Source organism: Odontesthes bonariensis (genome assembly GCF_027942865.1).
Source record: "Odontesthes bonariensis isolate fOdoBon6 chromosome 6 unlocalized genomic scaffold, fOdoBon6.hap1 SUPER_6_unloc_2, whole genome shotgun sequence".
Taxonomy (NCBI): domain Eukaryota; kingdom Metazoa; phylum Chordata; class Actinopteri; order Atheriniformes; family Atherinopsidae; genus Odontesthes; species Odontesthes bonariensis.
The window spans coordinates 207,687-279,775 of NW_027457366.1; the positions used below are offsets into that span (position 1 = coordinate 207,687).

At 43.2% G+C, this 72,089-nt stretch overlaps 9 non-coding genes across 9 annotated transcripts; 3 read left to right on the plus strand and 6 right to left on the minus strand.

The window, feature by feature from the left end:
* Positions 1-13,077: 13,077 nt before the first annotated feature.
* trnat-agu (transfer RNA threonine (anticodon AGU)) lies at positions 13,078-13,151 on the minus strand. The gene has a single exon. It is a non-coding gene; the product is annotated as a tRNA-Thr (tRNA).
* A 993-nt stretch (positions 13,152-14,144) lies between these two features.
* Positions 14,145-14,218, minus strand: trnat-ugu (transfer RNA threonine (anticodon UGU)). Its single transcript has one exon. It is a non-coding gene; the product is annotated as a tRNA-Thr (tRNA).
* An 11,838-nt stretch (positions 14,219-26,056) lies between these two features.
* On the minus strand, positions 26,057-26,138 carry trnas-gcu (transfer RNA serine (anticodon GCU)). The gene has a single exon. It is a non-coding gene; the product is annotated as a tRNA-Ser (tRNA).
* An 870-nt stretch (positions 26,139-27,008) lies between these two features.
* On the plus strand, positions 27,009-27,127 carry LOC142375825 (5S ribosomal RNA). The gene has a single exon (XR_012769053.1). It is a non-coding gene; the product is annotated as a 5S ribosomal RNA (ribosomal RNA).
* A 298-nt stretch (positions 27,128-27,425) lies between these two features.
* Positions 27,426-27,544, minus strand: LOC142375821 (5S ribosomal RNA). The gene has a single exon (XR_012769049.1). It is a non-coding gene; the product is annotated as a 5S ribosomal RNA (ribosomal RNA).
* Positions 27,545-27,902: 358 nt separating this feature from the next.
* LOC142375824 (5S ribosomal RNA) lies at positions 27,903-28,021 on the plus strand. Its single transcript, XR_012769052.1, has one exon. It is a non-coding gene; the product is annotated as a 5S ribosomal RNA (ribosomal RNA).
* An 18,865-nt stretch (positions 28,022-46,886) lies between these two features.
* Positions 46,887-46,960, plus strand: trnat-ugu (transfer RNA threonine (anticodon UGU)). Its single transcript has one exon. It is a non-coding gene; the product is annotated as a tRNA-Thr (tRNA).
* Positions 46,961-57,375: 10,415 nt separating this feature from the next.
* trnat-agu (transfer RNA threonine (anticodon AGU)) lies at positions 57,376-57,449 on the minus strand. Its single transcript has one exon. It is a non-coding gene; the product is annotated as a tRNA-Thr (tRNA).
* Positions 57,450-57,711: 262 nt separating this feature from the next.
* trnat-ugu (transfer RNA threonine (anticodon UGU)) lies at positions 57,712-57,785 on the minus strand. The gene has a single exon. It is a non-coding gene; the product is annotated as a tRNA-Thr (tRNA).
* Between the last annotated feature and the right edge of the window lie 14,304 nt (positions 57,786-72,089).

Genomic DNA, 72,089 nt, shown 5'->3' on the forward strand with positions numbered 1-72,089 from the left:
GTAGCAGTAGCATAAACAGATCCTTGATCAGGGGTTTGTGTGGGGGGAGATGACTGGAGAGCAGGTTTTGGGAGGTCCAACCTTTTATATAGATATAGATAGATAGATAGATAGATAGATAGATTCTGTATATATATCTATATCGTCTGCACCAACGACACCAAGTCAGATTCCTTGTAAGTGCAAACCTACTTGGCAATAAATTCTGGTTCTGATTACGTGTCCACAGGTAGAAAACATCTGTCTGCATCTGGCTCATCTTCCATAAGCACACTTCCTCTGTCAGCACAAGTGTGGCGTCACTCTTTGTGATGACCAAGCGCATAGTGGGTGTGCTGCTATCCCACCAAAATATAACAGGGAATCGTTAAGAGAAAAAGCCTGATGATTTAAAACATCAAAGCAGCTGAAGGAAAGAAAGGGAATCTTTGCAGAGTAAACCTGCCTGAATGTCTGAAGCTGAAGCTACAGCTCTGCAGTCCCGGACTCACAAAACCCTGATCAGGGATCTGTTGATGCTACTGCTACATGCTAAGTGAGGCCGATCAGCGACGTCACGTTACGTTGCATCTTGGGTAGTTTGAATATGAGTAGTAACCTCATGATGCATACCCAACATTTCGGAGAATCTAGTATTATATATAATATTTTGATATACAATCATTGTAAATATTAATCATTTCTTTTTGAGCTACTTGACTCATTTAAATTTCCCCCATTGGGGGATGGATAAAGTATTTTTCTATTCTAGAAGACGCAGACGCAGACAGGCTTCTCGACCCACCCGTAGGGCCTCTGGTCAAAATCAAATCAAACTTTATTTATAAAGCACTTTTCATACATTAACATGTAGCACAAAGTGCTATACATGTTTAAAAGCAGGTTTGAAAAAAAAGACACCTTATTTCCTTATTTTGAATATCTGTCCAATATCCAATATCAAACCAACTTCACCACGGTCTTCAGCAGCAGCTGCAGCAGCAACATTTCCGGAAAGGTACTGGCTTGATTAAATTCATTCTGGACTCTATATTCGACCACATGAAGACCTCGGGACACTTCGGTTTGGCTTTAGGGACCCTCTACTCACTACCACGTAAGTGTTATGTTGTTTGAAGCTGTAGAAGAGGTATAAAAATAGCGTTTTGTAGCGGTGACATGATGGGCCTCTCTCACTTCCAGGCTAACGACTTTTGGCTAAAAACGGTCAAATCGAAATTCTCAGAACACATCCGAATGACATGATTTTGATGTCAACTCAACATATGTACTCCCAACATCCCGTAAATGGATCTAAAGTGCATTTTACTCCGGATTATCCCTTTAATCAACTGAAGTTCAGCCTTCCTCCTTGCACAATAATGTGGCCCAAAGATGAACAGGCTGGAGGAGAAACCCTCACTTAACCCCTGAAACCACCTCTGCAGCTGTCTGAACAGCGCCTCCAGTCTGGGACATTGGACAAAGAGGTGGTAGACTGTCTCTGACCGAGGGCAGAACGGACAGCCATCCCCTGTGCCAGGATCGAGGTGCACCAGATACCTGTTTGTAGCTATGGCCCCATGTACGATCCTCCATTGGATGTCTCCTGTCCGTTCTGCCCTCAGTCAGAGACAGTCTACCACCTCTTTGTCCAATGTCCCAGACTGGAAAAATTAGAGGACAAATTTGTTGCTCTCGTTTATTTTGTTATAAGGTTAGTAGATGTGCAATGTTCAGTTGTCAGAAATGAAAGGCTAGCCTAATCTTTTGTCATATTTGGCTGTGATCACTTTTTTGTAGCCTATCATAATTTATATAGCCTATGACGTTCTCCCAAACAACCAGCTGTTGTAGTTTCACTTAACTAAAATAAATGCAGTCTACTACCTACAATGGGTGTATAAAAAGCGGAAAATATGTTTGATATTAAAGTAGCACGCTACTTTTATTTTGGCGTTACTTCCGCTTCCGGTCTGCCCGCCGTCATGTTCGAATGTAAGAAACGAAAAATGAAAAAAGTAATTCCCAAAAACCAAATTTTGTCCGTTATTTGATTTTGGTTTTTCGTTTTTTTAGGAAGACAGAAAAATCCATTTTTGGTTTAAAACGAAAAATGGAAAAAGGACACCTATTTCCGTTTTTTCATTTTTCGTTTTGACAGAAAAACGGATTATACTTTGGTACCCGGACCCGACAGCCAATCAGAGTAGCTTGAAGACCTTTGATCCTGCGACAGCCAATCAGATCAGCCTGAAGACCTTTGATCCTGCGACAGCCAATCAGAGCAGCCTGAAGACGTTAGATCCTGCGACAGCCAATCAGAGCAGCCTGAAGACCTTTGATCCTGCGACAGCCAATCAGAGCAGCCTGAAGATGTTTGATCCTGCGACAGCCAATCAGAGCAGCCTGAAGACCTTTGATCCTGCGACAGCCAATCAGAGCAGCCTGAAGACCTTTGATCCTGCGACAGCCAATCAGAGAAGCCTGAAGACGTTCGATCCTGCGACAGCCAATCAGAGCAGCCTGAAGACCTTTGATCCTGCGACAGCCAATCAGAGCAGCCTGAAGACCTTTGATCCTGCGACAGCCAATCAGAGCAGCCTGAAGATGTTTGATCCTGCGACAGCCAATCAGAGCAGCCTGAAGATGTTTGATCCTGCGACAGCCAATCAGAGCAGCCTGAAGATGTTTGATTCTGCAACAGCCAATCACACGATGACGTGATTAGTTAACTGAAAATATTTTCTTGTTTGGTTCATAATTGTTAATGGTTTCTTTTAGTGGTTATTCTGGTAGTTAGTTAGTTAAGTTAGTTATAGTTATGAAAGGGAATGTTTGAATTGCTACCAGTGTGTGTGCGTGTTATATAGTTCTGTTGAGAATGTGTTTTGAATAAAGTGTTTGTTGTTGTTTGTACTATTTTGTTTACTGGGTACTCCTTTGGTTCCTGAGTTGTGCGTTTGGGTTCAAGTGCTAGTTCTATTAGTTAAACACAAGCCACACAGACATGAGTTGTTTCGTTTTAACACATTCAAACCATTAAAATGGTACTCCACTTTGTCTGCACACCTGGAACATTTTGGTTTCAAAGGAGCAAAATGCAAGGTCACATTACAGGGTCTGACATGTTCACTCTTAACTGTAGGCTATGTCAGGGTGTATTTTACTGTAATCTCCAGCAATCCTGACATGGGTCCAACAGTGAGGAGGACCACCATATTGTCCAGATTGAACAATCTAGACACCAAACTGCTGAAGACCTTGTATTGAGAGCCCGCTGGGACTTTCACTGAGGCAGACAGGAAGAGGCTTCAGTGGGTAATCAAAGCAGTAGTATTAGCTAAATGAAGGAACAACATGAATAAGAAAAATCAGTGGAACTCTGTTATTTTATGTCAGGGACACTTTGTTTTGTCCATTTCTCAACATATTCTTATTCCCAATCATACAAGGCTGTAAGACAAACATAATAAATCCCTGGAATAAGGGTGAAGCTTGTCCACTGACATGTATACACACACATCCGCCATGAGCAAAGAGCAAAAGTTGGGGTAGTTTCGGGTATTACATGGTAAGAGTTATGCTGTAAGACTGGAGAAGGTGGGAATTGGCCAGGAGTTAGGCTACACTGGAAGTCCGGGCAAAGTAGGAAATAAGTGAACGGAATGTACACTCTAATACACAGTCAGTATTGTGAAGTGTTACCTAAAGTCCTCTGTCATTGTACAGAGACGCTATGATTTGCTTGTACAGCACCTAAAAAAAAACCTCACTGTTGTCTATATTCATAGACACACCCAGCCTCGCTTTCAATATAACACAAGCACTCACATTCTATAATTGCCATCAGCAAATTATATGAAAATAATATAAAACATCTTTTAAGAAGAAAAAAAAAGACGGTTGTTGCTCTCGTTTATTTTGTTATAAGGTTAGTAGATGTGCAATGTTCAGCTGTCAGAAATGAAAGGCTAGCCTAATCTTTTGTAATATTTGGTTGTGATCACTTTTTTGTAGCCTATCATAATTTATATAGCCTATGACGTTCTCCCGAACAACCAGCTGTTGTAGTTCCACTTAACTAAAATAAATGCAGTCTACTACCTACAATGGGTGTATAAAAAGCGGAAAATATGTTTGATATTAAATTAGCACGCTACTTTTATTTTGGCGTTACTTCCGCTTCCGGTCTGCCCGCCGTCATGTTCGAATGTAAGAAACGAAAAATGAAAAAAGTAATTCCCAAAAACCAAATTTTGTCCGTTATTTGATTTTGGTTTTTCGTTTTTTTAGGAAGACAGAAAAATCCGTTTTTGGTTTAAAACGAAAAATGGAAAAAGGACACCTATTTCCGTTTTTTCATTTTTCGTTTTGACAGAAAAACGGATTATACTTTGGTACCCGGACCCGACAGCCAATCAGAGCAGCCTGAAGATGTTTGATCCTGCGACAGCCAATCAGAGCAGCCTGAAGACCTTTGATTCTGCAACAGCCAATCAGAGCAGCCTGAAGACATTTGATTCTGCGACAGCCAATCAGAGTAGCCTGAAGACCTTTGATCCTGCGACAGCCAATCAGATCAGCCTGAAGACCTTTGATCCTGCGACAGCCAATCGGGGCAGCCTGAAGACGTTAGATCCTGCGACAACCAATCAGAGCAGCCTGAAGACCTTTAATCCTGCGACAGCCAATCAGAGCAGCCTGAAGACCTTTAATCCTGCGACAGCCAATCAGAGCAGTCTGAAGATGTTTGATCCTGCGACAGCCAATCAGAGCAGCCTGAAGACCTTTGATCCTGCGACAGCCAATCAGAGTAGCCTGAAGACCTTTGATCCTGCGACAGCCAATAAGGGCAGACTGAAGACCTTTGATCCTGCGACAGCCAATCAGAGTAGCCTGAAGACCTTTGATCCTGCGACAGCCAATCAGATCAGCCTGAAGACCTTTGATCCTGCGACAGCCAATCGGGGCAGCCTGAAGACGTTACATCCTGCGACAACCAATCAGAGCAGCCTGAAGACCTTTAATCCTGCGACAGCCAATCAGAGCAGCCTGAAGACCTTTAATCCTGCGACAGCCAATCAGAGCAGTCTGAAGATGTTTGATCCTGCGACAGCCAATCAGAGCAGCCTGAAGACCTTTGATCCTGCGACAGCCAATCAGAGTAGCCTGAAGACCTTTGATCCTGCGACAGCCAATCAGATCAGCCTGAAGACCTTTGATCCTGCGACAGCCAATCAGAGCAGCCTGAAGACGTTAGATCCTGCGACAGCCAATCAGAGAAACCTGAAGACCTTTCATTTTGCGACAGCCAATCAGATCAGCCTGAAGATGTTTGATCCTGCGACAGCCAATCAGAGCAGCCTGAAGATGTTTGATCCTGCGACAGCCAATCAGAGCAGCCTGAAGATGTTTGCTCCTGCGACAGCCAATCAGAGCAACCTGAAGACCTTTCATTCTGCGACAGCCAATCAGAGCAACCTGAAGACCTTTCATTCTGCGACCACCAATCAGAGCAGCCTGAAGATGTTTGATCCTGCGACAGCCAATCAGAGCAGCCTGAAGACCTTTGATCCTGCGACAGCCAATAAGGGCAGCCTGAAGACCTTTGATCCTGCGACAGCCAATAAGAGCAGCCTGAAGACCTTTGATCCTGCGACAGCCAATCAGAGCAGCCTGAAGACCTTTAATCCTGCGACAGCCAATCAGAGCAGCCTGAAGATGTTTGATCCTGCAACAGCCAATCAGAGCAGCCTGAAGACCTTTGATCCTGCGACAGCCAATCATAGCAGCCTGAAGACCTTTGATCCTGCGACAGCCAATCAGAGCAGCCTGAAGACATTAGATTCTGCAACAGCCAATCACATGATGACGTGATTAGTTAACTGAAAATATTTTCTTTTTTGGTTCATAATTGTTAATGGTTTCTTTTTGTGGTTATTCTGTTAGTTAGTTAGTTAAGTTAGTTATAGTTATGAAAGGGAATGTTTGAATTGCTACCAGTGTGTGTGCGTGTTATATAGTTCTGTTGAGAATGTGTTTTGAATAAAGTGTTTGTTGTTGTTTGTACTATTTTGTTTACTGGGTACTCCTTTGGTTCCTGAGGTGTGCGTTTGGGTTCAAGTGCTAGTTCTATTAGTTAAACACATGCCACACAGACATGAGTTGTTTCGTTTTAACACATTCAAACCATTAAAATGGTACTCCACTTTGTCCGCACACCTGCAACATTTTGGCTTCAAAGGAGCAAAATGCAAGGTCACATTACAGGGTCTGACATGTTCACTCTTAACTGTAGGCTATGTCAGGGTGTATTTTACTGTAATCTCCAGCAATCCTGACATGGGCCCAACACTGAGGAGGACCAACACATTGTCCAGATTGAACAATCTAGACACCAAACTGCTGAAGACCTTGTATTGAAAGCCCGCTGGGACTTTCACTGAGGCAGACAGGAAGAGGCTTCAGTGGGTAATCAAAGCAGTAGTAGTATTAGCTAAATGATTGAACAACATGAATAAGAAAAATCAGTGGAACTCTGTTATTTTATGTCAGAGACACTTTGTTTTGTCCATTTCTCAGCATATTCTTATTCCCAATCATACAAGGCTGTAAGACAAACATAATAAATCCCTGGAATAAGGGTGAAGCTTGTCCGCTGACATGTATACATACACATCCGCCATGAGCAAAGAGCAAAAGTTGGGGTAGTTTCGGGTATTACATGGTAAGAGTTATGCTGTAAGACTGGAGAAGGTGGGAATTGGCCAGGAGTTAGGCTACACTGGAAGTCCGGGCAAAGTAGGAAATAAGTGAACGGAATGTACATTCGAATACACAGTCAGTATTGTGAAGTGTTACCTAAAGTCCTCTGTCATTGTACAGAGACGCTATGATTTGCTTGTACAGCACCTAAAAAAAAACTCACTGTTGTCTATATTCATAGACACACCAGGCCTCGCTTTCAATATAACACAAGCACTCACATTCTATAATTGCCATCAGCAAATTATATGAAAATAATATAAAACATCTTTTAAGAAGAAAAAAAAAGACGGTTGTTGCTCTCGTTTATTTTGTTATAAGGTTAGTAGATGTGCAATGTTCAGCTGTCAGAAATGAAAGGCTAGCCTAATCTTTTGTCATATTTGGCTGTGATCACTTTTTTGTAGCCTATCATAATTTATATATATATAAATTATGCAGTCCATCGCCTTAACCGCTCGGCCACCTCGTCCTCTCTCTTATAAGTTTGAACATAAAAATTTCCATCTTAAACTACAGCTGGTATAATTTTGATCTCAAAATTGGAGCCTCATCAGATACAATGGCCTTGCGTGCAGAGGATATGAATTTATCCTCCTTTCACAAAAATAGAATCATTATTATCTAAATGTGGTTTCATGTAGGAATGTTTGAGGTTATTTGATTTAAAATTGGGCGAAACAAAAGCAATTGCACTTAGGATAAGTCAAATTTAAGGTTGGGGTTATTACAATCTCTTCAGAATATACCCAAATATGGAAGAAAAACTTTGTCAAATTATAAAGGGCTTGCTTTCCAGGCAAAATGTGGAGGGATTGATGTCCGCACTCCTCAGAAATCTTTTAGGTGCTCTTCTGGTGAGAGGTCTTAATGGTCATCTTATAAAGACAAACCAACTGTTTTAAAACGGAAAGAAAAAAGAATCTGCCAAACCATGAAACACTACAGATTTTCCATGTCTCACTGATCGAATGCAAGACTCTACTTGATACATTCAACCACTCTGAAAAACTCTGATAAAAACCAACAAGCTTCAGTTGTGAGATCTATTCGTTTTGATGTATCAAGGAATGGATCGTTTGGTCAGAAATGGTTCGTTAATTTGGAAGCTCTAAGAATACATCAATCGAAGGGGAATTGGCTCAAATGGTAGAGCGCTCGCTTCGCATGTGAGAGGTAGCGGGATAGAGGTAGAGGTAGACGCCCGCATTCTCCAGTCGTCTTTCCTTTGTTCTTGTGCTCTGTGGAGGAAATGATTAACAGCTGCACGTAGCAAAGGTGGGTGCAAACTGAAAGAAAGACAGATCTTTCACATTAGCCTGAGGTCACACTCAAAATTCTTCATGATAGATTCAATCGCCCAAATGAACTTTGTGTAGGCAAATAAAAATGTTGCGACAAAGTCATTGTTTGAAAAGCCTGCTTGTAAGAAGTGGAATAAGAATTAACAAACAATCCGAGAATGGGATTCGAACCCATGCATGCTTCTTTCTAAGTTAACTTTTAGCAACCCTGAGTCAACAAAGTTATCGTTGCCGGCAGGACTCGAATCTGCGCGGGGAGACCCCAATGGATTTCTAACCCATGGCCTTAACCTCTCGGCCACAACAACCACTTACTTGTGGACAGGTAATGAAATCCAACTCAACAACTTCATGGACTACATCAATAGCACTACCCCCTTTCTTAGGTTCACCAGCGAACATTCAGCCGACAAGATTCACTTCCTGGACTTAACGATTCTCAAAACCGCCAACGGAGACCTCGAAAGTACCATCTACAGAAAACCTCTTAGCAGGAATACGCTCCTTAGAGCAGATAGCCATCACCCCAAAAGACTGCTCAAAAACATCCCGATTGGACAATTCCTACGGCTAAAAAGAAACTGTACTACTGAAACTGAGTTTGACAGGAAAGCAGGGGAAATGACGCACCGCTTCCGTGAGCGCGGATATGCGGAGAATGACATTGCCTCAGCCTATCAGAGGGCTAGAACAACTGACAGATCAAGCCTCCTGTCAAAAACGAAGCGCGCCTCTGCACAAAGGCTCTGTTTTTCCACCGAATTCTCCAATTTGGGTGGGGAAGTAAAAAGCATCGTGCACAAACACTGGCATGTCCTACAGTCTGACCCTGCTTTAAAAGACATCTGCGCTGAACCCCCGCTAATCTCATTCAGGCGCCCTCGTTCCTTAAGAGACAGACTAGTACACACGACATCAACCACCACCCCCAAACAGCTGACGTGGTTGTCAACTCCACCTTTAGGGTTCTACAGATGTGGTCGCTGTACACATTGCTCCAACTCCTCCGACACAAAACACTTCTCTCATCCACACACGGGCAAACGCTTTAATATCAACAACTTCATTAATTGCAACACCACACACGTTGTCTACATTCTGAAATGCCCGTGTGGACTACTATATGTGGGCCAAACCAAACGCCCTCTCAAGTTGAGAATCGCTGAACACAAAGCTGCTATACGCAACAAAAACTTGGATTATGCGATAGCACGCCACTACATCCAGGCAAATCACGGCTCATGCGCATCTTTGAAATTCTGGGGAATTGAAAAAATCATACCTCCCCAAAGAGGAGGGGACCTAATCAAGATGCTATTAAAAAGGGAAGCATTTTGGATCTATACCCTCAATACTGTTGAGCCACATGGCCTAAATGAGGAACTATGCCTATCCAGTTTTCTCTGAGTCTGTCATGTATATATTTTTATTTTATTTTATTTTATTATGTTTTTTGCACTTTGGTTCATGGTGTTTTGGTTTTTATTCACAATGGAAATTGCAATTGATGAAGTTACCTATTCATGAGTGCCCTTACTGGACAATTGCTTGAGACCCACCCCTCACTACTAACCAATGCGTGAAAAGAAGGAGGGAATAATGTCTTTATATTCTATGCTTTGATACCAGTATGGTTTGACTCTGATGAAGACGCACGGCGTCGAAACGTTAGTCATGCTTGCACAATAAAATAACAGTAAAACGTATCCTGTGTGCTCCAGTCATCTTTGGCCCAGTCTCTCTGAAGTGGACCAGCCTGCTCTCCACTTACAGGTGTGTTCACCTTTGACATTCAACGTTTACAAATCATCATCTTCAAGAAGGACTTCAACTCCTGAGACAGACCTAAGTTATGGCGATCAAGAAAAAGCTTTTTTTTTTTGTTTGTTAGAAATGGTCAGTCTTCGAAATGGGTCAGAGGAAGGAGCTGTGTCTTCAGAGATCAATCTGTGTAGAAGTTCATGTGATCAACGACACGTCTGGCCTTTGTTTTGTTTAATCAAATGGTCAAAGGAACTTGTGCTTCTTTCCAGGTTAACTTTGAGCAACCCTGAATCAATAATGGAGCCTCTCCGTCGGTAGCCCATCGACGTCTCGTGTCCTCTGTCCTCCGGCCCACGCAGCCGCCGCGAGCACCAGGCTCGTCTAGTAGCCTATTAGTTAGCACTAGATGCTCAACTATGCAACTAATTTCTCTCTATGACTAAATGAATAGCTGCATGATGGTCAGAAGAGACAACTAAAGTCACTCTTAGTGTATGAACTCACCGTTGTCACTGTCCACTTGCTGTCACTAAACATGTTGCTCACGTGCACTGCGTCCCAGGCTCGTCTGTTAGCCAATTCGCTCTGTGAATAATTCGCTCTGTGCAAGACTCTACTCCCGTTCTACTTCCGCTCTCTCTCTGGAGTGTGTGATCCACTCCTTCCGGTGCTATCGCTAACTAGCTAGCAGTAGCCAGAAGTAATAGCTAGATAGATAGATCTCTCTCTCTCTCTCTCTGTCTCTCTCTCTCTCTCTCTGTCTCTCTCTCTCTCTCTCTGTCTCTCTCTCTCTCTCTGATATTTATAGTAGTAACTATGTACTGTGTGTAGATAACATTCAGGACAGTTGTCCTGTAGATACTTTAGATTTGTAGATTTTCAGCACCCTGAAAAGTACAAACTTTTCAGAACTAGAGGTAACGATTCAATCAGGTTTACACAGCTATACAAGCACAGTCTTGTTTGGTTGTGGTGGTGTTCATCTTTACAAATCTATACAAAACCTGAAGTGATAATGGTCACTAATGAAGGCTTACAACTGACCTGAGACCATACCTTTTGTACTGATTGAAATGAGAGCCCGAGTGTAAAAATCTATGTGGATTGTTGATATTGGATTATTGAATAAGTGTTGTTCAATATTTACTTAGTAAATTCTACATGTTGTAATGTCATCTCTGTGCGTTTTCATTTTAATTTCAAGTCAGGAAAAACCCAAAGCTAATGTAACGATGACAATGACACCAAGACTGTTTTTGAATTAAAGCTGCGGTCGGCAACTTTTTTTTAGTCATATTAGCTTGAACTGTCATGGGATTCTGGAAGTAGAATATTAAATAGGCTGTTTAGGAAAAATAACGAAATCTGTAGCTCCCTCTGAAGCCTGTAATCATGCTTGCAAAAATCGAGCGCTCCCGGCTGTTTTTAACCAATCACGTTAGGGTGGAGGAATCCTACCTGTCAATCACAGCTTGTGCACACGCTGCTGAGCGTGAGTCTGCCCCAGCTTGTGTGCGCTCACACTGGTGTGAACTCACGTGCACAACCTCGTCCACAGAGGGGGAGGGGTTTGGGGGGCGATTCGGAGCTTGTTAGAGGTTGGGGGAGGGACCTGGAAGTTGTATCAGTTCGAATTTTCCGACTTTAGACTCGCAATTTTGAAAACCTGCCGACTGCAGCTTTAATAATTTATTATTCCATATTCAAAAGATGCACACATCTCATTACAACAATGAACAATACAACCTCTACACTGGTAGAGATTTGCACAAACAAACAATAAAGATCAGTTCAGGTTTTGTATAGATTTCTAAAAATGAACAAGATCGAAAGAACTGATGGTTTGAACTGACTGAAAGAACTGATCATTTTAACTGACTGAAAGAACTGATCATTTTAACTGACTGAAAGAACTGATCATTTGAACTGATTGAAAGAACTGATCATTTGAACTGACTGAAAGAACTGATGGTTTGAACTGATTGAAAGAACTGATCATTTGAACTGACTGAAAGAACTGATCATTTGAACTGATTGAAAGAACTGCTGATTGAACTGATTGAAAGTGCTCCCAATTCATTGCTGAGTTGCCCATGCCTTCACTAACGGCCCATTCTGATAATTGACCAGGAAGCAGGTCACACTGAACAATTCGTCAATGTTCCCACATATAGACCGTGGTATCTCCTTGTGGAAGAGTTTGTTCTCTTTCACTCTCCTTATGCACCTCTCCACGTGCACTCTCAGCCATGCAATTGACTGCGTCTGTCTGACATCCTCTCGACTCATTTGTTGTTTGTTGCTGAGAAAGGCCGGCCGGTACACCTTACAAGGAGCAAGGTTGTCCACAACAAACCCTTTGTCCACCATGATGGCCATACCTGGCTTCAGCAGCTTTACAATCCCGGACTGCTTAAAGATCTGGGATCACTCATAGAGCCTGCATACAGTCCGGACACAAAGGTGACGGCACCGTGGGGTGCCATGCCAACCAAGGCCATGAATGTAGTGTGAGACTTGTATGTGGAAAAAACCTCACTCTGAAGGAGCAGAGAGGAGGGCGTCTGACAAAATATCTCCGTACAATAAAGGACCATCTGTGTGTCAGAAAAAGCTGCAAACTCAACTGGCAGGTGAGCTCTCACTGTCGCTGGAGGAATCCAAAGGCGCTGGCTTCCTAACAGGCAGTACAGGAAATGAGTCCATGTGGAGATGATTCCACTTGCAGCAGTGCGGTGAATGCTGAACCTCTCTGCAAGATCCCTGGGAGGAAAACCCACTGACAGGTACATCAGGAAAAGAAGAAACTCGTCAGTGGGTCTCAGTTTCTGTTGAGATATAAAAACAAAAGGCCTCTGTTTAGTTACCTTGACATTGACATTATTATTACAAAGCATAAATCAGAAAACTTTTGTTTTGTTTTGTTTTTGTTTTGTTCGTTTTCAGTAACGTTTTACATTATGCATTGCTGTTTGGTGTGTAATTTGTTTTTATGTGAAAGCAATAAAAAATATATGAACAAAAAAGGCCTACACCTTTTAATATCACATCACGTTACGTCATCACCTACCGATGCTGGGTGATGGACTGTGCTGCTGCTGGCAGAGACACTCTGAAAGCATAAAATAGGCATAAATGAGACTTTAAAAACTGTGTGCTATTTATACGCACTTTCATTAAGTGGACTAGTTAAAATAATTATGTAGAAAGCTGATAATAAGCTGCTTTATATGCTAAGTCATAGCTAGCTCTGAAGGCCCACAGGCACTGCTGGGATTTGAACCCAGGATCTCCTGTTTACTAGACAGGCACTTTGACCAACTAAGCCACAGCACCACATGGTTCATAAAACTGATGAAAGAATAAAGAGCAGGAACTGGAGCCACCTCAGGAAGTGGTTTTTGTGATTTATTTCCAATATTCATGTGATCTCTGCATAAATCAGAGCTTGATGTTATTCACATTATCTCCATATGTGAAAACATTGGATATAGTCCCAGTTTAATCTTCTGTAAGTCAAGAATATTTAAAGCCATGAGTAGAAGTGCCTCCAAGTACAGACTGTTTTGGAAGTCCAGCACTCCTAAAGCACTGCTGTAAACAGTTATGGCACCATGTTGACGTACATAATAACATCTTAAGGCACTGCTGGGATTTGAACCCAGGATCTCCTGTTTACAAACAGGCACTTTGACCAACTAAGCCACAGCGCCACATGGTTCATAAAACTGATGAAAGAATAAAGAGCAGGAACTGGATCCACCTCAGAATTTTTTTTTGTGATTCTGTACCTCAAGAATAGTTAAGCCATGAGTAGAAATGCCTCCAATTGGTTCGAAACTTCATCATATTTTGCAGATATTGTTGGGTTTTCAACTCAGACCCTGGTGTTCATGAGGAAGTCACTTTCACCAGTTACAGCCAGATCTCATGAAGCGGTGTACTTATTATTATTAAGTCATTTACTGTGTTTTTACAAGGCTTTTTTATGCTTTTTCTTATTATTTTAAGCTACATATTTCAAGGAAATGGCGTCCTGCCCTCAGCTTTTACTCTAACTCTGACTATTTCACGGTTTGTATGTTCATTTTGATGTTATGTAGTGTGACAGGAGGAGAACTTCCACCGTACTGTACCCTAACCAATTGACGTGTTATCTGAACGGAGGAAAATTACACTCTGAAAGTATAAAATAGGCATAAATGAGACTTTAAAAGCTGTGTGCTATTTATACGCACTTTCATTAAGTGGACTAGTTAAAATAATTATGTAGAAAGCTGATAATAAGCTGTTTTATATGCTAAGTCATAGCTAGCTCTGAAGGCCCACAGGCACTGCTGGGATTTGAAACCAGGATCTCCTGTTTACAAGACAGGCACTTTGACCAACTAAGCCACAGCACCACATGGTTAAAAAAACTGATGAAAGAATAAAGAGCAGGAACTGAATCCACCTCAGGAAGTGGTTTTTGTGATTTATTTCCAATATTCATGTAATCTCTGCATCCTCACTGGCACAGAGGTTTGCACAAGGTGCTTGAATTTTACTCACCCGAAGGAGTGTACTTTTGAAGTAAGGTGTATGTAGCATAGTCATACTTTTGGTAATCTAATGGAGGCACGTCACCAGGCACTTTTTACCGGGACACGTGCCTCTGTAAACATGCGTTGTGCCCCTGTAAAAATTCCCAAATACGTCCTTCAGACTACGCTACCACTGATATGTGCCAAGGAAGAATAACATAGGCACGATTTTCCCTATTTCAACCACGTAACCTACTTTAGCCAATGCCGCATAGGTCTACCAAAGAGTGAAGTGAGGAGGTTTTATTCGCAGGCATTGGGTGCGTCGCCTGATCAGCGAATGGACCGTGTGTGACACATAGCGCGCAATTTGGAAGTTAAGATGATATAACTTCTCAGACCATATAAGGAACTCTTAATTTAAGATTTTGACTTTTTATTTAGCAATATTTCCTCTTGTGGAAGTATTTATTGACTGTGCCACAGTGAGATTAAAACATGTTCAGTACCTGGACTGAAATATTGTTCATTATTTTGTATCTGTTGAAAGTTGTAACACTGTGCATACTGTGTTTTTTAGTAATATTGCCTCTTGTAAAAGGCTTACTTGATTATGTTTGATGAGCTACAGAAGGAGGAATTGAAAAGCTAAATGAATGAACTCAGGTGTTTTTATTTGCTTAGATAGCCTGTAGCTCTGTTACTGTGGTCACCCCACAGAAGTGCAGGAGAGGATATTCTGCTTTGACTCGTTTTGCTTGTTGTTTTTTAGCGTTTGTCTAAATGACTTTTTAAGTACGTGTTGTTTTTCAGGCGCTTTGTCTTTCAGGCTTTTAGAAACTACAGTGATGTCATGTCCTCTGATGTCATGTTTCCACTGTGATGTCATGCAAAACTGTGAAGTCATAATCAGTGATGACATCACTTCTTGTGATGTCAGAAGCAGCGGTGCTCTGTTCTCAGTCAGCAGGCATCACGTGTGCTGTTTTGCTCTCTTTTTCAGCTTTCTGATCTGAACTGTAAATAATATGCAACACATGTTCATAGAGCCCAGGCAATGGTGGCACACATGGGTTGTATGAATGCTGTATGAGATGTAAATGAAAACAGAAGCAGGGATCCTTTATATATATGTGATTAAAAATGGGACAGCAGAAACTGAACCTGAATGCATCACTGTCCAGGTCAGTAATAATGTATTTATTGTATGTTACGGTGCTCACAGCTGCTTTCTTCACGCCTCACCTGGAAGTATCTTTGAAGCTGTTTTGTATGTTGTCTACACTGACTGTGAAGCAAAAGCAACACAACAGCCACATCTGCAGCTTGTTCTCAGTGTTTACAGCGCAATCATTCAGCTGCTTTCATGCATCAACATAATACAGTAATAACAGTGCAGTCATGCTGGTTTCTATTAAGAGCTGCTTACAAGCAGACTGGGATTATTTCTACGTGTCAGCATACAGTGTATAACATGGATTCCAGTAAGAATCTGCCTTTGAAAGACAGAATCAACATGTAAATGATAAAGTGCCTTCCTGTGGATGTTCTCAGATATGAACAGTATGAACACTGTGATCCTTTCCCACATGTCCCAGTATGTCTGATTGTGTTCCAAGTGAGGGTCAGACTGGAGAAAGTGTCATGAAGCTGCCACCCTTAAAAACCCTTAAACAGGCAACGTGCACCAGGAGATACACACTCTTTAACATCCTGTAAGGGGTGTGCTGGGAGGTTTAGCTAATCAAGTTGGCATTTATCAAAAGTCTTGTCTGGTATTAGCATCTAGATCACATGATTTGGTTCAGGCTATCTTTCATCGTTTCGTCAGCCTGATCAGAAAACAAAATTGCCGCCAGTGGTGGAGAACCTGCTTCCTTGGGGGTAAGTAATCATATATTAGTCATACTTATTTTCAATCAAACAACAATTTAAATTCCTAATATTAATTAGGACATTTGTCTAAACATTCTGATGAAGAAAAAATGTTTCAACTGTGTTTGTGGTGCTACTTAGCAGCTTTTGAAATGTATGTATCCCCTGAGATACGTTGCCAGATTAGGGGTAGAAATTTGGTCAATGTGCATTATTCAAAATTTTGTTTTGGTCTGGATGGGATTTTGGGAGATTGGGGAACGATGACAGTTAAGGCGGGAATAGCAATATTGTTGATAGTGAGGATGGTTTCCCTATTGGTGTGTTGCATTATACCCATTCTGAGAAGGTGTTTGCTGCAAGTGATGTTCAAACAAACAGCGGAAGAAACCAGGAGGCAGATGACCATGCGAGACCAGGTCTGAGGACCAACGCATGGGAGAGCTGGTCAACGAATGAAGGTTATCAACGGACGGTTCACAAGATTCTTTCTTCGGGTGTGGAACCAAGTATGCTGAAGATCTCTTTGATTGGGAGTGACGTACTGGCGACCTCTCCTCCCAGAGTTAGCTTAGCAGTTCCAGACCCAGCCGGACGGATGTTCGGCCAGAAGCAGACGACTCCAGAGTACGGGAGATGGGACGGGACTGGAAGAGCGGCATTACATTGCATTTTATAACTATTGTTGTGTGATAATCCATATTTTTTTGTATTGTATTTGGTACAAAACTGTGATCAATTCATTTGATGGCGGTGTATTCATTCTATGTGTATTATCAATCAGAACTGATCACTGATATGTCCATTGCCAGTTGTGTTAGTCAACTGTTCGGAGTGCGACCTTGGTAAAGTGGTCGGTCGCCAAGTGGGGGGGGGCCGTAGGTGAGTTTTCCCAAAATAAGAACATGAGTTACGAAAGTAGCGGCCAGTGGGTTTTTCGCTCCTATGCACTGCGAACAGTGGACGAGTGTGATGGCAATGTTAAAATTTGTATTGTTGTTGAAATCAGTATCGTTTAATTTCATCATTTAATGATTTAATGTGATTCGGGTACATATATATATTCATTTTCATTTATTCAATATGTTCCCTTTGACTTAGAATGTAGAATTATTGGAATAATTTAGGACTTCAACTCCTAAGACAGACCTAAGTTATGGCGATCAAGAAAAAGCTTATCTTTTGTTTGTTAGAAATGGTCAGTCTTCGAAATGGGTCAGAGGAAGGAGTTGTGTCTTCAGAGATCAATCTATGCAATAATTCATACGATCAACGACACGTCTGGCCTTTGTTTTATTTCATCAAATGGTCAAAGGAACTTGTGCTTCTTTCCTGGTTGACTTTTCGCAACCCTGGGTCAATATAGTTATTGTTGTCCGCAGGACTCGAACCTGCATGGGGAGACCCCAATGGATTTCTAATCCATTGCCTTAACCTCTCGGCCAAAGATGGGGCAAAAAGGAACTGCTACAGAGGGGGAAAAAGAGGAAGGAGAAATGAGGAAAGGAAAAACAGATAATTATCACACTTCTACACCAATTAAACATGTTTCAACCACATTAGTGTCTTTGTGGTAATATCTTTCAATTTTTAATTAAACTGATTTATCCTTTACTTAATACTTTTTACATTTTAAATTTATGTTAAATTTAGCAGAGAATCAGAATTATGACTATTTTGGTTGTTTTCTGTTTATACTATTACTATTGAGGTCCAACAGAATTTATATGATACAACACAAACAAATTATGATCAGTGAAATTTATTTAGTCTTACACAGCTGCATACACTGATCTGTAGTTTCTTCTGGACATGTGTAAAGGCTGACTAAAACAAAACAACTGGGAGAATATTCCAGATCAAACGTTTTTCTTCAGACTGATCACATCAAGTACAAACCAGTGTTAAATCAAAACACAGTGTCAATCATATTCTTCAAAAAAGTTTTACATTAAAACAACAGAGTAACAAACAAACAAACTGTAACAAAGAAAATCATTTCTTTGCAAGAGATTCTCTCCATTCCAAAATGGTCTGTCCAGAGGCTGGACAATACCATTTCCCTTTAGTCTGTGTATGGCCAGTGCTTTTATTTTTGGCCTGACCACAAACTGAACATTGATAGTGGTAGTCCGGTTTCCACTGCCGTTTTTTGGGAGGTTCCCCTCTTGCCAGGCGTTCCTGCTCTTCTTGTTCTGCCCTATTCTGTCTCCACCTCCTGTAGCGATTCGTGCTGAAAGCAGATCTGATGGTGATGCTGCTGCAGCTGCAGCTGCTGGAGCTGATCCATGAAGTGGTGGTGTATGGTGCTGATACCATGGAGCCAGAGGAGATGGCAGGGGTGGGAACTGTCCTTGTCTAAATGGGGGCAAGACTGGGGCTGATGGACTGTAGCAGAAACCCGAAGAAGTGGGCAGAGTTTGTGGCATCTGATTCTGCTCATAGTAGGACCAAGCAGGTGATGGTGGCTGCTGACTCTGTGCATACAAACAGCAGTCAGGAGCTGGGGCTTGAAAAAAGTGACCTGACTGGTGTGAGGATGATGAAACAGTGTTAGAATAAGGAGGATAATGCTGTGCAGAGCCAGTTCTACCACCAACGCGTGAACGGATCAGTGCCTCGCCTTCTCTGTTTTCAGGTTCCTGAAACTCCATGCGTTTATGTCCATGTTCCACAGGAATGGAGGGAAGCTGTCTTGCTTCTGGCAGGAAAGATTCAGCCACGGAGACCTTCTGAGGAAGCTGCACACCTTGGAGTAGAGTGTCCCGGTCTGTTCTTTTCTGTCGCTCATGTAACCTGAAAAATAGTACAATAGAAACATTTTTACTTTTCAAAGTGAAGTGAAGTGTAAAGTGCAAAATCTAGTCAAAATAAAAAAGGCATCTTACCAAGCACACACAGTGGTGTTGTTGATGGTGACTAACAACAAGTTGGTCTGGTCTTGTATGGGCTGGGAGTCTTCAAGCAGCTGTTTGACATGACAGTGAGTTTGCACGATTGACTGTGGAATGGGCAGAACTTTTCCCTTGCAGTCTTTTGGTCGGTTTCTCGCTTGTTGGTATTCTTTTAACAGCTTGAGGATGCACTCAGAGATTCTGTTGGTGTCAGGTCTCTGGGCAGCCTGGCCATGGGTCATGAACAGTCTGTGTGAAAAACAGGTCATTAAAATTGCAGAAAAATGCAAGTTCCTTTAAACTAATTTTAATGGAGCAGCCATGAAATGCAATAGTATTAATTATTATTACTGTATTAATCTCCTAATCTTAAAACTTTAAAATGCTAAGACATAAAAATAGAAATTGCAAAACTTGACTTGGCTTTTACTAGTCAGTAGGCAAACAAATGATGCATTGTGTCAAATATCAGACAGGTTACCTTTCAGCTGCTTGCTGACCAGGTGCAGACCCACTGCGTTTCCGAGAAGCTCTCCATGGTCCTGGCAACGTGCTCTTCTTACTTTTTAGGGTGTATTTGGAGGGTTGCTTGTCCATGTCGTGTAAAGCAGAATACAGCTGCATCATTTCTTCTACCTCTGTGGTTGACAGCGCAGTTATTGTGCGATTGAGGTTCAAAAGATACTCTGCCAAGTTGTCAACAGCCTCCCATCCAGGAAAACCTCTGGAGTCACACCGGGTCTCCTTAAAGGAAAATTTATATACAGATACACATGCACACACTAAATGTATAAAAATACTGAATTTTTAATGTCACCTGAAACAATTTCCTGGGACTGCTGAACGAGTCATCTTCTGTGAATGCACCACTGGTATCGGACTGGATAATCCATATTTGTAGCAAAGAAAAAAAGAGAAATATCTTGTTCAACAAAAATAAAGTAAATCAAAGCGTAACATCAAGTGCTGTCCGTGGTGTGCATGAATGAAGTATGCAGGTGTAGGTGCTGAGAATAGCAAGCAAGCCAACCAACACTAACCCAAATAATAAAAGTGGAAAAGAACCTGTAGATCAAGCTGAGCCAAAGCCTGATTTCAAAACAAGACTAACTACGTCCCCAAATTGTCCATATAACATAAACCAGCTACGAAACAAAGTGGTTCATACTCTAACCAAACACAATGGACACATAAGGGTCTCACTATACCTGGGATGAACTGCTGCTTGGTCCACTAAAGGAGTTGTCATCAGTAAGCAGATCTCTGACTGGATCAACAGTGCGAGTGGGAGAAGCAGGGCTTGCATCGAGACTAGTTTCCTGAAAACATACAGAAAAGACAGCAAAGATTCCTCATATCCTTGGTCTGCAAAAAAAATAAACCTTTTCTCTGTATTCATGATATCCATTTCAGATTTTGGTCCCTGATGTCAAGGTCTTTCTAACATAAAAGATTGAAATATTTTTTTTTCATCATTCAAATGATCATCATAAACTGTTCACTAACAGTCATGATGACAGCCAACCATCAAAATCTGGTCAATTAGAACAAGGGGAAAGGCCCATATATAAGCACGCAACACGTGATGCTTATTGGTTCTGTTAATGAGACAAATTATTCACAATACATGCAAGTGAATATTTGTAATTAAATCAAATCATTCTAATTAAATGATCACATTACCTGAGATGACATGGGAGATGACCCTTCCTGGAGAAAATGAATATTAGGGGCTGATATCTCCAACTGCTCACACTGCAGCACCCTGGAGGGGCTCTCCAAGACGATGTCAGTGACGTCACTGATGGTACCATCAGCACTGTCCTCCTCCTGAACATCGGCTTGCATCTCTGGCAAAACAACTCCCAGTTCGCTGTCCTGCTGGGGACCTAACAGGTCTCCCCTGTCTGACTGAGCAAGAAGATACTCCGCAGCAATCCGCTCACCTACAAAGTCAATCATAAAGTACACAAACAACCATATTTTAAGTTTACAAATGTGCTGTACGAAAATTAGTATTTTTGTGGAATTTGTGAGATAAAGGTCCAATACCAGTTGGACAGCCTGGGGGAATGAACTCTGGCAAGAGGGCATGACCCAGCACTCTGATGCTCAGGGTGTTGATGTTGGACATCAGACGAACATCGTAGAGTTTAGTGTGAGATCTGCGACTTGCATCTAAAGCTTCTTGGGCTCTTTTCATGTTCCATCTGGATCCACCCTCAAGCATATACATCTGAGTGTGCATGGCATTGCTTCTCCATCCTTAAAAAAAACAATGTGGCAAAGATTAGCTGCATTTATGAAATGACAAATATTCTTTGCATTTTCTTTTCAGAAATTATGCTGATTTAACCATTTTAGATGTTCAGATAAAAATCTGGAAGGTGTGACAGCAATGATTGACATCAAATATAGCAATTTACTGTTTACCTGGGATGAAGGAGCACTGATGTCGATGAAAGCTTTCAACTGAAGATGACCCCCTGCCACATCTGAAGGTTTTAACTTCTTTGTCTCCCTTTTGTGTTGAGCCAAGCTTAGTATATAGTTCAACACCAGGTGGGTCTTGGATGCATGGTAGGTGCTTCTGCTGCACTCGCCACACACGAGTCATGCTCTCAGGGTTGATCAAGCGTAAACCTGTGGTGTCAGTCAGTTCCCACATGGACTTTAATAATCCCTGAATGAGTTTCCGGGTTTCTTCTACCCCTCTGGTTCTTCTTCTGCAATGTTTAGTAAGCTCACTGGAGCTAATGTTGGCCAAAACTTGTGCTTCTGTGGGAGGATGACCAGGATACTTTTTCCTCAGCTCTGAGCTCTTGGCTTCTTTAAGGCGGCTGACATCATCTTGATCCCATTCGAAAATGCAGGAGGACAACTTGGAGCAGAATGTGCCATAAAGAGGATGATGCTCTGTGGTGAGACCGGTTGGGAATCGTCTCATGTAGTGAAAGATGTCCAGTCTCACTGTAGTCTTCCACGGCCGAAACCACTCAAGCACTGGAGGCGCACCTGCTTAGACAAAAAATAAGCAAAATAAAACACAAATACATTCTACAGTATTTCTTTATTCCTTTTTCATGATGACTCAGGGCTGGTGGTATTAAAGTTGTGACATAAAACATAACTGTTGCCAGATTATACCTTGTTAAAAACACATTTCTTTCTTTTGAATCAGGTTTTCAATTTAAACTTTAAAATGTTTTAAACTTTGAACTGTAAACTAATGTTACAATGAAGTGCAACAAAGTCTGAAGATCACAAACCTGATGCACTGCAGCAGTCTCTGTCAACGTAAAGGATCTTTGGCTCTGGTTCTCCAGCATTCTGATAGCGCAGGACAATCCCTTGGCACAGTTCCTCCAAACCTGCTCCCTCACCTGTGGTCAGCACACAGTTCAGAGCTTGGCCATGTTCGTTGGTGATGTTCGTCATCCACGTAGCCGTCTCAGAAATGCCACCAGCAAGCTTTTTGGTGATCTGTTTGGTGTAAAGAATATGAAAAGCAAGAACATCAGAATGCAAATAATAATTAGGATTGACAAAATTTTAGAGGTGTTTTACTTTACCTTTTTGGTAGAGTCAAGCTTTAAAATCCTGCCGTATGTTGAGGTGATGACACCCTTCATCTCAGACAAGTGACTCAGTATTTCATTGGCATGCACAGTCTGAAACCACTGTGCAAGAGGAAGAGGGCAAAACCGTGGCGGATTCTGGTAGGCAACTTTATGGCTCCTGGCTAAGACACTCTTCTTTTTGTGACGCTCACAGTCAGACATATACTCAATGGTGCGCTTTGCCCACTCCTCACTGTGCAGCTCTTCTAAAGCTTGCTGCACATAACTGGAGCTATTTCCAACAGTCCGCGGTTTCAGCAAAGTCACGCACCTTTTGTCCAGAGCCAGCTGTGTGGTGAGAGTAGCTGGAAACTTGTTTCTGTTGGCTGGATCTAATTGGCTTAAAACCTCAGTGCTCCACGGACAGACAGGAATCATGCATTTACTGCATCGTGGATAATCTCCTCCAATCAAATAGTACCTTGAATCCAGGTCAACGACTTCTCTGACCTTTGTGTAGATCCCAGAGTGGTGCATCTTGGTGTTGCACTGTTGACATTTCAGTGAAATACCCCACATCCGCATAGGTGCCCACAGAAACATCCGCTGCCTGAAGTAGACCAGGGGATCCGGAGGTGCAGTCACTACCTTTGGTGGACTGGGTGGATGAAACCAGTTTTGGGAGAACCGTTGTCTAAACTGGCCTGTGGGGTGGTAAAGGCACTGTGCAATCCACTCCTGGTCTGCCGGCTTGATGATCCGCACAAACTGCTTGGGAAGAAAACTCACCCAATTCACCTCTGGAGGCCTAAGGTGGACAACAGGAGAAGAAGCAGCTGGAGGAATTGGCTGCGGGCGTTGCACTGGTGGAAGGCACTGCTGTGGCTGAAGTGGTGGTTGTTGGGGTGGTGTTGCTGGTTTCCCATGTTGTGGTGGTTTGAATGCTGGTAGTTGGTGTGGTTGAGATGCTGATGTTTGGTGTGGTGGCTCATGACCTTCTTCAATATGATGAAGCAGCCCAACTGCACCCTTGACCCTTTTCCCACATTGCTCACAACATTGTTCTGCATGAAAGTCAGACAAGTGTTCATTAAAATGTTCCACGTTGATGTTTGCACTACATAATGCACACTGTATCTGCTCTGGGGTTTGACTGACTGAGATGCTTTGAGGTTGACATCTTCCTGAATTTGAGCTCCTCTGTGCTGTGGGGTCAGCTGGAACTTTGCCTACATTTGAACTGCTCTGTGCGGCAGGATCTGCTGCAGCTGCGGCTACACTTGAGCTCCTGTGCATGGTCGGGTTTACATTTGAACTGCTCTATGCAGCAGGATCTGCTGCAGCTGCGGCTACACTTGAGCTCCTGTGCATGGCTGGGTTTACATTTGAACTGCTCTGTGCAGCTGGATCTGCTGGGGCCCTAGGTACACCTTGGCTGCTCTGGTTGGCCTGGAAGGCTGACGCTGTCCCTGCACCTGACACGTTTTCGGATTGAACCCTTGTTGAACCTGCCTGCTCACCTGACTGTGGAAAAACAACATTGAATTTGTTGCTAAAGCTTGAAAAACTTTTGTAATAAAACATTAAATTCTTTCCAGTGTTTTAGTACAATCAATTTTAGAACAATTTCTAATTAGATTTTGTGTCTTATATATTCAGAAAGGTAAAAATCTGTGAAACACTCACAACTTTAACAGTCACATATTGCAGTGTGAAACATAGCTTTTTTTTCCATCTATTGTAAATAAATAAAAAAAGTTTAACTCACCTTATGATAACCACAATTGCAGGGGATTTCTTTTCCAAATATGTCGGTTGTCCGGACTTTCTGGTTGAAGACAGGAGTCCGTGGACAAGCGCCTATCCGCTCAATGACAGCCCTCCATCTTCTGGTTCCAGGTCTCTTCCCAGTGGAAAACTTGAACTTTCCCTGAGCATACAGCTGCATAACACCAGCCCAATACGAATCGGGCTTCCCTGTCTTCGTCATCCCAAAAAACTAAAATTTTAGCCGAATGATAGTAAAAAAAAAACGCCAGGAAGGAGCGTTAAAATAAGACAATAACGCTTGAAAGGATATTTTAAACCAACAGAACGACACACAGATACGGACAGAGTCAGGTTAAACTATATTAAACAGATTAAATAATCTATTCACCATACATACCAATTTTATCTCGATTTTAAACGGGAGTCAAAAGTTGGGAGACAGTAGCGGGAAACTTGTTTTTGTTTTTCCCATCGACCACCACTGCGCATGACTTACGTGATGACGAAACACGTCAAATGTTAGAACTTGTTAGGATTTGTTAGGACTTTGTTAGGACTGTTAGGAATTTGTTTGACGGCCAGTTGGCAGAGGGTACGGCCACCTCGTCCTCTCTCTTGTAAGTTTGACCATAAAAAATTTCGTCTTAAACGACAGCTGGTATAATTTTGATCTCAAAATTGGAGCCTCATTAGATACAATGGTCTTGCGTGCAGAGGATATGAATTTATCCTCCTTTCAGAAAAATAGAATCATTATTATCTAAATGTGGTTTCATGTAGGGATGTTTGAGATTGTTTGATTTAAAATTGGGCGAAACAAAAGCAATTGCACTTAGGATAAGTCAAATTTAAGGTTGGGGTTATTACAATCTCTTCAGAATATACCCAAATATGGAAGACAAATTAGGTCAAATTATAAAGAGCTTGCTTTCCAGGCAAAATGTGGCGGGATTGATGTCCGCACTCCTCAGAAATCTTTTAGGTGCTCTTCTGGTGAGAGGCTTTAATGATCATCTTATAAAGACAAACCAACTAATGTGCAAATTCAAATTTGTTTAGAATCGGAAAGAAAAAAGAATCTGCCAAACCATGAAACACTACGGATTTTCCATGTCTCACTGATCGAACGCCAGACTCTACTTGATACATTCAACCACTCTGAAAAATACTGATAAAAACCAACAAGCTTCAGTTGTGAGATCTATTCCTTTTGATGTATCGAGGAATGGATCGTTTGGTCAGAAATGGTTCGTTAATTTGGAAGCTCTAAGAATACGTCAATCGAAGGGGAATTAGCTCAAATGGTAGAGCGCTCGCTTCGCATGTGAGAGGTAGCGGGATCGACGCCCGCATTCTCCATTTGTCTTTCCTTTTGTCCTATGTGGAGGAAATGATTAACAGCTGGATGTGGCAAAGGTGGATGCAAACTGAAAGTAAGACAGCTCTTTCACATTAGCCTGAAGTCACACTCAAAATTCTTCATGATAGATTCAATCGCCCAAATGAACTTGGTGTAGGCAAATAAAAATGTTGCGACAGAAGCAATGTTTGAAAAGCCTGCTTGTAAGAATTGGAATGAGAAATTTTAACAAAACAGAACAGAACTTGACATGCAAAGCCGACAAGAACAGGATTCGAACCCATGCGTGCAAAGCACAATGGATTAGCAGTCCATCACCTTAACCGCTCGGCCACCTCGTCCTCTCTCTTATAAGTTTGAACATAAAAATTTCCATCTTAAACTACAGCTGGTATAATTTTGATCTCAAAATTGGAGCCTCATTAGATACAATGGCCTTGCCTGCAGAGGGTATGAATTTATCCTCCTTTCACAAAAATAGAATCATTATTATCTAAATGTGGTACCATGTAGGGATGTTTGAGGTTGTTTGATTTAAAATTGGGCGAAAAAAAAGCAATTGCACTTAGGATAAGTCAAATTTAAGGTTGGGGTTATTACAATCTCTTCAGAATATACCCAAATATGGAAGACAAACTATGTCAAATTATAAAGGGCTTGCTTTCCAGGCAAAATGTGGCGGGATTGATGTCCGCACTCCTCAGAAATCTTTTAGGTGCTCTTCTGGTGAGAGGTCTTAATGGTCATCTTATAAAGACAAACCAACTAATGTGCAAATTCAAATTTGTTTAAAATCGGAAAGAAAAAAGAATCTGCAAATCCATTAAAAACACTACAGATTTTCCATGTCTCACTGATCGAACGCAAGACTCTACTTGATACATTCAACCACTCTGAAAAACACTGAGAAAATCCAACAAGCTTCAGTTGTGAGATCTATTCCTTTTGATGTATCAAGGAAATGATCGTTTGGTCAGAACTGGTTCGTTAATTTGGAAGCTCTAAGAATTCAAAAATCAAAGAGGAATTAATCATCAGAGGCTTCACACAGGAGAGAAACCATAAAGCTGTGATCAGTGTGGGGCAGCTTTTACTCAATTACCTCATCTAAAGACACACCAACGTATTAACACAGCTTGGGCTGCTGCTGATTGGTTGGCACACACCTCTGTTTGGTTTTGGCTCTCAGTCTCCATGTTGCAGGGACTGTGGCTTACGGCCACACCGCCCTGAACACGCCTGATCTCGTCCGATCTCAGAAGCCAAGCCGAGTCGGGCTTGGTTAGTACTTGGATGGGAGACCGCCTGGGAATACCAGGTGCTGTAAGCCTTTTGGCTTCTCCAGGCGCATGCAGTTTGGCTACGTCAAATGCAAAAGTAGTCCCTGTTTGACTTTTTGGAACTTGTCCTTTCTCAGGACAAAGTTAAATGTATGAGGATCAAAGCCAACAATGGCCTGGGACATCTCAGCAGATCCAGGATCAGCAACATGGAGACTGAGAGCCAAACAGAAACAGAGGTGTCTACCAACCAATCAGCAGCAGCCCAAGCTGGTTAACTTCCTGGTGTCTGTGTGGCACACAGTGATGGTCAGATGTTACATGCAGGCCGCAGAGAGAAGAGAAAAAAGCTTACAGCACCTGGTATTCCCAAGCGGTCTCCCATCCAAGTACTAACCAGGCCCGACCCTGCTTGGCTTCCGAGATCGGACGAGATCGGGCGTGTTCAGGGCGGTGTGGCCGTAAGCCACAGTCCCTGTGACAAATATATGTTATATAGGTGCTGGAACCATACGTTTCCCCTATTTTTACCAGAGAGCTGGCTTGAGAGGCTGCTGTTGAGCCTGCACGTTGACTTCCCTGATGTGATTGTTCTCTGCAGCTGAAAATGGGACTCTCAGATAACTTAGTGTCTGTCAAGCTCCTCTGTTCCCTGTGTGTAGTTTTGTGTCCGTTGTCATATAGAGAAACCAGGGAAGCTCAATCCCACGACATGCTCATAAACTGCGTCTTCTCTAAACACTATCGTTCTATTTTAGAAGTCAGAATACAATAACAGATTCTGTTTCAGAATCTATAAAAAGCTGGTTTGTGATTCCTTTGCTGGCTTACGGCCACACCACCCTGAACACGCCTGATCTCGTCAGATCTCAGAAGCCAAGCCGAGTCGGGCCTGGTTAGTACTTGGATGGGAGACCGCCTGGGAATACCAGGTGCTGTAAGCCTTTTGGCTTCTCCAGGCGCATGCAGTTTGGCTACATCAAATGCAAAAGTAGTCCCTGTTTGACTTTTTGGAACTTGTCCTTTCTCAGGACAAAGTTAAATGTATGAGGATCAAAGCCAACAATGGCCTGGGACATCTCAGCAGATCCAGGATCAGCAACATGGAGACTGAGAGCCAAACAGAAACAGAGGTGTCTACCAACCAATCAGCAGCAGCCCAAGCTGGTTAACTTCCTGGTTTCCGTGTCTGTGTCTGTGTTGAAGTAAATGGAACTGTAATTTTGTAACAATTGCAAAGAATTGTCGCTGTTGATAAAAATGATGTGATTAACATCCATTTGTCAGACGGAAGGTAATCTTGAGCCGTGTTTTGTTGACAGCTGCACCGTCACTGTGAAGGAGAGAGCACGAGAGCGTTATAAATAGTGCCTGCTGGTGTGTATACTGTTGTGTTGATCTCCCTAAGAAAGTGAATCTGATGCAACATTTCCCCAACTATGTTCAGGGAATATAGTCCATTACACAAACACTTTTACATATTGATTATATAAACCACCCCATTCAGAACATCATCTGAGACATCTACCTTGTGAGGGACAGCTGTGGTTTAAGCTGTGGGAGTTAGAGGCTGCTGGAAGTTCTAACAGTCAACCAGCCACAGAGGATGAAGCTCTGATCACTTTTTTCATCTCATTGCTTTACAACTTCACCGCTTGACGAGGCTTATGGATTATCTATATACAATACATCTTCACTGTAAAATCCAATAGCTGCCCTGACATACATACATTCGTTAACTTCACTAGGTTAATTACAACATGGACTTATGACTGATTTTTATGAAGTAACAGTTAGTTGCATGGTAAAAAAGGCAAAAAACTTAGTGTTTAGAGTGAAGATGACTTTATTTAGAGTGAAGCTCACTCAACAATATGTAGGAACACAGTCTCACTCCCAATGCGCATTCAAAGAAGAAGAAGTGTGCATGCGCAGTAGCAACATTCAGTCTCCCGCTCAGCAACGTATATTATGTCTATGGCTGTGTTCGAAACCGCCTACTACATACTACATACTTGAAAACGGCATACTCATCTATCTGACAGTATGCAGAGCGTTTACACACAGTGCACTTCACTCCTGCCCGAGCCGACATCAGCCGGCCTGAAAAGCTGATTTCGCTTAAGCTATAAACTCTGTAAATATATAACTTTAGCAACATTTGAAACATTTTCAGGCGAGAAAGTAGTCATTTAGACCCCCAAGGTGTTGAAAATCTGACAAAATACCGGCTATTTACAATTTTGTTCCCACGAATTCGCCGCTAGTAAAGCTAGCCGCTGTGAGCAACGCACTTCCGGTTTCGCCGTTTTGACTGCTCTCGTCCCGTTAACTGAATTTGACCGTTCAAATGGCGATGGACGACGTCACGTTACGTTGCATCTTGGGTAGTTTGAGTGTGACAAGTAACCTCATGATGAATACTCAACATTTCGGGGAATCTAGTATGCATCTAGTGTACATCCGGGAACTTAAAAAAGTATGACTAGTAGGAATAGTAGGAAAAGTAGGCGGTTTCGAACACAGCCTTAGTCTATTTTAAAAGGAAGGGTCACGGACAAAGTAAAGAAGTCCCACGCGACGTGCAGTTCATGCACCACCTTTTCCCTGGGTCCGTTATCTACGTTAAAGAATGGATGAAAAAATACGAGTACGACGGACGCCTTCGGACAACGCCACTGAAGGAGATATTGAGAAAGTTGGAAGTGAAGGAAAGGACAAAGAGTGGGAAAGCAAGAGAAAAGGTGGAAAAAGAGATGGATTCGTCAAGCTGGAAAAAGAGAAAAAGAAATCGAGGAGAAAAGGAGACTGAAAGAGGAAAAGTAATGCACCCTCGCTGCACTGAAAGTGCAGCCCGATGAGGAAACCACCATGTGCACGCGCCGACCAGCTGCAGTGCAGCTTCCTCCTCCTCCTCCTCCTCACCCTGTTCCAGCTGCCGAAGCTGCAGCACAAGAAGAAGAAGGAGGAGAGGACAGCCCGCTCGCCTACACAGAAAAAGGAAATAGTCACAGCACCCCTGTGGCTTACGGCACCAGGGGAAACAAAGGCCCAAGAGGACTAGCGCCTCACTACAACATGTCACCAGACAACGCCACAGTCTGTGCCGCACTGGAAGCACCCCAGAAAACAACTGGGGGAATTTACCCCTCACTGGCACAATTTCAAGTGCCACCAGCAGCTGTGAACGCACAAGTATATCCTATGATGGAGGTGGCCAACCCACATTACAACTTGGATGGGGACCAAAACAGGACAATCAGAGTTTTCAGACCCTGGACGGAGACAGAAAGCAATGAGGCATGTAAAGGGCTAGGGGACCCCGTAAAAACATCTGCATTATGGGCACAAAATTTCATCCAGTTAAGAGAGTCATACCATCTAAATGGATTCGAGACCGAAAAGGCACTGAAGTGTTGCCTCGGACACAACTGGGCCAGGGTCAGAGGAGCATTCAATCCAAAAAATGCAAATGGAGATTACTGGCCAGAAGAAGCACTTGAACTAAGGCATCAAGTGACAGCAGTGACCGAGAACGTCACCCGAATTTGGACCCGAAGGCCTGATTATGGGCAGATCCAAAGCACCCGCCAAAGTCCAGGGGAAGACGTCCATGTGTTCAAAGCCAGACTTCAAGATGTTTTCAACCAAAACAGCGGTCTCCCGGAAGGGCCTTACCGAAGCCAGTTAAAACAATACCTGATGTCTAATTTCAGGCCAGAAATCTCAGGCTTCATTAAAAAACACTGCGTGACTCACAGAACCCAGACTCTGGATGAATTAATGGAATGGGCGGTCCACGCACAGGAAGTCTCCAACCGGAAGAAGTCCCCTACAGTGCAAGTACACGCCCTAGCCAAAGCTCTGGCAGCCCTTCCCGGTGCATCCCAGTCAGCTGGAACTTATTACCAAGGTGGTTTCAGAGGGAGGGGCAGAGGAAGAAGACCCCAATCAGGGAGACAAAGACCAGGTTTAAAACCAAAGCATGACCGTTGCTACAACTGTGACAAACCTGGACACTTCGCCAGAGACTGCCCGGACCCCCCGATAGAGAGGAAGAGACCATTTCCCTATAACCCCGGATACCAACAGGACGATCAATATGAAACCTGACGCCAACCAACTCAAGACCTGCCATCAGACGACCGTGAATCACCTGAAATGACCGAAGTATTGGACTTAACACAGATATTTTCCCTAAGCATGAAAGAAGAAGAGAAACCCTACTATTACCTGAAGATTGGAGGACAGCAAGTAAAGTTTCTTTGTGACACCGGAGCAGACAAATCAGTCCTGAGGGACAAAATACCAGGAGTGACCCCAGGACTGAAGTGGATCACAGTGGTGGCAGCTGGAGGACAGATAGAACTAGGTTCTCCAAAAAAGTTATGATCCAAGATGAAGACCAGAACCAGCACCAAGCCGAGTTTGTGCTGAGCCCAAAGTGTCCCGTCAACCTGCTGGGACGTGACTTGCTCTACAAACTGAGGCTTGCCTTAGTTCCTACCAGCAAAGGAATGCAGCCTGTAAAACATGAGAGCGTACATGCGGTGGAATGTGAAGACATAGAGGTTAACGTCCATCAAGCACAAGGGATCCCCAAAACGTTCTACTCCCTGGACCTCGTGGAGGAAGGACCCAGGTCCGTAGTAAAAGATCTCCGAGACCAAGCCAAGATGTCCAGAGGACAAAGACAAACACGCTGGCCATTGCACGTCACCCTCATGTTCGATGGGAAGCCAAATGCCGAATATGATAGGCAATTCCAAGTCTTGGGCACCCAGAAAGTGGTGCTGCAACACCTATACTCGACAGAAGAAGGAGACGCAGTGGTGACAGTCAAACTCACCCCGGAGACCGAAAAGATGCGTATCCAGGAACTGGGAGAGGTGGCTCACGTCTCTGTGTGCGTGCTGTCTGCGCTGCTGCACTGGCCGTGCAAGCATCAGCAGAACTGGTCCTATTCCATTCACTGACCTTAAAGGTACCACATGCAGTGGACATGCTGATCACAACGACAAAGATGTCCTTCCTGTCACCAGCAAGACACCTCTCCATTATGACGACCCTGTTATCCCAACCACACCTGACAATTCAGAGATGCAATACACTGAATCCAGCCACCTTGCTGCCCACAGAAGAAGACGGAGACCCTCACGCATGTGTGGAAAGAACAAATGAGTCTTGCAAACCAAGACCCGACCTATTGGACATACCAATACCCGACAGCCAGTATGTGTACGTTGACGGATCCGCCTCCAAATCCCCTGAAGGAAAGAACCAAGTTGGATATGCCGTGGTGTCAGACACCGAGGTGCTGAAGTCAGCAGCACTCCCCTCCAAGTTGTCAGCCCAAGCAGCCGAAATTATAGCATTAACAGAAGCATGTAAACTCTCGGAAGGCGAGACAGTTTCCATCTTCACGGACAGCCAATATGCCTTCTCTACACTCCATAGCTTTGCCGCTCAGTGGGCAAGACGAGGCATGACCACATCCACGGGCAAACCTGTGGAACATGCCGAACTTCTCAAACAACTAATCCAAGCTATTCAACTTCCTCACCAAGTGTCCGTTTGTAAATGTGCAGCTCACACAAAAGCCACTGACAGAATAAGCAAAGGAAATGCCAAAGCAGACGACGAAGCCAAGAAAGCAGCAAAAAGTTCCAACATCCTAGCAGCTCAAGCCACCAGCCAAGATGCCATACCGACCTCAGTACTCACTGACATGCAAAGACTAGCACACCCCTCTGAAAAAGAGCACTGGATCAAGGACAATGCTGAACAGAGAGAAGACGGCCTTTACACTGTTAACGGCCTACCATGCCTACCCAGAAACTTGTTCCAAATGGTCGCTAAATTGAGTCATGGGAAAACCCATGTCTCAATAGGAGGGATGATGACCATAGCCCAACAAGTATTCCATATACCCAAAGGACTAAATCTCTACTTTAAAAATTTTTGTAGAAGCTGCCTAACATGCTGCAAGCACAACGCCCAAGGAAACATGAGACCCCAGAGGGGCCAATGTCCAAAAGGGACATACCCATTTGAAATAATACACATGGATTTCATTGAACTGTCCAGAAGCGGCCCCCACAAATTTTGCTTGGTACTAGTGGACTCCTTCTCTAAATGGGTGGAGATAGTACCAACCAAAACAGCTGACGCACTGTCTGTGGCAAAGGCCATATGCAAAAACATTGTCCCCAATCATGGCATTCCAAGGGTCATATGGAGTGACAATGGAGCACATTTTGTGAATGCCATAGTGCAAAACATGGCAAAACATTTAGGAATCAACCTAAAAAACCACTGTGCCTACCACCCCCAGAGTGCAGGACTGGTTGAAAGAACCAATGGCACAGTAAAAAACAGACTAAAGAAAACCATGATGGAAACAAAAAAACCATGGCCTGAGTGCCTGCATTTGGTCAAACTGTTCATGCGAATTACACCAAACCCCCTTTGAAGTAGTCCACGGAAGACCCTTCCTCCTCCCGTTGTGGGGGAACCATGGTCAGAAAAGGCAGAAGATGGAGTTGATCCTCTTACTGCATGGATGTGTAAAGTGTTTAATGAAAAATCGGTGCAAAATGCTTGTGATCTGCCGTTGTCCCCTCTGTCTCATCCCACACAGGTACAGCTGAAACCAGGTGACCAGATCCTCGTAAAGATCATCAAAAAGAAACACTGGGCGTTGCCGAAGTGGGATGGTCCCTACACCGTGCAGCTGACCACACCCACTGCTGTAAAGATCACGGAGAGAACCACTTGGATCCACCAATCCCACTGCAAAAAGGTGACACAGTTCTTAAACTCTGAGTAGGTTGGAAGCCGGACGGTATCAAAACCTTTGTCCGCCGAAGATCTCTACTGATACCTACTCACCAGCTATGAATTGGCTGTGGCTCCTTTTACTGATCGGGGCGGGTATCCGGGGTGCCCAGCCGGCACCCACCGCCCCCATGTTCACTCCCACATCTGGAGAGTGCCCTACTGCTGGTAACTGTCCTATATATTGTACTCACGTCAATGTGTCAGCCACTCTGCATGTACCTTTTGCCACCCTCCACGACAGACACCACAGCACAAGTGGGGCATCCTTTGTGGGATGGGACTGGTATATGCATGCGCCAAATGAACAAAACCACTGGCCCAATGGCTGGGAGCAGGTGGTTCTCCATACCAGTTACCCGTCCCACTCTGCCACTACCCCACTTTGGTCCCTCTCCTCCTCGGCGAAGACTGTCGGACACATCATCACTGGAGTCAAAAGGGACGTCTCTTCTTCCACACTGAAACTGACTGTTAAATCTGACCAACCTGGCTGCCTTCATTTGTTTATCAGACCTGACGTTGTCTCGAAAGATCCCAAGTTTCCTATAACTGTCTGTTTTACTTCCCCATCTGTAGCTCCAGTTGCAGATGCTCGTGACCCTTTTCTTTCTCAGAGATCGGACGTTATGTTGGCACAAAAGGTTGAAATTTATGTTCCAAGCCCTACAGATCATCCTGATGACTTGTACGGACAGTGGATGAAAGCAGATGAAGAACACTCCCACCCCTTCATGAGTAATCTATGGTACAGGTATGCTAAGTTGGTGGCCCAACGTGAAAGCGTTTCTAACTGTTTTGTTTGCTCCTACATGCCACACTCAGTAGGCCAGCCCCGTGTCTTTGCTGCGCCTTTGACCCTCAGACTCTGTGCTCGCACTTAATGCTACACAAGGTCTGCTGAATTCCACTAAGTTCCCAGCATTGTGGAAGTCTGCCACAAATACTGCCATTGGTCTCCATGCATCGACAACCACCCATAATTTAGTCCGATGTAATTCCACATTGTGTTACCCCTTGTGTGTGAATATTTCAGGTTCAGGTATGGATTTGGGTCGCCTCAACCCGGTTAAGTGTAAGGCTATTGTGCCACTTTCTACATCACCCCTTCCAGCAGTCCTGGACAGCGTTTGGTGGCTCTGTGGGTGGAAGGTCTACCCGCAGATCCCAACAAACGCCTCAGGACTGTGCGCTCCCGCCCGGATGTCAGATCACACCTACATCCTCTATGCCCGTAGCCCACGTAGCCACAGGAGACGTAGAAGCCTCCAGTTCCAGCCTCATGACTCTTTTTCCGGCTCCGACGTCCCTGCGGAGTATAAACACCATAGCGCCTTCAACAAAGTAATGTTAGCCATGTTCCCCTGGGTGGGCCAGGCCAAAAATGCCTTGAGACTGGAAACTATTGATTACAGGTTCCAGGCTTTTGTTAACGCTTCCATAGATATTGAATTGGGTCAGAACCGCGAGATTTCCGCTTTGAGGCAAATGGTTCTGCAAAATAGAATGGTGCTAGATTTGATTACTGCAGAGAGAGGCGGCGTCTGTGCAATGGTGGGAGACGCTTGCTGCACTTTCATCCCCGATGAGGTCTCCACTAATGTTTCGGATGCCTTGGTCACGGTTCAGAACCTTAAGCAGGCCATGGCCCAAGACTCACGCCCCAACCCTGACGTTTTTTCTTGGTTTACTAGTGGCACTTGGACCCAGTTACTGCTCAAACTTATAACTCCCATTTTTGTTACATTCCTGTTTATTATTTTTGTCTTAGGTTGTTGTATCCCATTCCTTCGGATCATGGTACAAAATACCATGGAAAAGGCCCTTACAAACTATGCACACGTCCAGTACCAACAGCTGAACAGACAGGCTCCTGATAAATATTCCTGTGATGATGTATCTATGTAACTTTTCTCCCTTTTGTCTTGGCACCCCTGCGACCGCTCCTACGGAGGGTCGAGAAGGAATTTTTCCAAACGCTTTGGTTTTCGCCTTCTCCTTGACAAAATGTTGCTGTTTCTCCCCCTGTCTGTGGCCTCCCTATGATGTATGCATTTAAAGCCTGCTGGAGGAATGTATATTGATGTTTTATGAGGCACAACAGGAGGGAAATGTAAGGATAATTATTATTGTGTGCTTATAAAACAAGCTTGATTATTCTGTTTGTTAGTTAGCTCTGCTTCACTAGTTTGAGTAGGATATAAAGCTGTGCATGAGAACTAACAAAACCCAGGACATTTATCAGTTGTGCATTCCAGCAACAAAGCCCGATAACATTGTTATTTCTGTTAACAAAGAACATCTTGTTCTCTGGGGACTTCCCAGAATGTATATCTAACACGTAATAATTCCGACAGCGACAGGAGTGAGGAGTACGACTTGGGCGTGTAAAATCAAGGCTGTAAACAGCGCCTGCACAATAATAACCACCACAGTTCTCAAGACATCCATGCTTCTTCAGTAAACAAAGGTCGCACTTTAGACTTTTAAGCAGATTTGTTGTTGTTTTGGCGCATATTGTGACGTTCGAAAACGCAAATCTCCGGTTATCTCTGTCTACACGCAGCTGCATAAACGGAGTTTTCAAAAATCTTCACTTTGCCCGGAGTTTTTAAAAACATTCGTTTACGGTGCGTTTTTATGCGTTTTCATGTGGATGACAGGTCCAAACGTAGAAAAATATATTCGTTTTAGCAGATACCCGGCTACGTGTGGATGGGGCCTGAGTCTTCACCACACCCACTGAGGCTGACTCTGCTTTTGAAGGGCAAACTGAACCACCCCTACATGTTTCCTTCTCCTCATGGTTGAATTGCATTACACAAACCCAGACCAAAATAACTTGATGAAGCTCAATACAGTGGCCCTGCTTGACCTTGCACCATGAAGGTGTTTCAGTTAAATCTGCACTCGCTGGCGTTTTCCAAGCTTTAATTGCATGTGACTCGTTAGCCTATGCTACGTAGCCTTGCCCCTCTGCTTGGCACCACTTGGTGTCTTCTGTATGCCTCATCAGAGCCTACATCCGTCTAAATCAACTTGCCTTCTGTGTGTGAGGCCACTGTGCTTTATACAGGCTCGGTCGTTAACGTGCCATCATCACATCTTCCCATGTTGGTTTTCATCCTACACAAGACTTAAATATCTCCTCTGCTTTTGTTTTCCTGATTCTACCACATGTGGAAGATGCATATTCAAATTCCCTCGAGTGCAAAGCTACATGATCAATTTGCAAAATATTTTCTAACTTCGCTTCAGATCACTTGCTATTAAATTGGCAATAGTTGGCACAATGAAAGTACTCTCCCACAGTAGGCTCTCCGATACGGCCCTCTAGAAAAGGTCTCCAAACAGTTCTAGCAGAGTCTCAGTGAATGGAAGTGTGGAAATTATTAGACCTTATGCAGAGTGGACTGGAGAGCTGTCCAGGGTGTACCCTGACTCTTTCAATTGGCAGCAGGGATAGGCTAAAGCAGAGATACTCATTATGCGGCTCCTCAAGCTTTAATTGGTGGCTCACACTCGCATAGTAGCTTATAACAATATGGTAACAAATTTTTTCAAATAACATACAGCGAACACTCAACAGTATTAAGCATTTTTATTAAGTATTAAGGCTTAATGGCGTTTCCTAAAGGGGGCTCTGTTAAACCTGGCAACGCAGCCCGCTTAAACCACAGTCACACTTGACACCTAGCTTGATTGGCTCCCTGTTAAATTCAGAATAAAATTTAAGATTCTTCTCACATAAAGCTCTGAAGACTTCATACAGCCAAATCATGCTCGAAAAGCACAGGCGGGAAAAACAAGTTATTTTACCATATATGTCCAATTTAAGATTTTCTCTGAGCATCTCAGGGATTCGCAGGGCTTGTGACTTTAGAGCATTTTTCAAGCAAAATGTAACTCAATGTTTGATATAGCAATTAAAAATGACAAACATGGAATGAAACAAAATGCAAGGATTGTAAAATGACCACATTAATAAAAGCACTTGGAGAAAACAGTAAAATATTAACTCAGCAATAAAAACAAACCGTGTACAAGACATGAAAAGAGCACATTAAAACAAGGCCAACAGGCAAATTGAGGAATCTATAGAGGCTTAAAATTCAAAAGATTGTTTTTATATTTTCATAGACAAACCAGTCCTCAAATCAAATTTATTTTTCTTAAATGGCATCAGCAACACATCCTCTCGCTTAGAGTTGCTCCAACATCATTCCTGGACCATTTATGAGCAAAAACTGCTGGATAGAAATTTGAAAGCTAGATGAGGAGCTGGGTACTGGGAGAGCACCGTTAGTTCTACCAATACTTTGCTCAGTGAGTTAGAGCAGAATAGCAAATGAAAGATCTCACGTTTACTCAGTAAACCATGTACACTTCCAACTGTACAAGGACTGGATAAAGCTTACCAGGATACCAACAAGGAAATTTGACTTCCCATTTAGAAGTTGTAAATTCAGAGGATGCAACATCAATAGGCATGTTCTGGCACACCTGCAGAACCTGCCATTACAGAGTGGAAAGGCAACAAGTTGCCTATTAAAGCACGATAGTAGAGTGGTACTGGGTAGGGTTGTCAAAGAATATTCTAAATTTGAATAGGTTTAAAAAAAAAAAAGACAAAGGTGAAAATGAATATTCGAATGTGGAAAAACATCTGCCTTGAGTCGGCACACTGCATGACGGGGTCGTGGACAGGTCACAGGAGTCGCACTGTCTGGTAAAGCATCACTGCTGAAAGTTGATTCACATGAAGATGGCAGAAAGTTCAGGGCCTAACTCGACCACAGGCGCAAAGAAAGTGATTTTAACCCCCAAAATATATATAAAGCCCCGCCTGGAAATACTTCAGATTTTGGTCAGTTGATGGAAAAATTTGAGCCTTGAGACAAAGTTGTATACAAGCTACAGTTAGCTTATCATTCGACCACCAGCAACATGAGGTTAATTCTTGAAAATGTTCACCCAAATGGACTCGGCATAACATGAAACAAATGGTTAAATGTTTAAACTTGAATAAACTACCTATACAAGTAGTGAAGTCGGTTTGTCCCGTTGTGACAACCCGCTCAGTTCTGGAGCTATGTTGCCCAGTATTTGCTTCTCTTATTGTTTTCTTTTTTTTTATTGCCATTACGAACACGCCCCAAACATGGTCGTGTACTCACCTGAGTTGTCCGTGTTTAAGTCGACGCCTCATTTTTCTTTTTAAATGGCAGTTTACTTTTGACGCGTGAGGCGGACAAACATACTGTCACAAGCGGACATTCCAGATAAAAACTCTTATTTTTACGCTCTGTATTTATTTTGAAAATGATGTTCATCCAGCACAGAAACGGAGGAACCATCTCATATTTCCATACCTATCATCTGAATTCTACACTGCAAGTGTTTATATATTTCTCTTCTCTGTAAATATGAAGGTGTGTGACTTATGTAGCCTGATGGTTTTTTTGTTGTTCTGCAGCTCTTGCTGTGGAGCGGAAGAGAGTTGTGCAAGAGCCTGTACCTCCTTAGGACACGTAAAGACGTTTTTTTTTTCCTCTAAGGACTTGATTCTTTTGTCATTTAACCAATTAAAGGTCGACACCTTTGCGTGTTTGCTCCTTATGTGGCCGTATAATATAAGGAAAAGTATTGCAATTAAATGATCCTATTAGTCAGGAGGGATACCTGACTGGCACCCCAGAATTTTGTTGTATTGTTTTTTTTATGAAACACTTTTGAAAAGTGTCACACCGTTATTGATGTGAAGCTGCTGTTGCCTGGCAACATGCGTGTCATTGACATGTGCTTATACAGAGGTCTGTATACATCGTTTTAGAAGGAATATTCAATCATTTGACAGCGCTACTATAGGGATACCCAGAGACAAAAATGGAAAGAATGTTCATTATCCACTGTCCAGCCATTACTTTAGCATTCCGTCTGCAGGGTTTGGGGGGAAAAACCCAGACAAGGTCATCATATGGCAAGACTGCCAAAGACTGGCTGTGGCTTAACTGCAGAATATTTAAGGAGTATCCAGCCAAGTATTTCAAGCACAACGTTTGTTTGGCAAGCCTTCAGGTTGGCTACCGTGCACTCAGCAACCTATAGAAGGGGTTGTGTCTGGCTGCCATGTACAGGTGTAGAGAAATGGCTGTAAAGGATGCTGTAGCTGATCGCTATAGTCAATTGAGCAACTATTTAACACTTCCATAGCAATTCCTCTCAAGATGCAGAGCTTTGAGAAGCCATGTTTGAAACCGAAAGCAGAATGTCCAAGTCAAATATGCCAGGTGATGCCTGCCATTTGCCTTGAACCCAGATGGTGTACACAGGACATTGTTTCCCTTAATCATTCTGAAGCGAGATCATTTGACAAGATTTTATTCAAAGACTAAAAAGAATCTTGTGCCGTTGGGATTCAGCTTTCCAATCTGAAACAGAACCAGATTAGTTCGAGCATTGAGATAAAGACATTTGCAGGTACCACTCAGCATACCCTCTGCACATCATGTTCAGCTCTAGCGGGCACTTGGGAAGAACTTTTTCTGCTGCCCAGAACCATGGCTGTCAGTAATATGCTCCTTCAAGTAGTGGACATCCTGAAAGTAGTCTTTGCCCTTCTCATGCTGCTGGCTGAAGGTGCTGTAGGTTCCAGAGGGGTACAAGCCATACAAAAGCCTGTAGTCAAAGTCAGGAGATCCACCCACACCAAAGCGTGGCACCAGTACGGTTGCAGATCCCGGTCCAGACCCTTGGCGGTCATCCGGGTAGCCGAATTCCTCCGTCTGCTGCTGGTAATTCCCGAGTTCAGCTTCCTTTGTGACACTGGAGGTCTCCCCTGACTGGAGGACAGGGCCAGGTGGTGACAGAGGGGCTGCAGGGAGAACGTCAGTGAGGCTGAGGGCTTGGGCTGACGCATCCTCAAAGACTGAGGGAGCAATAGCCCACTGGGTTTCTGTGTGGAGACATTTCACAATTAGTCCTTTTCACAGCAGAAGTTCTGAAACCACAGAGTCTTAACATATTCTTAACTAAGCAAGATTTGCTAGTGACTACATGAAAACTCACAGACACCTTTAGGTTTCCAAACACATTTTGGGCCATCTACACTCCAAGCAGAAGATTTACCTTGTGGTCCAGATGGGGCAGCTCCAGGTTGCAGAGCACCAGCGTCAGATCCTACGTCAACAGGCACATAAGTGACAGTAGAGTATCCTGTTGCAGGCAGGCCAGAGCTCAAGCTGCTCAATGCTGGACCCGTCTGAACAGCCTGTGGGACACCAGAAGCTTGCACAGTCATTTGCACGGGCACAACGGAGCCAGAGCTGCTGAATCTTGGGTCTGCCTGAAGAGCACCTTGGACAAGGCCGGGAGCTTGGACAACCAGTTGCGTTGGCACAAATGAGCCATAGCCGCTGAGTCTTGGGTCTGCCTGAAGAACAGGTTGACTTAGACCAGAGGCTTGCACAGGTGTCGCCATATAAACGTCACTGGAAGCAGTGTAGGGCACGGTCACCGGGCGGCCAGCGGCTGCTCCCTGGTAAGAGCCAAAATTACCTGCAGCTCTTGTGCCGCTGCTGCTCTGGCCTGCTGATTTTGAACCTGGGTGCATGAGAACAAGTTTAGCAGAAGCTGATTCAAGCAAGCATGTAGTGTTTTACCACAACAGATGATAGCACACCTTTAGTGGGAAAACCCCATGTAGCAGCAGTCAACAAGGCAAAGAGGGAAACCCTGAAATCATGTACAACAAAGAGTAAGAATGTAATATTAACTAATGTTTCCAATCAAACAAACAAAAACTGTAAAAGACAGCTTGTGCTTATACCTCAGGAAGAACCCAGCAGCTGCCATGGTGAAAACAAGCTATGAGAGGAAACAGCAAGGGTGAAGGTTTATAAATAATGCCACAGAGCAGCCCAGACCAATCAAAGCTTAACGTGCTAACAACAGACAGCTGCTTGTGAGGGACTATCAGGACAGGTGGGCGCCGGAGGCTCATCTGGTTGCTCTGGTATCAGCCTCATTGTCTCCTCTCGCCTCCACCCTCCTGTCTGTGCTAAAGGCACTTAGTCACTGCCAAATATTTTACTGTCGTAAAATAGCTCTACCCAAATGGTCGTAATTCTCAGATTTTCTATTTCAGTTAAACGTAGAAGCTGGAAATAACATCCTAGATGTTGAGTTTTCACACCGACCCACTGACACATTTAACAAGTTAACTGAGGCCTGTAGAGTCTGAGATGTAGCTCTTATTGGTCTAGTGTTAACACTAGAACTACCACGGAGGGGTCAATTGACCTTTTTCCTTTTTTTTTTTTTTTTTTTTTTTTTTTACCTAAAAGACCCACAAGAGGGTCATTTGACCCTTTGGACCCCCTGCGGACACTCCTCTTGTTGTGGAAATGTGGGTTGAGTGCTGTATCTCTGCATCTTCGTTCCTTGGAGAGGAGCTTCTTTCACCACAAAATTCTTGAGGGAAATGAAGCAGTAGTCCACATGCACTGGTATTTATCCATCTAACAATTGCGATAGATAACCAATTGGGATAGATCAGCAAGGTACATTCATTTGAAAATTGTACTAAATGTAAGCTGATTGTGTTAACTGTAGGATACTTGTACATAGCCATTTGCAAGGATGTACTAAATGATTGAGACATGTACAAAAGCATTTGAAATTTGATGAAAGCAATGATAAATGCCATTCTGTTGTGAGGAACTGCAAATTAGTTTTGGGATTTGTCCATGTTTTGAGAATGACATCTCAGTTTCAAGAAATGAGCCAAACCAATGGAGAAAAACTGTAACACACTGTCCGCCAAACTGTGCTATCTGTCTTTGCTGCTGATATCTTCATGCAAGTTGCTATTTACCTGTGGTGATTTTGGAGGCTGACAGCCCTTGGGAAGAAGCTGTGTGTCCCTGTTTGTCTTGGCTGTTACCACTGTAAGGTGTGACCCCCTCACCCCTCACCCCACACACGGCCCCTAACAGCCTCATTACCATAACAAAATGAGTGATTAGTGTATTCGGTAAAAGGCGCTGGGTCAAATGACCCCTCTCTGGTACTTCTAGGTAGGCAGAAAAATCCTGGAAGTTCTAGTTAAAGCTGCAGTCTGCAGGATTTGTTGTTGTCATACGTAAAGTCCTACTTTTTGGCATTTTAAGAGTTTACATGATCTATCAGAACAAAATGCAAGAAATGCTTATTTTTTAACCAAAAAATAAAAAGTTATTCAACTTCCTGTCCCGCCCCTTCAAAACACATGAGAACGTAGACGTGCACGCCAGATGCGCTTACACGACTCCTCATTCATCAACTCACCTGTCATTTGCGATCATGGAAGACACAGTAAGTAGACTAGCCCGTAATGAAGTTCAATAGTCCAGATAAATAAGCGTGGGGACGAGCCTACCTTGTATCGCGCGTGCACAATCGGTGATTGACAGGCAGCAGAGCCCAGCTCGTAACCTGATTGGTTACCTTTTACCGGTCCGGTCTGCAATTTTGTAAACAAACCTGCTGGCTTTGGAGGGACCTAGCGGGACATATAGGGGACCTAGAGAACTCTTTTTTTTTTTTGTTTTGGGGTATTTAATGTACTATTTTCAGAATCCCCGGACAGTTCCAGGCATTATGCTTGAAAAAGAGTTGCAGACTGCAGCTTTAAAGGAGACATGTTTTGCCCTTTTTGGTACAATTTCCCGAAGTCTTACTGAAATGTATGACACAGGTCAGGAGCTCCTGGTCTTATTGGCCAAGTTTTTCCCCAAAAAATGTATTTTATTTCCTAAACATGATGCTTTTCTAACTTTAACCCAATACTTTTAATGTTTTACACCTTTCGACCAAGTAGTTTTGGAAAAAAAGCTGAAAAACGAATGAAGGAAACAACGGTCTCACAGCAGTTCAAAGACTGGTGTCAAACACAAGTCCCGTGTTTAGCAGATGGCTGACTATCCTCTGCATCCTTTTTAATCTCCTGACTTGGTCAGTGTTCCTTGTTGATAATCCAGCGGTGCAGGATGATGTTTCCTGTTAGTTTTGGCAGAACTGGTGCTCAGCTGCTGGCACAGAGGAATAACTGGCCCAGCAAAGAGCCTCCAACAAATAACCAACCGGATGATCCAGAACTTCCTGCAGCTAAACAAAGAGAAAACAGAGGTCATTGTCAGCTGTTAAAAATCTGAGCTCAGCTTCAGGCTGTGATGTTAAAAAGCACAAACCAAGCAGGAATCTGGGTGTTATTATGGACTCAGAGCTGAGCTTCAGCAGCCAGATCAGGTCAGTTATATTTTACATTTTATATATATTATATTATTTTATATATATATATTTACATTTTAAAAGCTTTGAATAGTTGGACGGTTGCCTCTGTCTATGATCTGTGAACTCCTTACTCCCCTGATTGCTGCTCACACGGCCCACTGTTTAATATAACTGACCTGTTCATTAGATGGAAATGATTCCCTGCATACTCCTAAAAATCACTTTATTTTGAGGCTTTTTCTTCTAATTAAAACCCCACTTTCATAATTACTCGGGACTCTTTGTAAAATGCAAATAAAACCAGAAAGATATGATCTTAGAACTATTAAAAGTTCTATCTAATTAGAAATAGTGCAAGTTTGGTGCCATCTGTTGGTTTCCTTAGCGAGGAAATAGTTTTTGAATTGCTCTGTATGAATGAATTGGACTAATTGGATTATATTTACAATGAACTGAACTCCAATTGGCCTGAATTGGACTTTATTACTGAAGTGCCCTGAGATGACACTTGTTGTAATTGTAATAGTTTATTTTGGCAACATTTTAAACAAACTGACATTATTCTGTCTTGGAAAACACTGCTGGTGGAGAACATGATGCTGGCTGCTGAAAAACTGGCAGAAGTGGACCTTCCAACGTGACAGTGACAGGAAGTAATCAGCTGAAGTCGTCCAGAGATTAACAGAGAACACAAATCAACATTCTGGAATCCGGACTTCACTTCCATCCAGAATCTGTGGTTGGAACCACAGACCAGAAGAGACAGAACAGAAGCCTTCACAAAGCTGTGATGTCATCACTGTAGTGACATCACAAGCGATGTCATCTCTGATCTTGTTTGACATCACAAAGTTTATACAGGCCAGACATTTTCACTGCTTGTTCACAGCTGGTCAGGAGTTTATCTGAAGAAACACGTCCAGTTTTTGAAGCATATTTGAAAGTCACAGCAAACGGTTTTCACATCGCCTAAAAAACACTTAATTACTATCTTAAATAATCAATTTAACAAGCACTTAGAAACAACGCTTACTTACTATCTTAGAAAGTAATTTTGATTTTAAGTACTTACAAACAACAAGCAAAATGTTTGCTTTATTCCTTCATCAGTTTTATGAACCATGTGGTGCTGTGGCTTAGTTGGTCAAAGTCCCTGTCTAGTAAACAGGAGATCCTGGTTTCAAATCCCAGCAGTTGTTGTGTTCCTTCAGAGCAAGCTATGACTTAGGACATAAAGCAGCTTATTATCAGCTTTCTACTAAATCCTTTTCACTGGTCCACTTAATGAAAGTGTGTATAAATAGCGCACAGCTTTTAAAGTCTCATTTATGCCTATTTTATACTTTCAGAGTGTAATTTTCCTCTGGTCACATAACATGTCAAATGGTTAGGGTACAGTACGGTGGAGGTTCTCCTCCTGTCACACTACATAACATCAAAATGAACGTACAAACCGTGAAATAGTCAGAGTTAGAGTAAAAGCTGAGGGCAGGACGTCATTTCCTTGAAATATGTAGCGGAAAATAATACGCAAAAGCATTAAAGAAGCCTTGTAAAAACACAGTAAATGACTTGGCGTGTAATAAGTACACCACTTCATGAGATCTGGCTGTAACTGGTGAAAGTGACTTCCTCATGAACACCAGGGTCTGAGTTGAAAACCCAACAATATCTGCAAAATATGATGAAGTTTTGAACCAATTTGAGGCACTTCTACTCATGGCTTAACTATCCTGCTTCCTGCTTCTGAAGAGTGCAGGCGTGTCTCTGCTTCCTCCTGCTGCTTATCGTTTTATTTGCTTTTAAATCATTTTAGTTCTTTCCACAAGTCTGGGATATAATTGTATTATTTTTCTTTTAAGTGAACCCAGACTTTTTTAATCAATTTTATTCTTTTTAGAATTTATCTGACGAGCCAGCGACTACAGTCCTTTCAACATGCCCTCTGAAAGCTGTCGGATATATCAACAAGAAATGTGTGCGCTGCAAGAAAGGATTTTTGCCTTAGAAACTGAAATTGGACTTCATGAAACACTCCAAATGAAATCCAGTATTAAGAAGTAGTGATGGGAAGTTCGGCTCTTTCGACTCCCTGACGGCTCTTTATTTAGGATCTTTTGTAGCCTATATTTTATCTAAAATTTGCAAAAAGTCATGGTTTATGTGTTGAAAACCCTTTTGCTTTCAGTATTTTTATGAGAGATAAGAGAGATAAGATCATAATTGCCTTATTCTGTGCATTCATTCTGTGACAAAACCATTCTTACATTTGTTTATTTCAATTAAACTTTTTCATAGCACAAATTAACAATAAACATCAAACAAATCCAAATAACAGACCCAAACTCAAGATAACATTAATAATGTCCTCAATTAAACTTTTCTATTGGACAAGTGAACAAAAAAAAAGTCTGCCCCGTCCCCCTTTCTGCCCCGGCCAGACATTTTCACTGCTTGTTCACAGCTGGTCAGGAGTTTATCTGAAGAAACACGTCCAGTTTTTGAAGCAGATTTGAAAGTCACAGCAAACGGTTTTCACATCGCCTAAAAAACACTTAATTACTATCTTAAATAATCATTTTAACAAGCACTTAGAAACAACGCTTACTTACTATATTAGAAAGTAATTTTGATTTTAAGTGCTTACAAACAACAAGCAAAATGTTTGCTTTATTCTTTCATCAGTTTTATGAACCATGTGGCGCTGTGGCTTAGTTGGTCAAAGTTCCTGTCTTGTAAACAGGAGATCCTGGGTTCAAATCCCAACAGTTTCTGTGGTTCTTCAGAGCTAACTATGACTTAGGATATAAAACAGCTTATTATCAGCTTTCTACTAAATCCTTTTTACTGGTCCAGTTAATGAAAGTGCGTATAAATAGCGCACAGCTTTTAAAGTCTCATTTATGCCTATTTTTTACTTTCAGTGGGATAAACCAGGACTCGGTTGATGCGTTTACCTCCTCATCTTCAATCTTGACAACGTAGCCGGCCTGTTTGAGTTTCGAGATCTCCGCCCCATAGGCTGCTGCTTTCTCCGGGTCTTTAAGCAGACATCTTTCAGTGCTCCGCAGATTGGCCAGGACAGCTTCTTTGGGAGTTCAGACGTGGGGCATGTCCTTTACACGTAGCAGTGGAGTGGCGTAGCACAAGACTCCATCAACTTCCACCCTTACTGTCTTTGTGTCAAGCGTGTGTACTTCCTCCTGGTCCTGCTTTGAACGCGTCACCACCCTTTCACTCTTGCATGGCACCACGTCGTTCTGCCATAGCTTCTCCACATGGTGTTGGAGCTGCTCTGAGGGTGAAAGTACGCCAATATTCAGACACAGTTCGGGCTGGAGCTGTTGCCGAACGACACTGGTGGGCCCTTGGACGGCCCAGCCCAGTCGGGTCTTCACAGCCGCTGGTCCTCCTGGTGGCCCCAATCGGACTGGCTCTGTCGGGGTAATCAGGTGAGGATTATCAGATCCAATTAGGACCATTGGCTGAACTCTAACCAGCGTTCAGAGCGGCAGGCCTTGGAGGTGTCTGTACCTGCGCTGGAGCATCTTAACAGGCTGGGAGTGCTCTGCCAATCCCAGTTGTTCAGCTGTAAAGGCTCTCTGGATCTGGAACGATTTCTGCGGTTGACCAGCAGGTGATATGGCGAATGCGACAGAGATGCCCTGCAGCACTTTCAGGTCTTGGTGCACTGTTCTAAGAACAATCTGCTCTGGCTCACCTTTCAGATGTAAGGCCTTAGCAGCAGCTTGAAGGAGCATCATTCGCTCTGAGCCATCATCTAGTATTGCATAAGTTTCCATATCTTTCTCCCCATGGTGTAGCACCACCTTCAACATCTTTAAGAGCAAGGCAAGGCAAGGCAATTTTATTTATAGAGCACAATTCATACACAGGGCATTTCAAAGTGCTTTACAGCTACATAAAATCACAATAAGGCAATAAAACCATTAATAAGGAATAAAAAAGAAATTAAAAGAAAGAAATTAAAAAAGAAAGAAATTTAAAACCCATTAAAATAATCATTAATTAATTAAAAAGTGAAGAGTGCAGATAAAATACTTTCAGGTGTCATATGCACAGCTAAACAGAACTGTTTTCAGCCTGGATTTAAACATTGTCAGAGTTGAGGCCTGTCTCACATCTTCTGGAAGGCTGTTCCAGATGTTAGAAGCATAAAACTGAAACGCAGCCTCACCTTGTTTAGTCCTGACTCTGGGCACCAGCAGGAGACCCCTCCCTGAGGTTCTCACAGCCCGAGTTGGTTCATACGGCTCTAACATGTCAGAGATGTACTTTGGCGCTTGACCGTGAAGAGACTTGTACGTAAGCAGAGCTGTTTTAAAGTCTATTCTCTGAGCGACAGGAAGCCAGTGCAGAGACCTGAGCACTGGACTAATATGGCCGTATTTCCTGGTTCTAGTCAGGACTCGAGCAGCAGCGTTCTGGATGTACTGCAGCTGTCTTACAGCCCGTTTAGAGCCCAGTGAGCAAGCCGTTACAGTAGTCTAACCTGCTGGAGACAAACGCATGGATCAGTCTCTCTAAGTCTGGTTTAGACACTATTCCTTTGATTCTGGAAATGTTTTTTAGATGGTAAAAAGCTGCTGATGTTCCAGATTTAATGTGGCTGTTAAAGTTCAGGTCTGAGTCCAATATTACCCCGAGATTTCTAACTTGATAGTTAGGTTTTAGAGAGAGAGTCTCAAGGTGACTGATAACACTTTCTCTTTGTTTCTGTTTTCTTTTCTCTGTGTTTCAGTTTTGTCTGAGTTTAGCTGGAGGAAATTGTTTTGCATCCACACATTGATCTGTTCGATGCAGCGACACAGTGTATCTACAGGCCCGTGTTCTCCTGCCGTCAGTGACACGTAGATCTGAGTGTCATCTGCATAGTTGTGGTAGGACACATTATTGTTGCGTATTAGCTGGCCTAGTGGAAGCATGTACAGATTGAACAATATGGGTCCCAGGATTGACCCCTAGGGAACCCCACAGGTCATAGCCATTTGGTCTGAGACACAGTTACCAATTTCAACAAAATATTTCCTGTGCTCCAGATAGGACTGGAACCAGTTCAATTCTTCAAATGTGAAATACCCCTCGACATTAAGACTATGTTTTTCGGACACATACCTGAGGGATGGCTGAAAAGAGATAAGCGCCTCATAAATGTCCTGCTAATGGCTTGCAAAAAGAATATCACCAGGAAATGGCTATCACAAGAGAGCCCAACTGTCAACATCTGGATGGACATCACAATGGGCATATATAAAATGGAGAGAATAACAGCATTTGTTCATTTTAAACTGGAGAAATTCCCCTCATACTGGGAAAACTGGGTCAACTATGTCACGCCCCATAGGCCTGATTTTATTTTTACAAATCAATAACTATGCCATATAAAAAGGATCACTCCCACTTTGTACATATTCTTGTGTGTTTTTGTTGTTGTTTGATTCTTTTTTTTTGTTATCGTTTAGACATAAAATAAAAATATCACTTAGGCATTTAGGACAGACAAGAGATGTAAGATGTATGCACATGTGGCGGATGTGAATGTTTGTTTCTGAATGTCAATAAAAAAATAATCATTCTTTTGGGTGGGCATTGATGACAGATAAGCCACAGAAATGTATCACTGCAGTAATGGACAACTGTCGGCCCGGTTAAAGTACATTACAATCATTTGTCTGAAATCACTACATTCATGACATTTACCATTTATCATTATCTAAAATGTTGTATTGTCTTTCTGTTTCCAGCTGTTAGTCTGGGTCTTGAGGTCCGTCAGTCTCCCTCTGATCTCATCAGAAATCCTGGTGCCAAAATGCAGATTTTCTGCAGCCACAGTAAAACTGACTACAGAGTGATGCTCTGCTACCAGCAGTCACCTGGAGACACAGCTATGAAACTCATTGGATATTTGAACTACAAAGCTGTCACAATGGAAGACAAATATAAAGACGGTTTCAGTCTCGCTGGAGATTTGGGTGGAGACGCAGCAAAGAATGGATCTGTGCACATCCCAGATGCAGGAGTGAATTACAGTGCAGTTTACTACTGTGCAGCACCAGAAGCACAATGACAGAAATCCCCTCTGAACTCTACAAAAACTGCACACTAGTTTTTTTCTGCAGGTGTTTTTTTAGAGGGGCTCCCAAAGCAGCTGCTATGTGGTTGCCTTTCAGTTTGATGCATTCGCAGCACACTTCAGTAACACTGTTTCTGTACACTTTAACTTGGTGTCTCGCTTTAGCACGATTTATACATCCAGGAAGGCAATCTACAGCAGCAGGAATATGTGAAGCCACTCCCTCCTTCCACTTCATCAGTTACAGTGATGGTGTTTCTTCATCCTCTTCATTCCTCTTTAAACCTCACTCATCTCATTTGAGCCTTAACACAAGTATAGATGCTGAGACTTTTCTGACTGTATCAACATCTGCAAAACTCTGTGAAACATAGTTTTTTTTTCAGGGCTTTTAAACAAATCATCTGTGCTGTTAAAGGAGAAAATGTTCTGCCTTCTCATTTATTGCTGCATGCCAGGTAATCATTTGAAAAAGTATTCCTTCTTTATCATGTTGATGTTTTTCTGATGCATTATCCTGATCTAAAGTTCTCTTTTGCTCTTGCTCCAGCTGTTAGTCTGGGTCTTGAGGTCCGTCAGTCTTCTTCTGATGTCGTCGCAAATCCTGGTGATACAGTGCAGATTTCTGCAGCCACAATAAAAGTGAGTACTGGCTAATGCTCTGGTGCCAGCAGTCACCTGGAAACACAGCTATGAAACATTTGTATTTAAAAGATAAAACAATGGAAGATCCATATAAAGAGGACTACAACATCTATGGAGATTTGAGCGGGGATACAGTGAAGAATAGTTCTCTCACAAACAAAGCAGCCCAACAAAAGCACAGTGCAGTTTACTACTGTGCTGCACCAGATGCACAATGACACAAATCCCCTCTGAACTCTACGAAAACTGCACACGACTTATCGACTTCAGTGGTTTTGAATTTTAAAAAATGAGAAAAAAACTGCTCTAGGACACCTGCTGAGGTGGTTTTATTATAATGGGGTGTGAGGGTATAAATGCTAGATAAACTGAATTTCTAATGTAATGAAGTTTGCCAAGAAAAAAGAAAAGTGAATTAAATCTTAGGTTTCATGTCATTTCCTTCATGGAAATAGTGATTAAACAGAAGTCTCCTTGTTGGTACCCTATGGCATCCAGAATCTGCAGATGAGCTGCCCCTCACCTCTGGAACGCTCCCACCAGACACACATCACATGTCTCGCTCTGTTGATTGTTGAAGTTGATTTACTGTTTGTTGGCCGCTCCGTTGGGAAATGTGATGTCACGTGTTTTTGATACGTTGCCATAAATCAAATGACTTCTTTCTTCTTCCTCTCCTCATCTTCCAGTTTGGAAGATCTCACTACACAAGGCAGCACTTTGGGTTTTAAAAAAGTGTAATGAGCCTTTTTCATGTTTTCTGAAAAAGCAAAAGTTTAAGAATGCAGGTAAATGATGGATAACTGCAGCAACAATGGGAGCCATCAGTCTGCTTTACAGCCACAGGAAGCCACTCCTCTCTTGACATCACATCGGTTGGCTCATAAAATCACTCTCAGTTCAGTTAAAAGGAGAAACCCTGTCATGATTTCACTCCTGTGTTTCATTGCTGACGTCAGAGTGACTGCACTCATGTCAGACTTCTACAGGATCATCATATTTCTTATTTATCATTTCCTCACAGGTAGCGATCGTTTCATTGTGAATTAAGATGTCTTCTACACCAACGGTGAGTCATTCACAAACTTAACTTCACGGTGAAGAAAACTGGTGAATGTGCAGACAGTGAAACAAACAAAATAGACAAAAAGCTCAGAAGTTCTGTGACAAACCCCAAATAGTATATCTATATCTGTAGTATATCAGATAGTATATGTGCCTCTGTCTTTAAAGCACCATCAGCTCCGTCAACATGTCCAAAGACACTGACGAACTCCTGTACCGACCACACACAAACCCGCCTCCGTTTCACGTGTTTGAATATTTGTTAAGGACAGAAAAATGTTCATTCCAATATTTCAAAGTGTTACAAGTGTGCACGTCAGTATCAGAACGGATCACATGGTGGAACTTCTCCATCAGCTGATTCATACTTCACACAGTGTAATCTTCCTGGTTTCACAGCTGTGTTCACTTCAGTTAAGCTCCTCCCACATAACAAACGTGGCCTCCTGTTGGTTCACAGGATCAGAGAAGGTCACACCTTGCAGTGACACACCTCCCTGCATCTCTTCATATCTGGGACTACACAGTGAGATACTGTAACTGAGAGCCTGAGTTTTACAGCATGACCTCTATCAGACATCGGCTCCTCAGCTTATTGGTGCTTGCTCACTGGATCAAAGGTAAAGTAGTATGTTATCAGCAGATTCATTTCAGCAGTTAGATGGTGTCTGCACCGGTGAAACCGTTAACTGGTAAAATGCTCATTTGTGGTAACTTTCTCTGTTGTACTCACAGGTCATGTTGATGGAAGTGATGTCTACCAGACTCCCATACTGTGGGAGCAGCAGGGTGAAAATGCAACAATACACTGTAACCACACAAAGGGTGGAGGCTATCACCAGATGTACTGGTACAGACAGCTGCCTGGAGAAACTATGAAACTTATCGTGTTCACAGCTACAGGTAAAACAGATCACGACTTTGGAGAATTCAGCAAAGACAAATTCTCAGCCACCAAGACTGAAGCTGAGAGAGGAACATTCACAGTAAAGAATCTGCAGCCAGAAGGTAAAGGCTGGTATTTCTGTGCTGTGAGTCAACACAGTGATCCAAACACATGTGAACACTGAACAAAACCTCTGCACCCTGTTCCCATCTGTATTTATCTGCTCTCCTGTAGGGGGAGCTCAAGTACAAGCTGACAATGTCTCACAGTCATGTGACACTCCCATATGCAAGCCTTCATATCTGTGCTGTGATGTCAGAGCTGCCATCACACACACTGCCAGTGACTGTGGTCTCCAAGTTCAGTCTTCTCCCAACACAATAATGATCCCAGCTGCTCTGATCAAACTCTGCAGCTCTGCTCTGTATTGCAGGTACTTTATGCACATGATGATGCTGAGGACTGAAAGGAGAAGAAGTTCTCTTCTCTTTTAATTCATAATCAGAATTTCATCTTGTTCTTTTTCATTTGCACACAGAAGAGTTGTTGGAGCTTCTGTAACACAATGTGACTTTGACTCCTGCAGGTCTAAAGCCCCATACACACACGTCGCTGCTATTTACTCGCTCAGCGAGTGAAGTCAATAGAATGTCTATGTGTTCACGCGAGGCGAGTAGGCGAGGAGAGTACAAGCGAGTACAAGCGATGCGATGTGGGCGGATTCCGAGATGAACATATTTCAACTTCGAGCGACGCGAGTAAAAGCGAGTAGCCAATTAAAATGCAGAATACAGATTATTGACAGGTGACGTTCCCCCAGTGTTCTCCAAACAGTGGCCACCAAACTTCTACACACCAAGTCAGCAAAAGCACCCAAGCGAGTGGCGAGTAGGCGAGTGAGCGAGTAGCGAGTAAATAGCAGCGACGTGTGTATATGCTGACAACGTGGAGGTGCGTCGCTTACTTAAAAAAATCCGGGTTACTAATTTTGAATTTTAGCCGAATGAATAAATAGGCAGCAGGTCTGTGGGCTGCCTGTGGCAGTAGCACGACGATGACGTCAGTAACACCCACTTTACGACAAAAAAATCAAAATTACAATAACCCGGATTTTTTTAAGTAAGCGACGCACCTCCACGTTATCAGTGCTAGTGTACAGTAATTAATAAATTATAAACAGCATAGTTTGTGCCTGTATGAGCTTGCCCATAGGAAACCGTTTCATGGCCGAATATCTCAAGAGAGCAGCCAGATGCCTCGCGAATATCTTCGGAACAGCTCCAAATGACAAACAACAAGCAGGGGTGAGTAGAACATCATGCTATAATGTGAAATCAAGGGCCCAATGTCAAAAAACCGGTCTTATCCTTTAAGTTCTGCTTTACTGCCCAGCCCTGCACTACACACTGCATTTTCCATTGGGATAATGCACCATAAACAACACAGAAAACAAACTTACCCTGGCCAACACCAAAACACAATCATTCTGTAGACGTTTTACTCCGAGTTTGCTGATCCATCCGCTGTGGTAATAGTTGTTTGCCTCCAAACTTTTGTGGGCCTTCATCTGTTGCCTGGTGTAGTAAGAAGTCTGGAGAACCAGGTAGCTCGTTATGTCCACAGCCTCTATATTCGGCAAATCGTTCCGGTCTTGCGAAAATTCGGACATTTTCATTAAGTATGGGTCACGCCCAATGTATTTCTCAACTAACGCCAAATACCTTTCCCAATATGCCGGCTCCAAACCACTACAATATTCATTCATCTCCATGTTGGTGCTGCTGTAGCAATTACAGCAGCAAGCAAGTCTTCATTGCACAGGCATGTGGAAATAATAGAAAACAATTCTAATGCGTTAGCAAAAAACCTTCTATATCAGGAGTATTGATCAAGATTCTAGAAATAGAGACTCTTTTCTAGTAAGTTTAAAACCTTCCTCACTCAACTGATAATAACTCCGCAAATGAGCACATTTCTTAATAGATTATATGTAGAAAATAATATTTTGCTATATGTATTGTGTGTATGTGGCCCCGAACCCATCCTCTGTTTGGACTCTTTGTTCATAATGGCCTAAAACTCTATGTGGTTCACAAGGCCTTGCTCCCCCATAAGTACCATCACAACACACAACACTGATTTATCAAAAATTATCATACAATTTCTAACCTACTGACACTCAAACATTGCATAAGGCAATTACATCACCAGCAGGCTCGTCCACCGTTTGCAGCGAATAGGAGCGAGAACCCGATGGCTGAACCGGGAAAAATTCTCCTATGGCCCCAGTTCCACTTGGCGACCGACCAACTCATTACCTTTCAAAGTCTAAGGTCCCGCTCCAAACAGCCGAGTCACCCCACTGGCAAGGATCATACTAATGATTGGTTGATTTATACCCACAAAATGATTAATCAGCTTAATGATTACATGAAATACAACAGATGAACAAATACAATTTTTTATGATGTCGTGTAGTCTCTTCTGGACCAATCCTGTCACTGCTTGGTGCTCTGTTCTCCTCTTGGCTGAACGTCTGTTCAGCATTCTGATCCGGAACTAATCTTGGAAGGAGAGGTCACCAGTACGTCAAAGCATATCATATCCCGCAGGATGTCCGTCAGACTGCACCTCGACTTCCGGTTATCATTTGTATTTATAGCCTCATAGGTTGGACTCACACTCGACCGAGTATGATTGGACATGAGTAGGTTCAACATGCTTCGTCATATTCTCTGGATCAGCCCAAAACAATGTGTACATGTGAATCTGCCCTTGCTTTCCCAATTGTTTTGTCTCCCTACTCCTGGATCACTTTAGGTCATCATGGAAAAGTACTGAGACTATTTCATTCATAATGTCTAAGAACAAAGCCAATTTTTACACTGGACAGGCACTTTGACCAACTAAGCCACAGCGCAACATGGTTCATAAAACTGATGAAGGAATAAAGAGCAGGAACTGGAGCCACCTCAGGAAGTGGTTTTTGTGATTCTGTACCTCAAGAATAGTTAAAGTCATGAGTAGAAGTGCCTCCAATTGGTTCAAAATTTCATCATATTTTGCAGATATTGTTGGGTTTTCAACTCAGATCCTGGTGTTCATGAGGAAGTCACTTTCACCAGTTACAGCCAGATCTCATGAAGTGGTGTACTTATTACACGCCAAGTCATTTACTGTGTTTTTACAAGGCTTCTTTAATGCTTTTGCGTATTATTTTCCGCTACATATTTCAAGGAAATGGCGTCCTGCCCTCAGCTTTTACTCTAACTCTGACTATTTCATGGTTTGTACGTTCATTTTGATGTTATGTAGTGTGACAGGAGGAGAACCTCCACCGTACTGTACCCTAACCATTTGACATGTTAAGTGAACGGAGGAAAATTACACGCTGCAAGCACGCGTCCCATGAATGCACAGCGGACATAGCCTATTATGCTCTGAATGCGTGCAGAAGTTATAGACGAGCTGGAGGTGGAAGAGAACCGTCAGGATCTTCAGCAGGTCATATCTTCATTTATTTCAATCTTTTGTTAGTTACTATAGTTTTCCTACTCTTTGTAAAAGACCAATACCTGCCGATTAAAGTGTTTGTTGGAGTAGTAGACCTAAATATTCAGCACACACCCTTTGACATGAGCAACTTAATGAAAAATGAAAAATATGTAGGAGTGTAATTAGGCTTCCGTGGTTCATTTTTTTCAAAGGTGACTGGTATGAGCAGATTCCCAATAAGGCGATCTACAGTTGCCAAACTGGTATTAGTTCTGTCACACTGAAATGCTGATGCAGAGAGGGTTTTTTCCATGGTGGGGCTCAATAAAACCAAGAGCAGGAACACTTTGTTTCTGAATGGAACTCTGTCATCCATCATGACTGTGAAAATGGCTGACATTGAGCCTCAGTGCTTTAAATGGGAGCCCCCAATATCAGTCATCAAGCATCAAAATCTGCCACAAACACTGACAACAACACTCATAAACAAACACACACAGAGAGGGACTGCTCAAGGGGCCCATTTGGGGTTATGTTTGTTTTTCTTAATTTAATTTGTCTGTTTTTTTTTGTTTGTTAAGACTTTGCATACCTAAAACAATTTATTTTCAAATATAGCAGAATTTAGTGTAAAAGTGAAGATTTGTGATTTTGGTATAAATAAAACAATTTCTTTGTTGTTTAAGTAGCTAGTTTATGGCGATGGGATACTGCAAGGGGACCCCCCCCCCACGCACATGGCCCGGCCCCTGCCCCGCCCGAATCTCACTCCAAGCAAACTTGAAAACTTGAGAGCCCTGCACTGGTGTGAACTCACGTGCACAACCTCGTCCACAGAGGGGGAGGGGTTTGGGGGGCGATTCGGAGCTTGTTAGAGGTTGGGGGAGGGACCTGAAAGTTGTGTCAGTTCAAATTTTCCGACTTTAGACTCGGAATTTTGAAAACTTGCCGACTGCAGCTTTAAGTGGACCAGTGAAAAGTCATAGCTTGCTCTGAAGGCCCACAGGCACAGCTGGGATATGAACCCAGGATCTCCTGTTTACTAGACAGGCACTTTCACCAACTAAGCCACAGCGCCACATGGTTTGTAAAACTGATGAAGGAATAAAGAGATGGAGCTGGATCAATTTCAGGAAATGAGTTCCAGAGACTCTCCCAAAACTAACTGTGACTTATAAAAAACATTTTTATGAAGTCTGACCAAAGAACAGACTCATAATAACAATGATGCTCATTGAAAGGTCCATCATTTGATGAAGACCAACAATGCAAAGCATTCAGTAGAACACTGATAACTACCAGTTTCTCATAATTAGTCATAGCTAGCTCTGAAGGCCCACAGGCACTGCTGGGATTTGAACCCAGGATCTCCTGTTTACAAGACAGGCACTTCGACCAACTAAGCCACAGCGCAACATGGTTCATAAAACTGATGAAGGAATAAAGAGCAGGAACTGAAACCCAGTTCGGAAGTCTGAAAGTTTTGGAAGTCCTGAGGGGTGTTCCACGAAGCTGGATTCGCAGAAAGCCTGGCTTTTCTCGATAGTTCTGGCTAATCTAAGAGAGAGTTCCGCTCCACCAACGTGGCTCTTTTCTTTCAGTTGCTCTTTCCAGCTCTCTGCCTCTTTCAGAACTGACTGATATTCACTTTCTGCTGCTGCTGCTTTCAGAGTTTCACACAATCCTGCAGTGACTCGGTTGCACTGCTTGAGCTCCTGCTCACACTTTTGACGGAGATGCCGCTCACGCGTCAAACAGTTTTCCAGCTTCTTTAGTTTTTCCTCAGTCATGGAGCAGCCGCTCTCTGCTGCCACTCTTCTGTCTTTTTCTCCTGTCAGAAAGAAATGTTTCTTCAGCAGCTTTGTCCTCAGAATATCCATCCCATGCTATAAATAGCTGATCTTGTCATTCTTCTGTGGGTAAGAGTTCTGTCATTTCTCTGATCCATAATCTCGGTCGGCAGCAGAGGCGTTAGAGGGAATCCCCTCGGTTTGTCAAACTGGAAACTTCCACTTGACTGGAGGAACTACGGAGGCCTGGAGATGATCCTGCAGGAGCTGGACATCCTCTGAGTGAGGAGTCCCAGCTGCAGCAGAGACCTGGGGTTGTTCTTTTTCCAACAGTTGCTGGGTTCCTCATAACTTTCCTTACTGCCAAAAGTAATGGGACACGTGTAGAAACCCTCGGGCAAATCGTCGTCTGCCATGTCACACCACTGAAGTGGAGGAGATGGTTTCTTGGTTTGACTCATTTTGCTTGTTTTTTATGAGTACTTAAAATCACATTTTTTAAGATAGTAAGTAAGCGTTGTTTCTAAGTGCTTGTTAAAATGATTATTTAAGATAGTAATTAAGTGTTTTTTAGGTGATGTGAAAACCATTTGCTGTGACTTTCAAATCTGCTTCAAAAACTGGACGTGTTTCTTCAGATAAACTCCTGACCAGCTGTGAAAAAGCAGTGAAAATGTCTGGCCTGTATAAACTTTGTGATGTCAAACAAGATCAGAGATGACATCGCTTGTGATGTCACTACAGTGATGACATCACAGCTTTGTGAAGGCTTCTGTTCTGTCTCTTCTGGTCTGTGGTTCCAACCACAGATTCTGGATGGAAGTGAAGTCCGGATTCCAGAATGTTGATTTGTGTTCTCTGTTAATCTCTGGACGACTTCAGCTGATTACTTCCTGTCACTGTCACGTTGGAAGGTCCACTTCTGCCAGTTTTTCAGCAGCCAGTATCATGTTTTCCACCAGCAGTGTTTTCCAAGACAGAATAATGGCAGTTTGTTTAAATGTTACCAAAATAAACTATTACAATTACAACAAGTGTCATCTCAGGGCACTTCAGTAATAAAGTCCAATTCAGGCCAATTGGAGTTCATTCATTGTAATTATAATCCAATTCATTAAATTCAGAATGAATCCAATTCATTCATACAGAGCAATTTAAAAACTATTTCCTCGCTAAGGAAACCAACAGATGGCACCAAACTTGCACTATTTCTAATTAGATAGAACTTTTAATAGTTCTAAGATCAAATCTTTCTGGGTTTATTTGCATTTTACAAATAGTCCAGAGTAATTATGAAAGTGGGGTTTTAATTAGAAGAAAAAGCCTCAAAATAAAGTGATTTTTAGGAGTATGCAGGGATTCATTTCCATCTAATGAACAGGTCAGTTATATTAAACAGTGGGCCGTGTGAGCAGCAATCAGGGGAGTAAGGAGTTCACAGATCATAGACAGAGGCAACCGTCCCGCTAGGTCCTCCAAAGCCAGCAGGTTTGTTTACAAAATTGCAGACCGGACCGGTAAAAGGTAACCAATCAGGTTACGAGCTGGGCTCTGCTGCCTGTCAATCAATTGTGCACGCGCGATACAAGGTAGGCTCGTCCCCACGCTTATTTATCTGGACTATTGAACTTCATTACGGGCTAGTCTACTTACTGTGTCTTCCATGATCGCAAATGACAGGTGAGTTGATGAATGAGGAGTCGTGTAAGCGCATCTGGCGTGCACGTCTACGTTCTCATGTGTTTTGAAGGGGCGGGACAGGAAGTTGAATAACTTTTTATTTTTTGGTTAAAAAATAAGCATTTCTTGCATTTTGTTCTGATAGATCATGTAAACTCTTAAAATGCCAAAAAGTAGGACTTTACGTATGACAACAACAAATCCTGCAGACTGCAGCTTTAACTAGAACTTCCAGGATTTTTCTGCCTACCTAGAAGTACCAGAGAGGGGTCATTTGACCCAGCGCCTTTTACCGAATACACTAATCACTCATTTTGTTATGGTAATGAGGCTGTTAGGGGCCGTGTGTGGGGTGAGGGGTGAGGGGGTCACACCTTACAGTGGTAACAGCCAAGACAAACAGGGACACACAGCTTCTTCCCAAGGGCTGTCAGCCTCCAAAATCACCACAGGTAAATAGCAACTTGCATGAAGATATCAGCAGCAAAGACAGATAGCACAGTTTGGCGGACAGTGTGTTACAGTTTTTCTCCATTGGTTTGGCTCATTTCTTGAAACTGAGATGTCATTCTCAAAACATGGACAAATCCCAAAACTAATTTGCAGTTCCTCACAACAGAATGGCATTTATCATTGCTTTCATCAAATTTCAAATGCTTTTGTACATGTCTCAATCATTTAGTACATCCTTGCAAATGGCTATGTACAAGTATCCTACAGTTAACACAATCAGCTTACATTTAGTACAATTTTCAAATGAATGTACCTTGCTGATCTATCCCAATTGGTTATCTATCGCAATTGTTAGATGGATAAATACCAGTGCATGTGGACTACTGCTTCATTTCCCTCAAGAATTTTGTGGTGAAAGAAGCTCCTCTCCAAGGAACGAAGATGCAGAGATACAGCACTCAACCCACATTTCCACAACAAGAGGAGTGTCCGCAGGGGGTCCAAAGGGTCAAATGACCCTCTTGTGGGTCTTTTAGGTAAAAAGGTCAATTGACCCCTCCGTGGTAGTTCTAGTGTTAACACTAGACCAACAAGAGCTACATCTCAGACTCTACAGGCCTCAGTTAACTTGTTAAATGTGTCAGTGGGTCGGTGTGAAAACTCAACATCTAGGATGTTATTTCCAGCTTCTACGTTTAACTGAAATAGAAAATCTGAGAATTACGACCATTTGGGTAGAGCTATTTTACGACAGTAAAATATTTGGCAGTGACTAAGTGCCTTTAGCACAGACAGGAGGGTGGAGGCGAGAGGAGACAATGAGGCTGATACCAGAGCAACCAGATGAGCCTCCGGCGCCCACCTGTCCTGATAGTCCCTCACAAGCAGCTGTCTGTTGTTAGCACGTTAAGCTTTGATTGGTCTGGGCTGGTCTGTGGCATTATTTATAAACCTTCACCCTTGCTGTTTCCTCTCATAGCTTGTTTTCACCATGGCAGCTGCTGGGTTCTTCCTGAGGTATAAGCACAAGCTGTCTTTTACAGTTTTTGTTTGTTTGATTGGAAACATTAGTTAATATTACATTCTTACTCTTTGTTGTACATAATTTCAGGGTTTCCCTCTTTGCCTTGTTGACTGCTGCTACATGGGGTTTTCCCACTAAAGGTGTGCTATCATCTGTTGTGGTAAAACACTACATGCTTGCTTGAATCAGCTTCTGCTAAACTTGTTCTCATGCACCCAGGTTCAAAATCAGCAGGCCAGAGCAGCAGCGGCACAAGAGCTGCAGGTAATTTTGGCTCTTACCAGGGAGCAGCCGCTGGCCGCCCGGTGACCGTGCCCTACACTGCTTCCAGTGACGTTTATATGGCGACACCTGTGCAAGCCTCTGGTCTAAGTCAACCTGTTCTTCAGGCAGACCCAAGACTCAGCGGCTATGGCTCATTTGTGCCAACGCAACTGGTTGTCCAAGCTCCCGGCCTTGTCCAAGGTGCTCTTCAGGCAGACCCAAGATTCAGCAGCTCTGGCTCCGTTGTGCCCGTGCAAGTGGCTGTGCAAGCTTCTGGTGTCCCACAGGCTGTTCAGACGGGTCCAGCATTGAGCAGCTTGAGCTCTGGCCTGCCTGCAACAGGATACTCTACTGTCACTTATGTGCCTGTTGATGTAGGATCTGACGCTGGCGCTCTGCAACCTGGAGCTGCCCCATCTGGACCACAAGGTAAATCTTCTGCTTGGAATGTAGATAGCCCAAAATATGTTTGGAAGCCTAAAGGTGTCTGTGCGTTTTCATGTAGCCACTAGCAAATTTTGCCGAACTCTATTCTGAAGCCGAAACCTGCTGTGTTTGAATTGTAAAAAATTCAGAACATGTGTATTAAAACAAAATGATGCTCAGTGGTGTAATGGCTCCCTTCTGCTTGGAGGAAAGGCCCTTCACTTTAAGCAGCCTTACTGGGGCACCAAAGAGAACCCGAGCATTGCACCTGTACTTTTCATTTGGCCTGCTCAAAATCTCTGGAGAGGGGGTTGAGCTTTTAACTTTACATCCTAGGAAACTGATGTTAACACTCTGTGGTTTCAGAACTTCTGCTGTGAAAAGGACTAATTGTGAAATGTCTCCACACAGAAACCCAGTGGGCTATTGCTCCCTCAGTCTTTGAGGATGCATCAGCCCAAGCCCTCAGCCTCACTGACGTTCTCCCTGCAGCCCCTCTGTCACCACCTGGCCCTGTCCTCCAGTCAGGGGAGACCTCCAGTGTCACAAAGGAAGCTGAACTCGGGAATTACCAGCAGCAGACGGAGCAATTCGGCTACCCGGATGACCGCCAAGGGTCTGGACCGGGATCTGCAACCGTACTGGTGCCACGCTTTGTGGGTGGATCTCCTGACTTTGACTACAGGCTTTTGTACGGCTTGTACCCCTCTGGAACCTACAGCACCTTCAGCCAGCAGCATGAGAAGGGCAAAGACTACTTTCAGGATGTCCACTACTTGAAGGAGCATATTACTGACAGCCATGGTTCTGGGCAGCAGAAAAAGTTCTTCCCAAGTGCCCGCTAGAGCTGAACATGATGTGCAGAGGGTATGCTGAGTGGTACCTGCAAATGTCTTTATCTCAATGCTTGAACTAATCTGGTTCTGTTTCAGATTGGAAAGCTGAATCCCAACGGCACAAGATTCTTTTTAGTCTTTGAATAAAATCTTGTCAAATGATCTCGCTTCAGAATGATTAAGGGAAACAATGTCCTGTGTACACCATCTGGGTTCAAGGCAAATGGCAGGCATCACCTGGCATATTTGACTCGGACATTCTGCTTTCGGTTTCAAACATGGCTTCTCAAAGCTCTGCATCTTGAGAGGAATTGCTATGGAAGTGTTAAATAGTTGCTCAATTGACTATAGCGATCAGCTACAGCATCCTTTACAGCCATTTCTCTACACCTGTACATGGCAGCCAGACACAACCCCTTCTATAGGTTGCTGAGTGCACGGTAGCCAACCTGAAGGCTTGCCAAACAAACGTTGTGCTTGAAATACTTGGCTGGATACTCCTTAAATATTCTGCAGTTAAGCCACAGCCAGTCTTTGGCAGTCTTGCCATATGATGACCTTGTCTGGGTTTTTCCCCCCAAACCCTGCAGACGGAATGCTAAAGTAATGGCTGGACAGTGGATAATGAACATTCTTTCCATTTTTGTCTCTGGGTATCCCTATAGTAGCGCTGTCAAATGATTGAATATTCCTTCTAAAACGATGTATACAGACCTCTGTATAAGCACATGTCAATGACACGCATGTTGCCAGGCAACAGCAGCTTCACATCAATAACGGTGTGACACTTTTCAAAAGTGTTTCATAAAAAAAACAATACAACAAAATTCTGGGGTGCCAGTCAGGTATCCCTCCTGACTAATAGGATCATTTAATTGCAATACTTTTCCTTATATTATACGGCCACATAAGGAGCAAACACGCAAAGGTGTCGACCTTTAATTGGTTAAATGACAAAAGAATCAAGTCCTTAGAGGAAAAAAAAAAACGTCTTTACGTGTCCTAAGGAGGTACAGGCTCTTGCACAACTCTCTTCCGCTCCACAGCAAGAGCTGCAGAACAACAAAAAAACCATCAGGCTACATAAGTCACACACCTTCATATTTACAGAGAAGAGAAATATATAAACACTTGCAGTGTAGAATTCAGATGATAGGTATGGAAATATGAGATGGTTCCTCCGTTTCTGTGCTGGATGAACATCATTTTCAAAATAAATACAGAGCGTAAAAATAAGAGTTTTTATCTGGAATGTCCGCTTGTGACAGTATGTTTGTCCGCCTCACGCGTCAAAAGTAAACTGCCATTTAAAAAGAAAAATGAGGCGTCGACTTAAACACGGACAACTCAGGTGAGTACACGACCATGTTTGGGGCGTGTTCGTAATGGCAATAAAAAAAAAGAAAACAATAAGAGAAACAAATACTGGGCAACATAGCTCCAGAACTGAGCGGGTTGTCACAACGGGACAAACCGACTTCACTACTTGTATAGGTAGTTTATTCAAGTTTAAACATTTAACAATTTGTTTCATGTTATGCCGAGTCCATTTGGGTGAACATTTTCAAGAATTAACCTCATGTTGCTGGTGGTCGAATGATAAGCTAACTGTAGCTTGTATACAACTTTGTCTCAAGGCTCAAATTTTTCCATCAACTGACCAAAATCTGAAGTATTTCCAGGCGGGGCTTTATATATATTTTGGGGGTTAAAATCACTTTCTTTGCGCCTGTGGTCGAGTTAGGCCCTGAACTTTCTGCCATCTTCATGTGAATCAACTTTCAGCAGTGATGCTTTACCAGACAGTGCGACTCCTGTGACCTGTCCATGACCCCGTCATGCAGTGTGCCGACTCAAGGCAGATGTTTTTCCACATTCGAATATTCATTTTCACCTTTGTCTTTTTTTTTTTTAAACCTATTCAAATTTAGAATATTCTTTGACAACCCTACCCAGTACCACTCTACTATCGTGCTTTAATAGGCAACTTGTTGCCTTTCCACTCTGTAATGGCAGGTTCTGCAGTTGTGCCAGAACATGCCTATTGATGTTGCATCCTCTGAATTTACAACTTCTAAATGGGAAGTCAAATTTCCTTGTTGGTATCCTGGTAAGCTTTATCCAGTCCTTGTACAGTTGGAAGTGTACATGGTTTACTGAGTAAACGTGAGATCTTTCATTTGCTATTCTGCTCTAACTCACTGAGCAAAGTATTGGTAGAACTAACGGTGCTCTCCCAGTACCTAGCTCCTCATCTAGCTTTCAAATTTCTATCCAGCAGTTTTTGCTCATAAATGGTCCAGGAATGATGTTGGAGCAACTCTAAGCGAGAGGATGTGTTGCTGATGCCATTTAAGAAAAATAAATTTGATTTGAGGACTGGTTTGTCTATGAAAATATAAAAACAATCTTTTGAATTTTAAGCCTCTATAGATTCCTCAATTTGCCTGTTGGCCTTGTTTTAATGTGCTCTTTTCATGTCTTGTACACGGTTTGTTTTTATTGCTGAGTTAATATTTTACTGTTTTCTGCAAGTGCTTTTATTAATGTGGTCATTTTACAATCCTTGCATTTTGTTTCATTCCATGTTTGTCATTTTTAATTGCTATATCAAACATTGAGTTACATTTTGCTTGAAAAATGCTCTAAAGTCACAAGCCCTGCGAATCCCTGAGATGCTCAGAGAAAATCTTAAATTGGACATATATGGTAAAATAACTTGTTTTTCCCGCCTGTGCTTTTCGAGCATGATTTGGCTGTATGAAGTCTTCAGAGCTTTATGTGAGAAGAATCTTAAATTTTATTCTGAATTTAACAGGGAGCCAATCAAGCTAGGTGTCAAGTGTGACTGTGGTTTAAGCGGGCTGCGTTGCCAGGTTTAACAGAGCCCCCTTTAGGAAACGCCATTAAGCCTTAATACTTAATAAAAATGCTTAATACTGTTGAGTGTTCGCTGTATGTTATTTGAAAAAATTTGTTACCATATTGTTATAAGCTACTATGCGAGTGTGAGCCACCAATTAAAGCTTGAGGAGCCGCATAATGAATATCTCTGCTTTAGCCTATCCCTGCTGCCAATTGAAAGAGTCAGGGTACACCCTGGACAGCTCTCCAGTCCACTCTGCATAAGGTCTAATAATTTCCACACTTCCATTCACTGAGACTCTGCTAGAACTGTTTGGAGACCTTTTCTAGAGGGCCGTATCGGAGAGCCTACTGTGGGAGAGTACTTTCATTGTGCCAACTATTGCCAATTTAATAGCAAGTGATCTGAAGCGAAGTTAGAAAATATTTTGCAAATTGATCATGTAGCTTTGCACTCGAGGGAATTTGAATATGCATCTTCCACATGTGGTAGAATCAGGAAAACAAAAGCAGAGGAGATATTTAAGTCTTGTGTAGGATGAAAACCAACATGGGAAGATGTGATGATGGCACGTTAACGACCGAGCCTGTATAAAGCACAGTGGCCTCACACACAGAAGGCAAGTTGATTTAGACGGATGTAGGCTCTGATGAGGCATACAGAAGACACCAAGTGGTGCCAAGCAGAGGGGCAAGGCTACGTAGCATAGGCTAACGAGTCACATGCAATTAAAGCTTGGAAAACGCCAGCGAGTGCAGATTTAACTGAAACACCTTCATGGTGCAAGGTCAAGCAGGGCCACTGTATTGAGCTTCATCAAGTTATTTTGGTCTGGGTTTGTGTAATGCAATTCAACCATGAGGAGAAGGAAACATGTAGGGGTGGTTCAGTTTGCCCTTCAAAAGCAGAGTCAGCCTCAGTGGGTGTGGTGAAGACTCAGGCCCCATCCACACGTAGCCGGGTATCTGCTAAAACGAATATATTTTTCTACGTTTGGACCTGTCATCCACATGAAAACGCATAAAAACGCACCGTAAACGAATGTTTTTAAAAACTCCGGGCAAAGTGAAGATTTTTGAAAACTCCGTTTATGCAGCTGCGTGTAGACAGAGATAACCGGAGATTTGCGTTTTCGAACGTCACAATATGCGCCAAAACAACAACAAATCTGCTTAAAAGTCTAAAGTGCGACCTTTGTTTACTGAAGAAGCATGGATGTCTTGAGAACTGTGGTGGTTATTATTGTGCAGGCGCTGTTTACAGCCTTGATTTTACACGCCCAAGTCGTACTCCTCACTCCTGTCGCTGTCGGAATTATTACGTGTTAGATATACATTCTGGGAAGTCCCCAGAGAACAAGATGTTCTTTGTTAACAGAAATAACAATGTTATCGGGCTTTGTTGCTGGAATGCACAACTGATAAATGTCCTGGGTTTTGTTAGTTCTCATGCACAGCTTTATATCCTACTCAAACTAGTGAAGCAGAGCTAACTAACAAACAGAATAATCAAGCTTGTTTTATAAGCACACAATAATAATTATCCTTACATTTCCCTCCTGTTGTGCCTCATAAAACATCAATATACATTCCTCCAGCAGGCTTTAAATGCATACATCATAGGGAGGCCACAGACAGGGGGAGAAACAGCAACATTTTGTCAAGGAGAAGGCGAAAACCAAAGCGTTTGGAAAAATTCCTTCTCGACCCTCCGTAGGAGCGGTCGCAGGGGTGCCAAGACAAAAGGGAGAAAAGTTACATAGATACATCATCACAGGAATATTTATCAGGAGCCTGTCTGTTCAACTGTTGGTACTGGACGTGTGCATAGTTTGTAAGGGCCTTTTCCATGGTATTTTGTACCATGATCCGAAGGAATGGGATACAACAACCTAAGACAAAAATAATAAACAGGAATGTAACAAAAATGGGAGTTATAAGTTTGAGCAGTAACTGGGTCCAAGTGCCACTAGTAAACCAAGAAAAAACGTCAGGGTTGGGGCGTGAGTCTTGGGCCATGGCCTGCTTAAGGTTCTGAACCGTGACCAAGGCATCCGAAACATTAGTGGAGACCTCATCGGGGATGAAAGTGCAGCAAGCGTCTCCCACCATTGCACAGACGCCGCCTCTCTCTGCAGTAATCAAATCTAGCACCATTCTATTTTGCAGAACCATTTGCCTCAAAGCGGAAATCTCGCGGTTCTGACCCAATTCAATATCTATGGAAGCGTTAACAAAAGCCTGGAACCTGTAATCAATAGTTTCCAGTCTCAAGGCATTTTTGGCCTGGCCCACCCAGGGGAACATGGCTAACATTACTTTGTTGAAGGCGCTATGGTGTTTATACTCCGCAGGGACGTCGGAGCCGGAAAAAGAGTCATGAGGCTGGAACTGGAGGCTTCTACGTCTCCTGTGGCTACGTGGGCTACGGGCATAGAGGATGTAGGTGTGATCTGACATCCGGGCGGGAGCGCACAGTCCTGAGGCGTTTGTTGGGATCTGCGGGTAGACCTTCCACCCACAGAGCCACCAAACGCTGTCCAGGACTGCTGGAAGGGGTGATGTAGAAAGTGGCACAATAGCCTTACACTTAACCGGGTTGAGGCGACCCAAATCCATACCTGAACCTGAAATATTCACACACAAGGGGTAACACAATGTGGAATTACATCGGACTAAATTATGGGTGGTTGTCGATGCATGGAGACCAATGGCAGTATTTGTGGCAGACTTCCACAATGCTGGGAACTTAGTGGAATTCAGCAGACCTTGTGTAGCATTAAGTGCGAGCACAGAGTCTGAGGGTCAAAGGCGCAGCAAAGACACGGGGCTGGCCTACTGAGTGTGGCATGTAGGAGCAAACAAAACAGTTAGAAACGCTTTCACGTTGGGCCACCAACTTAGCATACCTGTACCATAGATTACTCATGAAGGGGTGGGAGTGTTCTTCATCTGCTTTCATCCACTGTCCGTACAAGTCATCAGGATGATCTGTAGGGCTTGGAACATAAATTTCAACCTTTTGTGCCAACATAACGTCCGATCTCTGAGAAAGAAAAGGGTCACGAGCATCTGCAACTGGAGCTACAGATGGGGAAGTAAAACAGACAGTTATAGGAAACTTGGGATCTTTCGAGACAACGTCAGGTCTGATAAACAAATGAAGGCAGCCAGGTTGGTCAGATTTAACAGTCAGTTTCAGTGTGGAAGAAGAGACGTCCCTTTTGACTCCAGTGATGATGTGTCCGACAGTCTTCGCCGAGGAGGAGAGGGACCAAAGTGGGGTAGTGGCAGAGTGGGACGGGTAACTGGTATGGAGAACCACCTGCTCCCAGCCATTGGGCCAGTGGTTTTGTTCATTTGGCGCATGCATATACCAGTCCCATCCCACAAAGGATGCCCCACTTGTGCTGTGGTGTCTGTCGTGGAGGGTGGCAAAAGGTACATGCAGAGTGGCTGACACATTGACGTGAGTACAATATATAGGACAGTTACCAGCAGTAGGGCACTCTCCAGATGTGGGAGTGAACATGGGGGCGGTGGGTGCCGGCTGGGCACCCCGGATACCCGCCCCGATCAGTAAAAGGAGCCACAGCCAATTCATAGCTGGTGAGTAGGTATCAGTAGAGATCTTCGGCGGACAAAGGTTTTGATACCGTCCGGCTTCCAACCTACTCAGAGTTTAAGAACTGTGTCACCTTTTTGCAGTGGGATTGGTGGATCCAAGTGGTTCTCTCCGTGATCTTTACAGCAGTGGGTGTGGTCAGCTGCACGGTGTAGGGACCATCCCACTTCGGCAACGCCCAGTGTTTCTTTTTGATGATCTTTACGAGGATCTGGTCACCTGGTTTCAGCTGTACCTGTGTGGGATGAGACAGAGGGGACAACGGCAGATCACAAGCATTTTGCACCGATTTTTCATTAAACACTTTACACATCCATGCAGTAAGAGGATCAACTCCATCTTCTGCCTTTTCTGACCATGGTTCCCCCTCCCACAACGGGAGGAGGAAGGGTCTTCCGTGGACTACTTCAAAGGGGGTTAAGCCCGTACTGTTTGGTGTAATTCGCATGAACAGTTTGACCAAATGCAGGCACTCAGGCCATGGTTTTTTTGTTTCCATCATGGTTTTCTTTAGTCTGTTTTTTACTGTGCCATTGGTTCTTTCAACCAGTCCTGCACTCTGGGGGTGGTAGGCACAGTGGTTTTTTAGGTTGATTCCTAAATGTTTTGCCATGTTTTGCACTATGGCATTCACAAAATGTGCTCCATTGTCACTCCATATGACCCTTGGAATGCCATGATTGGGGACAATGTTTTTGCATATGGCCTTTGCCACAGACAGTGCGTCAGCTGTTTTGGTTGGTACTATCTCCACCCATTTAGAGAAGGAGTCCACTAGTACCAAGCAAAATTTGTGGGGGCCGCTTCTGGACAGTTCAATGAAATCCATGTGTATTATTTCAAATGGGTATGTCCCTTTTGGACATTGGCCCCTCTGGGGTCTCATGTTTCCTTGGGCGTTGTGCTTGCAGCATGTTAGGCAGCTTCTACAAAAATTTTTAAAGTAGAGATTTAGTCCTTTGGGTATATGGAATACTTGTTGGGCTATGGTCATCATCCCTCCTATTGAGACATGGGTTTTCCCATGACTCAATTTAGCGACCATTTGGAACAAGTTTCTGGGTAGGCATGGTAGGCCGTTAACAGTGTAAAGGCCGTCTTCTCTCTGTTCAGCATTGTCCTTGATCCAGTGCTCTTTTTCAGAGGGGTGTGCTAGTCTTTGCATGTCAGTGAGTACTGAGGTCGGTATGGCATCTTGGCTGGTGGCTTGAGCTGCTAGGATGTTGGAACTTTTTGCTGCTTTCTTGGCTTCGTCGTCTGCTTTGGCATTTCCTTTGCTTATTCTGTCAGTGGCTTTTGTGTGAGCTGCACATTTACAAACGGACACTTGGTGAGGAAGTTGAATAGCTTGGATTAGTTGTTTGAGAAGTTCGGCATGTTCCACAGGTTTGCCCGTGGATGTGGTCATGCCTCGTCTTGCCCACTGAGCGGCAAAGCTATGGAGTGTAGAGAAGGCATATTGGCTGTCCGTGAAGATGGAAACTGTCTCGCCTTCCGAGAGTTTACATGCTTCTGTTAATGCTATAATTTCGGCTGCTTGGGCTGACAACTTGGAGGGGAGTGCTGCTGACTTCAGCACCTCGGTGTCTGACACCACGGCATATCCAACTTGGTTCTTTCCTTCAGGGGATTTGGAGGCGGATCCGTCAACGTACACATACTGGCTGTCGGGTATTGGTATGTCCAATAGGTCGGGTCTTGGTTTGCAAGACTCATTTGTTCTTTCCACACATGCGTGAGGGTCTCCGTCTTCTTCTGTGGGCAGCAAGGTGGCTGGATTCAGTGTATTGCATCTCTGAATTGTCAGGTGTGGTTGGGATAACAGGGTCGTCATAATGGAGAGGTGTCTTGCTGGTGACAGGAAGGACATCTTTGTCGTTGTGATCAGCATGTCCACTGCATGTGGTACCTTTAAGGTCAGTGAATGGAATAGGACCAGTTCTGCTGATGCTTGCACGGCCAGTGCAGCAGCGCAGACAGCACGCACACAGAGACGTGAGCCACCTCTCCCAGTTCCTGGATACGCATCTTTTCGGTCTCCGGGGTGAGTTTGACTGTCACCACTGCGTCTCCTTCTTCTGTCGAGTATAGGTGTTGCAGCACCACTTTCTGGGTGCCCAAGACTTGGAATTGCCTATCATATTCGGCATTTGGCTTCCCATCGAACATGAGGGTGACGTGCAATGGCCAGCGTGTTTGTCTTTGTCCTCTGGACATCTTGGCTTGGTCTCGGAGATCTTTTACTACGGACCTGGGTCCTTCCTCCACGAGGTCCAGGGAGTAGAACGTTTTGGGGATCCCTTGTGCTTGATGGACGTTAACCTCTATGTCTTCACATTCCACCGCATGTACGCTCTCATGTTTTACAGGCTGCATTCCTTTGCTGGTAGGAACTAAGGCAAGCCTCAGTTTGTAGAGCAAGTCACGTCCCAGCAGGTTGACGGGACACTTTGGGCTCAGCACAAACTCGGCTTGGTGCTGGTTCTGGTCTTCATCTTGGATCATAACTTTTTTGGAGAACCTTAGTAGTTCTATCTGTCCTCCAGCTGCCACCACTGTGATCCACTTCAGTCCTGGGGTCACTCCTGGTATTTTGTCCCTCAGGACTGATTTGTCTGCTCCGGTGTCACAAAGAAACTTTACTTGCTGTCCTCCAATCTTCAGGTAATAGTAGGGTTTCTCTTCTTCTTTCATGCTTAGGGAAAATATCTGTGTTAAGTCCAATACTTCGGTCATTTCAGGTGATTCACGGTCG